At 34.3% G+C, this 72,089-nt stretch overlaps 4 protein-coding genes across 5 annotated transcripts; 2 read left to right on the top strand and 2 right to left on the bottom strand.

Moving 5' to 3' along the window:
- The first annotated feature begins 15,055 nt into the window (after positions 1-15,055).
- LOC132271374 (uncharacterized) lies at positions 15,056-25,357 on the top strand. Its single transcript, XM_059772725.1, has 5 exons — positions 15,056-15,577; positions 16,032-16,225; positions 19,675-19,990; positions 21,549-21,632; positions 24,774-25,357. The coding sequence occupies exons 1-5, from the start codon at positions 15,482-15,484 to the stop codon at positions 24,807-24,809; spliced, it is 726 nt and encodes a 241-aa protein (XP_059628708.1). The 5' UTR covers positions 15,056-15,481; the 3' UTR covers positions 24,810-25,357.
- Positions 25,358-33,054: 7,697 nt separating this feature from the next.
- On the top strand, positions 33,055-35,722 carry LOC132271373 (E3 ubiquitin-protein ligase SIRP1-like). Of its 2 annotated transcripts, none has more exons than XM_059772723.1 (2): positions 33,055-33,214; positions 34,277-35,722. In XM_059772723.1, exon 2 carries the CDS (start codon positions 34,312-34,314, stop codon positions 35,476-35,478), a length of 1,167 nt encoding a protein of 388 aa, XP_059628706.1. In that variant the 5' UTR covers positions 33,055-33,214; positions 34,277-34,311; the 3' UTR covers positions 35,479-35,722. The 2 variants fall into 2 exon arrangements, with proteins under 2 accessions (XP_059628706.1, XP_059628707.1); XM_059772724.1 differs by having other exon boundaries at positions 33,066-33,242.
- A 1,732-nt stretch (positions 35,723-37,454) lies between these two features.
- LOC132271372 (pyruvate kinase, cytosolic isozyme) lies at positions 37,455-41,552 on the bottom strand. Its single transcript, XM_059772722.1, has 3 exons — positions 41,146-41,552; positions 38,841-39,302; positions 37,455-38,500 (listed from the first exon to the last, which is right to left on the bottom strand). The coding sequence occupies exons 1-3, from the start codon at positions 41,380-41,382 to the stop codon at positions 37,688-37,690; spliced, it is 1,512 nt and encodes a 503-aa protein (XP_059628705.1). The 5' UTR covers positions 41,383-41,552; the 3' UTR covers positions 37,455-37,687.
- Positions 41,553-47,807: 6,255 nt separating this feature from the next.
- LOC132271371 (glucosidase 2 subunit beta) lies at positions 47,808-70,771 on the bottom strand. The gene is made up of 16 exons (XM_059772721.1): positions 70,422-70,771; positions 70,169-70,288; positions 69,822-69,917; positions 68,559-68,798; positions 60,604-60,845; positions 55,758-55,871; positions 55,588-55,653; positions 51,093-51,411; positions 50,873-50,974; positions 50,683-50,784; positions 50,517-50,574; positions 50,343-50,411; positions 49,954-50,041; positions 48,631-48,692; positions 48,494-48,545; positions 47,808-48,408 (listed from the first exon to the last, which is right to left on the bottom strand). The coding sequence occupies exons 1-16, from the start codon at positions 70,525-70,527 to the stop codon at positions 48,346-48,348; spliced, it is 1,899 nt and encodes a 632-aa protein (XP_059628704.1). The 5' UTR covers positions 70,528-70,771; the 3' UTR covers positions 47,808-48,345.
- Positions 70,772-72,089: the final 1,318 nt, after the last annotated feature.

Here is a 72,089-nt window from a genome sequence, read left to right as displayed (position 1 = left end):
AACCATCGGATCAAGAATTATGCAACCAAATGTTAGAACAACAGTTTTCCCTTCAAGAACACACACGGTTCTAACTAAGTCCACCATGTGAACTAGAGTAACATTAAGGCTTCTTAGTGTGCTATAAACAAATCTCAACCTCTTGTATAGCAATTTACATGAATTAAACATCCAATTACGTGAATTAATTTATGAGGTACATACAAAAGATTTAAACAAGTAGTACCATTCATGGCTACGTTCAGTTTAATCAACAGAGACATGCAAACCAATTTACTTTTAGTCCTTATATATCCCTGGAGTTGCATTAGACATGCAAAGAATACAAGTCAACGGAATAGAGTTAGGATTAGAACTTGCCTATGAGATTTCGGTTCAAAAATCCCAACGTCGTCTTCTAAGTTTCTCCGGCGAACTAGGAAATCCTCCTCTGTTCCTTCCCTGCCTCCACTATCGTGAATAGGGTTCTAAAACCCTAGGCAGAACTCCATACCTATATTTATAGGTTTACACAAGACCTAGGTTCAATTCAAACCCTACACTAAATCCTAGTCGGCCCATAGAAAACCCTATTTAAAATCTACGTCTGCCAACATACGTGACTCCTCAAAACCCTAAGTACTGAACGTATTTAAAAAAAAAAACTCATTTAACTTAATTACCTAATTAAACAATTCCTTACAACAGTGAGATTAAAATAAAACAAAACAATGAGATCAAAATAAAACAAATAAACAAGTAAGCCAATTAAATACAAATTAAACATATAATCAAATTAAACCAACTGATCAATTCTCACATCACGTAATTCAAATTTTCACACGTAGCCACATAAGCACCTAAAAATAATAAAATAAATACTGAAAATAATAAAATAAATAATAAAATTCCGATTATATCCTTTTCAAAACCAGGAGTATTGCAGTGGTGTAGTCTTAGTGTGGTGGTGGTTGTTCTGGTGGCGTTTGGGACATATAAGTATGGGTTAGCCATGACTATTTGCAATTTTTTTTTTCTAATGTGGTGTTTGGTTGCGGTGATGGTGGTGGTATTATAGTATTCTGACTATTTCAAAAAAAATTAATTTTATTTTTATTTTTATGTTATGGGGGTATAAGTATTATTATATAGAAACTATATTTATATGTATAAAGGAGATAAAATTGTTAGTTTGGTCCATTAAATTTAGCTAGGAGATTAAGTTTGTAATTTTATAATTTAAATGAAGTTGTTGACAAGTCAAAAGGTAAAAAGGTAAATTTATATGGTTTCATATGTCTGGAGGGGTGTCAATGCACATTTTTGAAACCTCAAGGAGCATCAAAGTAAAAATAAAATATAATAAAATAATAAAAAAATACCATTGACCATCCGTTGAGTGACGTTGACCAAAACCTCATAGGGTGTCAGTGCAATTTATCCTAATTATATTTTCATACTTTAGTGATAGATAAGGTTAGACAAGAGTCAACTAAACCAATTATTTTACAGGGACAAGTGTAGAAAGGGCCCCTAAAGTATACTCCGCATAGCAATTTTACCCCTAATCTTTTCACATTGTGCAAAAATACCCCCCTCACATAAATTAGTGTTGTAATATGTAATACCCCTCAGATCCGAGACACGGGTTGATCAGACCCGGGCCCAAACCCGAGGGAAATATCAAACAATTAATATATAACTGAACACAGAATACAAGATAAGATAAATAATAATAATAAGTTAGAAGAATACTAATTGAAATCCTCAAAATATAATCAATGAAATCTATTAAATCCAAACTCCAAAACTCCATAAGTTACAACTCGGGAATCCATATAGTGGACCCCTTATTATTAAAAATCCCAATTGAAATTAAAATATCTGAAATAGAAACTTAAGGTCAACATAGAAAAGATTCCTACGTAGTCGGAGGAATGAATGTCTGTATCTGCTCTGCACGTCCAAGCTCTAACCCTAGAACTGACGAACACCTGAAAAAAATAAGAGAGTGGGTCAAGCCCACATGCAAGTCCTATTCTACTACGATCCAAACAGTAATCCGATACGCAAATACATCTTAGGAAGACTCAACAATATCTAGAGTAGTCCATATGTATATATATAGTATACATTATAGGACACTCGCTAGTCCAGTAGGTTTGTCTCAGCCTGAGTAGAGATACCATGCAAATCGCACATAAAGTGGTCATGTGTACCCAAACCTACCAGGGAACAACACCTATGTCCAGTTATCCATCCTAGGCAATATACGCGCCCTAACCATGGTCTTGAGACTCAAGCTCATACCATGTACCATATAATAAATACATAAAGTCCGTACTCCTCCTAATACAAAATACCATCCATCTGTGTAGTGGTCTAGTATATGTATAATCATCCGTCCTGAAACCATATTAAGTCATCCAACTATTTTTGTTGACCTGAAACAAGTAGGTAATGGACTTAACCTATATGGTTAATTCGTACCTTAATCCAAATTAGGCAGGACTTAGTATTTGAACTAGTCCATACCTAGTATGTCACCGTCCCATACCGGTACATACCATCCTCCAATTAATACAGTTGACAACACAGTAATAGATAGTCATCAACCATACCCCAGAAAAACATACATACAATCTAATATGTTTATGATTAAAATATACATCCAATATAAGATTCGGAAACTCTTTTCCAGTCCTTCAAATTCATAAAGTAGGACACGCATACAACTCCTCCAATTAATACCATAACTTGATGCAATATACAGTATAATTAAAACATCAATTAATTTCCATTTAAGCATACTTATTTTTTTCCAGAATAAATAATATATGCCTATAAAAACAGCTGAGACATGATTTCCAATTTAAGATCATGCAAAGAAACCAATTTGCTAAAACAGTAAACAACTTAAGTTAATTATTCACCCTTCCACCTACCAGTGTATTATGTAACCGTAGGTTGTCTCATGCTTCAATACTAATACTAACATACTTCCTAATCCTTTTTACATCTCTAGAACAGTTGTATAAACCATCCACAACCTCTGGAATAATTTAGAAAACTCCCTACAGGCCAAACCCAAACCCAAACCCAGAACACGAAAACTGAAGAGAGAATAGGTTGGAGCCGCCTCCAGAACATTGGAGCCGGCTCCCCCCTTAGTGGAGCCGCCTCAAATTCATGTGGAGTCGGCTCTACCCCTTGTAGAGCCAGCTCTACACCCTTGTGGAGCCGGCTCCTCAAGCCTTAGAGCCGGCTCCATCTTTTGGTGAGCCGGCTCTCTTCTTTTGAGAGCCGTCGTCCGTTTTTGTTTGTCGTCTCCAACTCCGGTGACTAACAGAGCCTCTGTAATATGTTTTAATTCTCCTTCTAGGTTCAATCTTAGTCCTAGATAAATGTAAACCACTGAGATCCAATATAAACATGCATAGCAACACAAGTTTTAAAACCACGCTTACAAAACCACCGTTAGAAACCTTTTAAGCAAATCATCACAAACTTAATGCAGATTACTTTAGTACAATTAAAGACTGTTCTAAGCACTTGTTCTAGAGTTCAAACTCAGTCCCAAATTAATTACAAGGCATCCAACTGTATTACTAATCTCAATTAAAACAACGCTTAATCATAAACCTCATAAGAAACAAGTACCAGAAAACTCAACGATTATGCAAAGTAGTTAATTCACTAGGTTAAACCAATATTCCGATATGCATAAAACATGTTATTATGTTTGTTTACCATCGTTTTAACCTTTATTTAAATCCCTGGAGTCTAACTAGCATGCACAGAACACGAATTAAAGGAAAAGAATAGAATAGTGACTTGCCTTGAGTTTCAGTTTTGAAACTCTAAACCACTGTCTTTGAAACTTCTGTCCACATCTGAGACTCTTGTTCTACACCTCAGGTGCTCTTGGTTCAACCCAGAAGCACTCCGTCCAGAGTATCCTTGAACCTCTCCGATAACGTCCTAGTTTTCACTCTCTGTATCTCTCTATCTCACGGTATAAGTATCAGTGAATAGGGTTTTGTTTTGTAACCCTAAACCAACGTATAATACTGTATTTATAGGCTTCAACACAACCCTAATTCTAATACAAAACCAACCCTAAGTCGGCTACATCCGTGTAAATAAAACCCTAATATAACTATATGTGTGCCTCTCACGTTAAAAACAATTAAAGTTAATTAACTTAATTCAATTAAAACAACTAAATTACATCAGTTAAATAATTATCTATAATTAAATCAATTCAATTAAAACAAGTAAATAATTAAAGACCATTAAATCACCACAATGAAAACAATTACAATTAACACATGATCACGTCAACAATTAATACAAATAGAAACAAAAGGCTAGTTAAATAAATAAAAAAAAAACAAAAAAACAATTAAATAAAAATAAATGCAATTTAATAAATACCAGGACTATCCTTTTGAAATCAGGGGTATTACATAATACCCGTTTTCAGGGGGAGAGCCAAGAATCATAATTTGGGGGGGGGGGGGGGGGCGAACTTTAAAAAAAAAAAAAAAAACAAAACAAAAGATTCAATCCACTACATGAGACTCCACTCAGTTGGGGTAAATTAATATTATATAATTTAACATTTATCAATCAATTGTAATAAAAAAAAATTATTATGCTACGCTTAATTTCTTACTAGTATATATATTAAAAAAAATATAATTCAAAAAATGAGGAAAATTAAACTAAATAAGTGGTTATGAAAACTGATCGCAATGCAAAAGAAAAAAATAAATAAAGAAAAAAAAGCGCTAAGTTACGGGTAAAAGAAAAAGTTGTAAATAAAGAAAAAAAAATTGTTCAAGAATTAAATTTTATTCAACAAATGTTTCAATTTTTAAAAACACAAAAATTTGATTACTTTGATTCCACTTTGAGAAAAATACGTATCATTATTACCTTGATGAAATACGAAGCTATAGAAAAATATAACATTTTAACTTAAACAAAATTTAACAAAATGCAATTAGCAGGAACAAAATAAAGAAGTGCTTTAATAATTTACATAAGAGTAGCTATAAAATTTGTCTTCCAGTGAGAACTAAAAATATTAGCACATATGATAATATTGTTGTTATTGGCATTATCATTATATTAGTATCACTATATTTTTGTTTTTACTACTTTTCATGAATTGATTCACAAAGAAGGTTCATGTGTTTTTATTTTACATGAGTAAATATTTGAGTAATTTTTTATTCTCTTTCTTGAATTCATATAAAAGATATTATACTTGTGTATAACATATAAAAAAAATAATGATGTATTGTTGTAAAATTTATCAACAATTAACTTATATTTTATAAGATTTGAGCTTTCAAAAATAGATGGTCCGAATAAAAATTTTATATGAGTTTTGAGGTAGGTGATGCAAGCTATATTTATTCTTAATTCATTATTATATGGACAATAATTTAGTGTTTTGAAATTTTTTTGGGGCGCCAATTAAAATTTTATATAAATTTAAGGGGTCTAAGTAATAATATTTATATAAAATAATAATTTAAATAGGGGTATAAGAAGAAATTGGAAAAATTTTAGGGGGACCATTGCCCTTGCTACCCCCCTCTAGCTCCGCCCCTGCCCATTTTGTCCTTTTACTATTCTAAAATTACCCAATGGGGTATATACGCTACTAATCTTGTAGTATAGGGGTGTTATATGCATATTACCATATATTTTTATTTTTTTTGTTTGAAACTTTTTTCTCTATATATATCTATAACCATTTATTTTTTAAAACTTTGAGAATTTGTAGAACTAGGATTTGAATTTTTTGATATTCAAGTTTACTCTTTTCTACTCATTTTTTTTTTTCTTTATTTTGTTTTTTTTCGTACCAACAATGTTAAACCAAAAAATATATATATAATAAAAAAAAAATTCCAATATGAATGTGAACTGGTTTTCGGAGTTTGGAAAAATTTTATTTTCTTTAGTTTGCACTTTTTTTTTGTTTTTTATTTTATATTTTTATCTTTACTTTTTTTTTTTTTATACTTTTTTATTTTATTTTATATTTTTATCTTTACTTGTCCATTGTTGGCGTCTTCCAATAATATCATTTTCAGTCACTTTATAAATTATTTATTTTTATATATTTTATAAAATGGTCCAAGGATAATCTAATCAACGTAGGGTTTAAATTTGTCAGAGGGACCTATTTGCACCAGATTGAAACTTTAGGGGTGTTTTTTGTACAAGAGGAGTGTGATATGCACGGTAAGCATACTTTATGGGTGTTTTCTGCACCTGACCCTTATTTTATACTAGTGATAAATACCATTTGTAACGACCCACTTCATTACATGGTATGATATTGTCCACTTTGGGTCCGAATCCGTACGATTTTGCTCTTATGCTTTACCCCAAAAGACCATATACCAATTGGAGTGACACACGCACCTACATATATAGCACTTCTCCTTTTCACACCCAAAAGATGCGTGATTGTGTACCTACAACTCGCCTAGTGTGATAGCTACTAGTGCCTCTTGCACCCGCCATAAGGTCACCACCGAATAAGAGGATGACAAAACTGTTGAAAATATGAAATTCAAAAAGTATGAATGTTAATATATATATATATATATATATACACATCTACATATTATTTAGACACAAACATATTGGTGCTTACACACATATGCAGTGCATTGTTATTTAATTTCTTCACTCTAACGACTAAGACTAGTACAAATTAATTGAGTTAAAATTGATATAAAATAAGGGGAAGGATTGGATATATGGGATGTGGCATTCGGAAAAGACTCTCTTCCTATAGAGAGCAAGTAAAATTAACTTTTTAATATTTTTAATTACATGTTTATTTCAGCTTCTATATTTAATTTTTTAAGGTCATTTTTAATAATCATATCCAATAATTTTTTTTGGTCATCCTCTTATCTCTCATCTTCTATTACAACTAGTTTTTCTCGTTTGACCAGCGTATCACTACGTCTTCGATGTAAGTGTCTGAACAATCTAAATATACTTTTTATATTTTTTCATCAATGAGTATCATCTCACAGTGTGACCCTATCTATTCCAATAACCATTAATCCATTTTAACATTCTCATTTTTGTTACACGATGACGTCGTTCTTATTTTTTGTAACCCACGTGTCATTCTTTTGCCATATGATATCTCGATTTGAGGAGCTTTGGAAGGTAAAATAGTTGTAAATTTAAAATTGAATACTTGCAAATTTTTAGAAACTAAAAACTGTAAGCATAATAAGTAAGGCTGTAAACGAGCCGAGTCGAGCTGAGTAATGGTGTGCTCGAGCTCGGCTTGGTCAGATAATACGTTGCTTAAGCTCGGCTTGAGCTCGAGTCAAGCTTAGAAAATTTAGTTCGAGCTCGGCTTGGGCTATGTTTGACGAGTTTCGAGCCGGAGCTCGATAGCTCGTGGGCGACAACTCTTAGTGCCAGAACTCGGATCAGCACAACGATGATGACCGACAATGAATTGCCTTGGTCACCGAAAACGACAGAGACGGTGAGAGAGGAAGCAAACGGCGGGAGATAGAACGGCCGGAAAGAGAGGGTCAATGGTAGCACCGGTGGAAATTGGTATATATATATATATATATATATATATATATATATAAGGAGAGAGGAAGGTTGAGTGGTGATGGACGAAGGTGATGAAGCCATCGGTGGTAGATGGAAGGATGCCGGAGGTAGAAGAGAGGGTAGATAATGGAGTGAGATCCCGACGACCGTTCTTCGTTGATGGTTAGGGATTGTTGCCTCGTTGGTGGTCACAGGTCAATGATGGGAGAGAGAGAACAGATTGAGATGAAGGCGTATAGATATTCTATTAACCCTAAACATTGCATAAAAGGGTTTATATACAAAGACAAGAAAGGTGTCTTTGCATAATAACCACAAACTCTATCTACAATTACAATATGACCCCAACATAAATATATATCTACATATAAATGTGTTACATACAATTACAATCTGACCCCAACTTTTGTATATATTATAATTGGGTATGTATATATATATATATATATATATATATATATATATATATATTATAATCGAGTATGTTCGCGAACGCATTATCGAGCTTAGTTCGCGAATGGTTCATGAACAAATGAGTCGAGTCTATTGATGTTCAGGATCGGCTCATTTATGAATCGAGCAGAGTAATTCACGAGCCAAGCCTGAGTAGTTCGCGAACGGCTCGGCTCGTTTGCAGCCCTAATAATAAGATCTGACTTCCATGACTTTCCTCAATTTGAGGAAAATAGGACTATATGAAATTCAAGAGTACAAATTTAGAAAAAATAAAATACAAAATTTCATACATGAAACATTGCAAAATACACATTGGCATATACATACATGTTGAGGAAAGAAATCCTTTCCATTCGCATCTCACTGGAAAGTGTCCAGTGGTGGGCCACTCGGCTGATGTGGCAAAGGTGGTAAAAAGGGTAGCTACTATAGTTTTCCTTATACCATTTGTGTACATAGTTGTTTATAATACTCCGTAACTTGTACCCTTTCTATACATAATACTGTATTTGATTTTCAATTTCAAATTCCCCCCACAACCAAAATTAAGGTTGCACCCAAAACTGATACTGGTATATATATACAGATTCTGAAATATGGCTTTGTAAAGTTTAGATGAGAACTCTCTTCTTAAACATCCAAACTGAACTCCAAGGGAAAGGGAAACTGAGAAAGAAGGCAACCAAGACATTAGACACGTAAGTGACATAAAGATAAAGATTTTGGAAGAGAATGTCCCTGTTCAGAAGCTCCGTTCGGAAAAATCACCATACATTCCGGCAAGAAGCTGAAGTTCTGATCATCCCTTTCGACGAGAAGTTGAAGTTGCAATCATCCATTCCGGCGAGAAGTTGAAGCTCCGATCATCCATTCCGGTGAGAAGCTCAAGCTCCGAACATCCAGTCCGGCATAATTTATACTTCTTCTTTATGCACCGTATTATTGTATCTTTCCAAAATCGTATTTGAGTTTCAAATTTTAAATTTCTCCCCAAAAGGAAGTCAACCTTCCCCAAAACTATGCTATATATACTATGTCTGAAATATCAAATAGGAAATCTCTATCTGAAATTTGAATACAGTGAAGAAACTCTACCCAAACTCTGCTATTTATGTTTATGTGTAAAAAACTCACTTGGTGAAGGTCGAAGAAGCATAACAAACAAAAGGAGATATAGTCGAAAAAATCACCATATATTCCGACGATAACCTAAAATTTCCGAAAAGGATCCCCCAAAAATATTTCTGACAGTTTAAAGCTGAAGCTCCGATCATTATAAGTATTAGGTTATTATTTTGAATTTCTTGTAACTTTATTCATAATGATATATCAAAGTTTATCTTATATAGCGACAATCTAATGGTGATTATTGGTAATCAAAAAATTTGAAGGCTGGGTTCATCACCTACTTTTTGTAACAACATACCGATCAATTTATTATGCTCATAACTTATTAAAACATATATCATTTATGAATTGAATATTGCATCAACATATTTTCCTAACACGTTAAAAAAATTAACTTCCACAACTCAATTTCACAATTAATAATAAGAATCACAAATACTTTCAATATGTAGGAAAATTTGCATATTCCATTACCTACTTTTTGTACAACATATAATACAAAAGTTGAAGAGATCAAATTATTATTATCAAATCTTTTTTTTTTTTTTAACCTGTATCATGTATGAATTGCATATAGGATCAACATATTTTCCTAACACGTTAAAAAAAAATTAACTTAGCACATCAAATTATTATGCTCACAACTTTTTTAAACATGTATCATGTATAAATTGCATATAATATCAACATATTTTCCTAAAACGTTAAAAAAAATTAACTTCCATAACTCAATTTCACAATTCCTAAATTAATAATAAGAATCACAAATACTTTCAACATATATATAGAAAGATTTGCATATTCCATCACTTACTGTTTGTAACAGCATACAATACAAAAGTTGGAGAGATCAAATTATTATTATCATAACTTTTTAAAACATGTATCACGTATGAATTGCATATAGCATCAACATATTTTCCTAACACGTTAAAAAAATTAATTTCCACAACTCTAAATCTATATAATTAGTCAATTATTTCAAAACCCTACAATCTCAAATAAATTTATATTTGGATACTAAATTGTACCAATACATAATCAATGTTTAAGATTTGTAATTTTACTGAAAAGGAATGGAATAAAATATTTTTGTATATAATTTATTGTTATGCATATATTTGGATACTGAACTGTAATTTGTATATATATTTTTGTATATATATAATGTATAATTGTATATTGTATGGAGATTTGTAATTAAATAGAATAAAATATTTATATATATATAATATTGTTATACGTATATTTGGATACTAAATTGTGATATATTTTTGTATTTTAGATTTGTATATATATATTTGTATAAGTGTATGTTGTAATGAGATTTGTAATTTTACTCAAAAAGAATGGAATAAAATATTTTTGTATATAATATATTTTTGTATATAAGATCTATATAATATTTGTATATATATATAATGTATAAGTGTATGTTGGAGATCGTATTTTTTATTTGGCTACTGTATTAGTACATGTGGTAAAAAAAGAGTATATCAGTAACTTTATTGACTGTGTGTTGTTCATTGGATGCTAAGTTGTCATGTGTCAGGCGCTGATGTGGCTTGATCTCAGCTTTTGGATTCTCAATGGACATGCTCCAATGAGAGGTGTATTGAAGCAGATTCGGATCCACATGTTGATGCATGCACGTGTATAGCTCTTTAAATTTGTTATTCAACCATGAAGATTAGCACAAATTAACTATTTTAAATTTAATTAAAATAGGGCTAGAACGAAGAATTTGATAGAGACATGAAATACGGAATTGTGTGACATCTCAAAAGAGTTTATAATATCAATAATTTTTTCAGAGAACCGTGTGACATCTCCAAACTCAAAAGAGTTTATAATATCAATAAATTTTTCAAAGAACCGTGTGACATCTCCAAACTCAAAAGAGTTTATAATATCGATAAATTTTTTTGATCGTTAGCAATTCAAGGCAGATTTATTCTCTATTTACATGGTATGTGGAGATTCATTCACTGCACTAATTTATGTGGATGATACACTCATATACATGTGTGTGTTGGCTCTTTAATTTTGTCATTTAACTACAAAGGCTGGCACAAATTAGATATAGTATCTTGTGAAATATAGACTCGAATTAAATTAAAATAAGTGCATAACCAAGGATTGGAGGGAGGAATGAGATTCCAGATGACTCCAATCGCATTGACTTACAGATTCACGCATATATACGCGTACATATATATATATATACACACATGCCTAATTGGCTATATAGAACACACAGCACATATGCACCACACAGATAGGTGCTGCTTACTCTTAAACGACACAGGTTACTCACACCTACACTCAAAATACGTACAAATAAACACATACAAGAATGACCAAATGTCCATTGAATTTTGAGCCTGAAGTTGGCTATGGGATAAGTTGCAGTTAATTAACCCCCTAATCCTGTCTAATCCACTCAAATCTCATTCAAATTTATTTTTCAGCGCCCATTATAACATATGACGAGTGTATTTTCGTATAATAACTCGCTTGCATGTATATTACATAGGTGAATAATGAACGATTGGATATACCCGCAACGAGCACAAATATATTTTTCTCCCTTTGAACCACTTTTGAGAGAGAATTTTTGGATGCGGTCATGAGTTATATGAAGTATTGTCCATTTTAATATACTTAATAATATTAACCAAAAAAAAGAAGAAGAAACATATCACAGTTTGATACAAAAACCTTCTAAATCTTTTCCATTGTGTTTGGAATTGGTTTTTAAAAGGTATTTCACTTGTTTGGAATGATGGAATTTTGAAAGGGAATTGAATTTTTTTATGGAATTTTAAAGATAATTTTGTGAGGTAAATAATTTCTATAATAGGATTTGAAGGGATTTGTAACGTTATTTCAAAGTTATCCTTTTATTAAAGGGATTTCACTGTCTCTCAATTCTCTCGATTCTCATTTCAGTGACCTTCTTCACATCTTCACATCTCTTTATTTCAAATGGTACAAAATCTATTTTATTTAAAATAATATAATTTGAAGGGATTTGTAACGTTATTACAAAGTTATCCTTCTTATTGAAGGGATTTCACGTCTCTCATTTCGCTGACCTTGTTCTCATTTGTCATATGATCATATCTCTTTATCCCAAACGGTAAAAAATCTATTTTATTTCAAATTCCTCTCTATAAATTTCAGTTTCTTCCAAACATCAAATGATAATACTATTTAATTACAATCTTTTATAATTTGGATTTCAAATTCTAGGTTTGTTTGGTTAGATGAAAATCAATATTAAAAAGTAAAAGTAAAAGTAAAAGAAAGTAAAATGAAGGAAAATAAAAAAAATTATTTTTATGATTTATTTGGCAAACATGAAATATTTTACCATAATTTTTTATTTTGTTAGCTACTATTATAATATTTTTACCAAAAACTATGTATAAATAAATTTTATTATAAAAAGTAAAAAAGGGGTGTAATTGAAATTTCATATAATTTTTTTCCAAGAAAGTAAATTTTTTTTGTAGGAAAATTTTGTGTGAAAGTTTGTTTTGCGAAATTATTTTCTCACAAAAAAAATATTTTCTTACCACCAAACTCTTAAAAAATTGAAAATTTCCAGTTTTTTTTTCCTTTATTATTATTCCCATCTAACCAATTATTTTGGATCGTTGGCAATCCAAGGTAAATTATCCTCTATTCACACGGTCTGTGGAGATTCTTTCGCTCCACTAATTTATGCGATGATACACACATATCACACACACACACACACACACACACACGTGTGCAGGGCTCTTTAATTTTATCATTTAACTACAAAAAGGCTGCCACAAATTAGATAGTACCCTGTGAAGCATAGATTCAAATTAAATTAAAATGAGTACCAAAGGTTTGGAGAGAGGAATGGGGGAATCCAATGGCGTTGGAGAGGATTTTTATCCTATATAATACAATATATTCATACATATGCATTATGCATACACAATACACATAGGTGGTTACACGTACATCCACACATACACACACACATAGGTGCTTAAACGACACAGATTACTCACACCTACACACAAAATACGTACAAAAAAACACATACAATAATGACCAACCCGAACCGAATGTCCACGATTATCAAACTTCTTTTTGAATTTTGAGTCTGAAGTCGGCTAAGTGATAAGTTGGTGTGAATTAATTCCCTAATTTTATTTGAACCACTTTTGAGAGAATCTCTCACTTTTGGGGGAATTTTCTGGTATGTAATGGCGGTTGTCACTTTTGGAAGAATTTATGGTATCTTAGTGGCATGTATTTGATAGTGAATTAAAACAAAAATATATAATAAAAAAGGACAATGCGTTAGTCCTGTTCATCAAGACAGATTGTATCCTCCACATTAACGTGTCCCAATAAAAAAGTTAATCATTTTTTCACTTAATTATATGATTTCTATCTTATTTTTATTTTTTACGTATCTTTTTCTGTAAATAATAATGAGAGCAAAAAGAACAGAACAGAAATCATTGTCCTTGTTTTTGAAAGCAAAAAAAACTCAAAATTTGAGCAAAATTTTTTTACTCAATTTAAGCTATTTTGAAAGAAAGAAAAATTACACGCGGACAAATATAATGTTTTAGCATACCTATTTTAAAAAAATGAATCAATCCTTGTTAAGACCAAATCGAAATAAAAATCCAACATAGTGGTGGAGGACACAATGGGAATATTAGATTTGGAATGATTGGCGGTTAAGAAAAAAGAAATATGCAGATAAAGATACACAGATGGAAGCAAAAAGAGGAAAAAAAATAGATATGTCGGGTTTAACTCTACAAAATGGGTGTAACCCATGTTTTGTATTTTTTTAGTTTGAAAGAGGCGTCAACCTCTTATTGGGACATATTAGTGTGCAGGATACAATCTGTCTTGATAGGCAGGACTCAAGTATTTTTCATAAAAAAAAGTTTCTATTAGTTATTTTTCTTTAAACATGTCACTCCTTGATATAAAAACCCCTAAATTCTTTCCATAGTGTTTGGAGCTTGGGATTTTATAGGAATTGAATTTTAAAAGGAAGTTCCCTTGTTTAAAATGATAAGATTTTGAAGGGGAACTGAATTTTTAATGGGATTTTATAAAAAAATTTGTAAGGTAAAAATATTAGTGAAAAAAATTATAGGATTTGAAGGGATTTGTAACCTTAGTACAAGTTTATCTCTCTCATTCCAGAAACATCATTCACAACTGTCACATATGAAATCTATTTTATTTCAAATTCTTTTTTATAAATTTCAGTTTATATCAAACATCAAATTAGAATTCTACCTAATTATAATCCAATTCCTTTTCTAATTTCAATTTCAAATCTCAATGGTTTATTTGGTTTGATGAAAATCAATGCTGAAAAATTGAAAGTCAAAGGAAGTGAAATGAAAGAAAATAAAATAAATATTCTTTGATTTATTTGGCAAACATGAAATATTATTTAGAATTTGTGAAAAAAATTCATTTCATAGTTTGAATAGCAAGTTAATAGAAAATTACATCATTTACCTAAATTGTTCATATTTTTATTAAATATGACAATAGATCTAAATAAATTTATATTAAATATTTTTTGATTTTTTTAAAAATAAAAATAATATAAGAATTTGAATAATAAAATTTTATAATTGAAATTTAATGTAGTTTTTTTTTTCAAGAAAGTAACTTCTTCTTCTTTTTTCTTTTTTTTTGTAAGAAAATTTTGTGTGAAATTAGGATGGCTATGAAAATTTTTTTTCTCACAAAAATTTTATTTTTTTATCTTCCAAATTTTTATATATATATTTTTCTTCCATACAACCAAACTAAACTCAAGGAATTTGGTTCCACAAAAGGCGTTCCTTTCTTCTCAAAATTTTAAAACAAAAAACACAAATCAGCCTTCCTTTCCTCTCCTTCCCCTTTTTATATTCTTTCCATTTCCTTCACTCCAACAATAAGAAAAGAAAGGAAACAGAGGGAAACGTCTCTTCTTGCTCCTTCACTTGCCCAAATCTCCAATTCACAATTTCACACTGAAGCACCAGAGAATTTGAATTGCGACGTTATGATGAAACCACCGTTTTTGAATTAGCTACAAATTCCACTCGAAATGTAGACCTCCTCTTTCCTTCCCCTCTCTCTCTATCTTTATCTCTCTACATATACATACACATATACATATACATATATATAAATATATATTTGTATATGTATTTCCTGTTTAATTATTAATTCGTGGGTTGGGATTTGTTCGAATTTGGGGCAATTGGAAAATTTCTGGTATATGATGCTTTGTTCTGCATTGAGGAGTCACATACAGTCGTGGATTCGTGATTATGATAGGATTCAATCTTTCGCTGTGATTCTCATTTACATTCAGGTGCGTATTGCGTCACTTCTCGTTTTCTAGTTACACACGCATTGTATTTGTGTATACTAGATTAGAAAATGTGGACTGGATCGATACACACTTTCTTTTCTCAATCACAGTACTTTATTCCAAAACCTAGGGTTTCATTGTACGTGGGTTTGAAGAATTATGAGAATTTGATTTCGAGATCAGGGTTTCCAATATTTTTCTATTAATTTTCATGTTGATGATATTAGAATCAGCCCATCAGAAGGTTTTCCAATTGTTATGAAGCTATGTTTGGGAGCATGGAATCGAATTTGAACTAAATTTTCTCAAATTCCATTTCCAAGCTGTCATGCCAATAATTGAACTGATTTTTCTCCAATTCCATGCTTCCAAACGCTAGTTGTTTTTTTGGGTTATTATTATTATTATTTTCTTGTATGCAATATGTGGTTAATATGCATATTGGTTGTTTAAGATTGGTTGTACATTGATTGGATCGCTGGGAGCACTGTTCAATGGCGTGTTGCTGATTAATTTGGGGATTGCATTGTTTGCTCTCGTAGCAATTGAGAGTAGCAGTCAGAGCCTTGGCCGGACATATGCTGTTCTTCTTTTCTGTGCCATATTTCTAGACATCTTCTGGTTCATTCTCTTCACTCATGAAATCTGGTGCGTTTTGCTTATTTGCTCGCGAAATCTGGTGTTACTATATTATTTTGTTAATGAAAGAAATAAACAGCCAAAGAGCTACTATATAACCATAGATGACTTAGTATTGGGACAATAAAACCCTGTCCATATCCTTCAAAACAGTTTGCGTAAAGAACCACTAAAAGCTTGCCTAAAATTTCATTATTGCAGAAGTATACAGTAGTGACATGGTGTTAGATGAAGATGAAAAAAAGTGATTTTGTCCAGAGTGACTCATGAAAGGGTCTATCACATGTTTTTTTTTTTTACTTATTTTGATAAGGATGATCTATCACATGTTATTGACTGCATAGTGACATCTTCAAAATGCTGTTTGTCATTTTAGTTTATTGTCGAAGATGGAACTTATTTTAGTTATGTCATAAGCAAATTTTACATTGGGCTTGTTTTCGTTGTGTGTGTAGGGAGATTTTGCTTGTTTATGGGAAAAAAATATTCAAGATGTATGCTATATAAGCCTTTGTATGTGTCACGTGGAATGAAAGATTTTTCTTTTTTCTTTTGATAAGTCATATGGAATGAAAGATATAAATCATATTATAATGTTCTGATCTTACAAACAATATTATCAGATCAGAACAAGGTCACAACTATGGAAGCCCAATCCTTGCAGAAGTACCCTCCAAGCGTCCTGAGCATGAGCTCCCACTGAGAGTGCCCTCCATGCTTCAAGAGCATTCTTAGTGGACTTCAACATAATCCACTGAACACCACAAATAGAAAAAAATCAAGCTCCATACGTCTCTGGCTACAAAACAATGCAAGAGAAGATGATCCATGGACTCCTCATCTCTCTTACACATGCTACACTAATTGCCCATGATTTGCTGCCTCTGCCTCAGATTATCAATAGTCAAAATCTTCCCCAAAGCGACCGTCCACCCAAAGAAAGCCACCCTAGGAAGGGGCTCCGGCCAAGGAAAGAAAATGGAAAGTCTTTAATGTCTAGTCGTAAGCTTATGAATTGGCACCTCTATGATCTTAAAATTTTGCTTGTTTCACTCCCTTCAAAAATATTTTATAAGAGATAAGTGTACCGCTTGCCAAGCTAGGGAACTCCTGTAGCATCACAATCCCCCACCTAACAATCAAAAAGCTTCTTTTATTGATTGAGGCATCAAACAAAACACTCTAAATAAGAAAAACAACATGCAAATAGAAATCCCTAGCCGCCAATTTTTTTTTGGCTCTCCTTTCTTTTTCTTTTTTTTTTTTTTTTTTTTTTTTTTTTGATAAGTTTTGGCTCTCCTATACATACAACACCAGTTTACTCTCATCTTGTTCGCCTCTCCAAATTATTAGTTAGAATGGCCTCTAGAATTGCTGTCCAAATAAACAAAGAGACTTTAGAAAGCACTGACTTTCCAAATATTCTTCCAAGGAACCTGGAACCCTTCCTGCCACCTACACTTTCCAAAAAGATTTCACATCAGACCTACTCCCTTATTTGGCGCCATCACATAACATCTCGAATATACCCACAAACTATTTATTTATTTTGATAAATAAACATACCCACAAATTAATGAATCATAAAGGAGCTAAATGAAGGCTTCCAGACTCCATTTCCCAACCCAAAGAGGCCACAAGAGCTGAGGTTCCCTAGTGACTCCTCCAACCAAAAATGTAACATGGTCCTCCACAAAAGCGACTTGTCTGCAGCAATCCAAAGGAAATCCAGGAAGATAACTTTCAAGAGAATATCATAATGTAAACTGTCTGTTAAAACCTCATCCTGCTATCGTTACCCGCTGTGAAGCCCACATACTTGAAAATTACTTCAGTTTGTTTAATCCCCTACCAAGGTCCAAGCCCATAGGATTTTGTAACCTCCCTTAAAGTCCACTGTTTATTCCCATTCCTAAAGTTAGGTTTCACTACCTTACACAAATAATCATCTTCCACTGTATACCTTTACAACCACTTGTTTGATGAACTTGATTGAGTTGCTGCAGACTCCTCAATCCTACGGTTCCTATCCCATGCCTTATTAGTATTCAAAGCGGCAAGTACATATTTGAATTCCTTTCCCATACACGCCCACTGCAAATCCCTCTAAAGAGTCTCTAGTTTCTTCACTAGGACCAGAACAGAGGCAGGAGTGGTTTAGATGGACATGAAATATGTGGGCAGACTCAAAAGGGTACTGATAATAGGAGTTAGTTTTCCTCTTAGACAATTACTGCATTTCCATTTCATTGGTTCTCCCAACAGTGTGAGTTTTCTCCATTTAGACGAGTACAATTTCTTCTGTTTTGTTGGTCGCCTCTCAAACCTATTTGCCACCAAATCCTAAGTTGAAGTTGATTTGAGGAAACACAAAGAGGTAACACTTAAAATTAAGGGAAAGGAAAAGAAGGGATTTTAGTAATATAACATGCAACAAAAATAAGGATTTAAGAGTTTTAGTGAAAGATGATGAAATTAGAGAAAAGGTGAAAAAACTACTTTGAGAAGTTGCCTGAAAATTATTCAAGAAGCTTAGGTTTGTAATAATATATTAGCCCTGGGGAGATTAGAAAGAACAATTTTTTTTCTTCGTATAACCAACATGTGCAAGGTAAACATGCAATGAGGAAGATGAAAACAGGAAGAGCTTTAAGAGCACATGACATTCCTATTAAGGCTGAAGTGTTTAGGAGATGCTGACATGTCTTGAGTGACGAAGCTATTTATGATGTAATATTAAGTTAATAACTAAGAGAATTACAGATGGGTGATGCAAAAGTATTTGGGCAAATTACATTGACCTCCCCTCTATTTAAGCTAAATTACACAACCTTCCCCCTGTTTTTAATAATGTCCTGTCCTATCAAAGACCGCGGTGGAAGTCCGTTAACAGAACATACGAATTTAATATATTAAATTTACTGGCTAGATGACTTTTTAATTTAAAATCACAGTTTAAATATATAACATATATATAGAGGGTCTCTCTCTCTATACATATGTATACACACACACATATCTAAATGAAAACCTTGATTGTAGAAGAATTTAAAGGAAGGTACATTAGGTTGAAACACCCTACCCAGGTTTGCTGTAATATTAAAAGTTTGAATGTCAGATGTGACGTGAGAATACAGGTTTGAATTTGAGGGCCTCAGTTTCTGCAACTAATGCATCTTTATCGAGTGTACCTCTCAGCATCGTGCAACTATTGGCATTTATATTAGGTTGAAGCAAACGATCATCCAAACATGATAAATCTATATACTGTTCCGGTTGACATTCTGTCCAACAGAACCTGGATATATATTTTTTAATTATGTTCATAGTATCCACGTAATGATATGGTCAACTGAATGTTTCTGTTTTCGCAATGTCTTTATCTAATTTTATCGAACATGTGATTATGATTGTTGTAGTAAATTTTCATTTTTTTGAAACTTTGTTCGTGTATGCAGGAACATTTCACCCGACACATATGGAACCTTTGTTATGATTTCAGTGAAACTGGCTTTAGCAATGCAAATTATTGGGTTCGTTGTGAGATTGTCATCTTCATTCTTATGGGTTCAGATGTACAGACTGGGTGTTTCATATATAGACAGTTCAGCTCCTCGAGAAGCAGATTTTGATTTGAGAAATAGTTTTCTAAATCCTGTAGCTCCCTCTGCAGTTAGGATTACCTCTGATTGTGATGACGTATTAGGAGGCTCTATATATGATCCGGTATATTACTCATCTCTGTTTGAAGATGGTCGAGGAAATGGATATAGGGTATGGTATTCCAGTCACATTTGATTGCACAACCATTTAAGTTTGTTTTGATGCCTTTTGTGTTAAAATTTTTGTCATCATTTATGCGGACAAAATCTGGTCATGCTGTTAAGTACTTTCAACTTCATTTATCATAGCATTACCAACTCACAATCGAATTAATTTCTTAATTCCTTTTCCGTTAAACATTGCTCGTTGACCCACTGTTTGCTAGGCTGTTTAATTGGCCAGCTTTGCCAGAAATGGAAAAGTTTGACCTATTATATTCTCTATCTTTGGCAAAATAGATGGGGAAATTAAATGGAAACATCATTTTTTAATCATGGAAACTCTGAAAAGTGGCTACCTGGTGATCTGATATGATTGACTGATTGAGACTTGACCAATTTAATGTGTTACAGTTATAGTGGAATTGTTTATTTATTTTTCTACATTTTTATGTTCTTATGAATAAAGGGTAGATTAGTCTTTTCTTCTGCTTTTAGTTAGTCAGTTTATTAGGGATTCATTATACTCTGTAATTTTTATGCATTTGTCTGCATCTTAATAAGATTAACTTCTCTCTTCCTTTTCTTCTCACCTCCTCTTTATTATTGATCAAAGATTAACAATTGAAATGTCGGGGCAAATAATAATAGATTAGAATAATGGAATAATGAGATCAACTTTTTTGAGAAATATATGACTGCACTATAAATTACTAGTGAGGTTTTTTCTTTAGTTTATTTATTTTTATTTTTTTTCTTCCTTGAATGTGTCAGTCTATTTCTTATGGTCAAAGGTGTATCAAGTTGAAAAGGTAATTTGACCTGAATTTCTCTTACATTTAAGTAATTCTATGAAGCTCTCCAAGTTAGACAATGTTCTCTCTTCCACCTCCTAATCATGTAGAGCTGCTAAAAACCATTATGGAAAATGAAAAATCCAAGTAAACTCAATAAAGATAATTGAAACAATCGCGTTTTCTCTCCAAATAATTGTTAGGGGTTCATCAAAACTGTGGACTTCCCTAACAACTTTATACATGAGTTACCCACACAAATTCTAAAAGAATGGAATTAAGAAGGAAACTAAGCTAATGTTGTTCTTTGGCAAATGAAGATTTAGCCATGCAATTATAATTTCCTTGTATGGTCCATCATGTATTAGTTTAATTTTTATTTAGGGTGTGTGAAAGGAGTTCAGTCAGCTTAACAGTGAACCTTTGTTATTGGGCTCTCCCTGATCAGTTTTACCCTTTTAGGATCACATACCCATCTTCCATGCTGTATATGTTTTTGCAGTCTTCATCTTATACTCTGTAATTATCAAATTGTGTATGATTGTAATTTGTATCTAAAGCTATCTTCTGCTTTGATGTAAATAATTGAAATTAGGTAGTTTATTATTCAACATGTTCTCTTTGTGTGTGTGTGTGTGGGCGTGCACGTCTTGATTCTTTTTCAAACTTCTATATCTATATTCTATACATGCATGCACACACACATATAATTATATCCATATTTATTTATACGTTTCTCTATATCTATTTCACTACAGTATTTCTATCTGTTTTTAGGATCGCAATCAGGGAATTGGCAAGGGTGGATCATCTATTTCTGAAGCCTCTCAGCTGAAGCTGTCCATTGGCGGATCTTTTCAGGTTATAAGATGCTAATGTTATCTTTTTATCTCTATGAACTCGTAATTATAGTGGCAGTCCTAAGGATTATGAAATAAGTATTTTGTGTTTCTGCACAAGAATCTCATGCCAAATGTAACTCTATTTAAACATAAGGGTCAAATGGCCGGTTATTTTGAAGTTCCCTTGGATAAAAGAACATGGCTTTTCTGTCGTACAAATATCAACATGCATTTTGATGCTTGAGTGACTATTCATGTATTTTTTTTTGCATCTTGATGGGGCACCCTTATGTTAGAAGGGGCTTGTTCCACATCAGATCTGAATGGGGAAGGAATTGGGCATATTTAAGGGACATGCAGCACCTACCCAACAACTTAGGTTTTTGGGTCAGAGGGCAAGTGTCCGACCCATTACAAGTGTTTTTTTTTCTGACCTAGTCCTTGATCTGGTGTAATGCAAGTGCCCACTTGGGTGGAGTCTAGATTGTTACTGAGTCTTCCCGTTGTTATGATGTTAGGGGGGACCTGTAGGCAGGGTGGTCCGACCACAACGAGGGTGTTGTGAGTTTAGGTGGGGGAGAATGTTAGAGGGGGTTTGCCCCACATTGGATCCCCAAGATAGCGGCTAGAAGGGATTTTGTGGGCACTCCCTGCCCTTCGTTCCAATCCCTTTTGGATACAAAAGACCCATGTCCTTGGTGCTGCTTGAGCCCGCGCTTGCTAACCTCCCCCGCACACAGGTCTTTGCCATATCTTTTGGACTTTGCTGGATGAGAAGGACTTGGGCATATATGGGTGAGTATGCAGTACTATCCAACAACTTAAGCTTTTGGGTCAGAGGGCAAGTGTCTGCCCGTTACACGTGCCATGTGGTGAAAGAATCTGGGTTCAGGACTTGGGGCATATATGGGTGAGTATGCAGTACTATCCAACAACTTAAGCTTTTGGGTCAGAGGGCAAGTGTCTGCCCGTTACACGTGCCATGTGGTGAAAGAATCTGGGTTCAGGACTTGGTTGGTCGATGTTAATTTTGAAATACCCTTTCTATGGAATTGATTTTGTAGGAATTGCATTTAAGGAAGGTGGGAGTTGGAAGGTGCAACCGAAATCAAATTTAACTGATGATAATTAATTTTCCCATGTGACACAAAGTTCTTGCTATTTAAGGAAGCTATTAGTGAGCACTAGTGTAACACCTTTGGAAATCAAATAGATGACAGAAAGAATATTGGAATATTCCTTTGAAAATTGTAGTAGTTCAAATTAGTAACAGTTAATACTCAAAATATTTGGTTTGAGAAGGCATATTCATTCTGGAAGCCTAAAACTGAGACTTTGGGTCTCACACCACTAAATAAGACAGTTTTCCCAAAGCAAAAGTGTCCATGGTAGTTCAAGGCTCCTAGTTCCTTTCAGCAGCCTAATCTTTTAATTCATCGGGGTTGAGGGAGTTGACTTTAAGCAGCCTAATATTTTTAATTCATCGGAGTTGTGTTTTTGTGATTTTAGTTTTCTTCGCAGCGACACGACCTTACCATAGGAGGAGATTCTAAAGGATTTTTTTTGTGTGATTTCTAAATCACTATTTTTCTCCTTTTCTTCTCCTCTTCAAATCACTGTTTGCAGGTTACTGTCTACAGCTCTAGAACAGCCCCTATTTCATCACCAAATCCTACCCTATTTAGCTCTAATCAATACCAACCCCTTTGCCCTTCCTTTAGCCTTCAATTTAAAGCCCAGACACCTTATTTAATATTTAGTTGCTGTCCAGAAATTTCCATTGTCCTATTGCCTTGTAAATCAGTGTAACTAACATCTTCTCCATACCCAAAAAGACTAACAACCTCTTTTATCTCCAAACACTGCACCTTTCTTCTACCCCTTAAAACCTGGTACCACAACATTTTCTCCTTCAACACACCATACAATTGGTTAGGTAGCATCTTTTTAAGTTTCCTGAAGCTCTCCTACGTTACATTCCCAATAGCAATTCTAAGCATGTTATCCAACAAATTTCCTTTTCTGTGAAGCACCTTTACGAGCGTATGCTGTGCCAAATGAATCTTGTGCATTTTTTCTTTTTGTTGATTGTGATGCCCTGAAATCTAGATGGACGCTACTGGAGATTATCCATCTTTATATGGAGTGCAAAAGGACACAACTGAGGAAGCACTGTACAGACAGACAAACTTTTTGGACTAGCTAGTTAAAATAGATTCCAATATGGAATAGTCATGGCCGCTGAGTTTTTTCTTCTTCTGTAGGATCATGTTGATGTAAGATAAGGGAAGGAATTCCCTGAAGGGACATAAGTGTAACTTAATTTTGCCATACTTCAATTACAATCCTCATTTACTAGTGGTCACATTTCCTTTTAAAATTTCTGCAAATTTGAGGTAAGTTTTATTCTCTTATCATTACCCATGCTGTTCTTATTTCATGTTGGGTTAATGATGTTGGTTGGAACTTTTGGTTCTATCCAGTGGTCAGTTTTCTTAGTGACCCTTCTTGTATGCAGAACCAAATTTAGCTTAATTGCACGCTAATAGTGTGCTATTTTGTGGATTGCTCCTTTTTCCATGAAAAAACACGTGCCAAAGTCTTTTTATTCAATCAGGTCTGAGAAGCCTGCTCATGGCTTTCCTTTCGCTTGCTTTGCTCTCTTGCTGCTTCTGTATCAGATTATTTCCCCACTTTCCCTCTTCCCCTTGACTTGTATTATGTACACGTGGTACATTTCAATTGACCAATTAGTGATGGTATGCTCATTACCAATGCCAACTCACCAATTTGTTATATGTGAAATATAGTGCAGATGTACTGGTTGACTAGTACATGAGCCGTTGTAGCACAATGGTAAACTTGCTCGCAAAGCATCCAATGTGAGGCAGGGTTGTCAAGGGTTCGATTTATTATTGCCAACTGTCAAATTTATAATTAATATATGTGTATCCAAATTTTGGTTTCAGAGCTTTACGTGCTTAAATGGTGTAAATCAAGTGTCAGTGAAAATATGTCCAATGTATATGAAGCTTTCATTAGATTACTAATGCTAGTAGCTTGCTCAGATTGTTTTACCTTTTCAATTATCATTAGTTCTTTTGACTGGTTTCCAAACTAAAAGGATACTCACCCAAAAAGGAATTTTCCGTACTTGCAGGATAGCAATTCAGTGGGTGAGCACCAGAGCGTTTGAAGGGAGTACATCATCTGTGAAGTCTTTTTGGTTCAATCTGCTCCCCCATCTTTTTGTCTGGAGGATCATATCTTTACTCAATTTGGATGGGTTGTGTATGGGAACGAGCTTTGTACAGTTATACATTTATAGCATTCTTTCCAGGATAAAAGATGCTGATATCAGAGTGAAAAAGAGAAGTGCATCTTGTTATACCTTTAGGGATTCACTATATGTGATGGCGTTATCTCAGTCTGGTAATGTGGCAGTTGCAAGGATATTTTGCTGGCTAGGCCTATCAAAGATATGGATCGGATTTCTGCCTAACATGCAGGTCAGTTAGGAGATGGTTGCACTTTCTTGGATATGCCATTGCATTGGCATGTTACCTGCAAGCAATCAGAGCAGTTTGGTTCATAATTGGTTATGATTAGCTGGGTTGGATTTAGTATGAATTGGCAAGGCCATCCTGGTTCTAGATCCCAGGTTAGTTTGTTCTTTTTGGGCCAAAAAAAAAGATGATTGGTAAACTTTTTGCAATGCAAAGTAGATTTGATATGTTATTCGAATGTCTGAATCCAGTTTTGTAACAGTTAATGGAAATGCATTAAATTAAAGAAACATGAGAACCTTGTATACTGACTAGATACATGGAATCAAGAACTTCCTGTGTCATGACCGAGCGTTCGTTTCCTCGAGAAGGATGCTCATGATGTTCTCACACACACACACACACACACACACACATGCAATCTCAAAACTTGAAATAAGCAAGCATGGCAGACCCCTGGGAGGATCTTTTACTAGACATTTACTAGAAGCATAACAATAACCTGATGTGGTGTTGCTTATTAGGCAATTTGACTCTTATGCTCACTTGGGCTTCTAGGAAATGTGAGGGGAAGGAAAAGAAGAAGAAGGAAAATGAGGGGAGAATCCGTTTGTGAAAATTGCTCTAGGTCTTTTCCCCAAAAAATGTAAATTTAGATTGACACCCAATGAGGTTTGCTTAAATTACAGGTAGATGGTAAGTTTGTGAAAATCTAGAGAAACACTTCCTATCAGTGTTTCAATTGCCGTTTTCTCAGTAGCTAAACGTTGATAAAAGCCTCTAGGTTCTCTTTTCTGCATTACCAAATTCATTGAAGCTCGGTAACTACCATTCATTAGTGGATTAGCTACTGAGAAAATGGCGAAAGGGGAATGGAGTTCATTCTTTTGTTGGAATTTGGTGAGGGCTTCGAGGCACAAAGTTTGGAGGTGGTGGCTGGAGCATACAGAGTTTGCTAATCAGATTAGATTACATACATATAAATAGTATAGGGGAGAGGGGGGTGATTGAAATCTGGTTTTGTTTGTTGGAGACGTAGATTTTGATGCTTGATCTTGTATTAATGTCAGGTGGAAGGGAAAAATTGTCATTTTACAAATAATATTAATTTCATAGTAATTCAGACAACGGCGAGGCCGAGGGTGGTGGTAGGTATTGTGTACTAAGCCTCTGCAGATGTTTCTGTAGGTTTTGACAAACTCATCAGGCAGACTTCAGGCAGGGTAAGAAGTGTCATCAAGTCCTTAATGTTAGTGCCTGAAGACTTCCAGCCACCAGAAATATTTCATGGGAGAGGGAAATGGTTATTACTAGGAAGAAATGTGTCTGCTCCACTGTTGGGAAAGCATATTCATTTTTTTTTTTGCAATTATAATGGTAATATTAGACATCAAAAATTTAGGCTCTATACTGTAAGTCAGGTTATTATAAATGCACAAGTGAAATGATTTTGATTTTACAGTACTTTTGGGGAGATATTACTGAACTGCAGGCTTTGGTATTTTAAAATGGACCGTGTTATTCTGACCGAAACACGTGTCAGAGCCGAAAGTTTTAGCACCATTGGATGGTTTGACATGAGATCCCCTTGGATTCCAAATATATGCAGGTTAAATCATCCAATGGCTGAGAATGTATAGGTATAGGAAATAGTTTAAGAATGATCAAATCAACAATGAACAGTTAGTCAATAATAATATCGATTTTGAGTTTTTATCATTTTTTTTTTTTAAAAAAAAAAAAAAAATTGATTTGAATTAATGAACTTACACTTCGTTTAATGTGTAAAGTCTGTCATCACCATCCTTCCCTGGCCACAATGTTTAAAGCCTTTAGGACTTCTAATTTGGTACTAAAATTTTTGTGTTCAGTTTTTTAATCCAATCAAACAAAATTATGATGGTGAAAGAGAATTCGTTTGGAGGGAGAGAGAGAGAGAGAGAGAGAGTTTTTTATTAGATATTTTTTTTTAAAAATTTTAATCCTTAGTGGTGCCATTAGATTCGATGAGAAACTTAAGATGGGTCGGTGATATTTTTATATTTTTGAGATGATTAATGCTAACGATGCCAGCTTAAAAAAAATATATGAGCAGTGTTACATAAACCGATGAGTTAAATAATTTTTTTTGGTCCAATGTTATTGATTGGATAGATACAATAAATATAAAAAAGTGAGGTTCTTATTTTTTAAAAAAATTTGCATATGTGACGAATCCAAGGCGTTCGGTGAAAAAATTTGTTCTAACTCAGCCTAAAATACATTTAAAAAAAAACTCAATTAAGAAAATGTTAAGAAATTGGTTTTTTGGGAATTATAATAAACAGTGTCTAACGAGAACAAGTCTCTGGTATATGGATATTTTTGTCCTTTTCGCAACAAGAACACTTCGTAGATAAAAATTGTTGGTCAATCGTTAGTTTCTAAGTTGATCAACTTTTCAAGTTAGAAAAATAATTGGTCTCTGATTATTATATCCTTGTTCAAAGGAAGAAAGAGGGAGGGAGGAAAGCAGACCAGAAAATAAAAGTGAATTTTTTAAATAATTTCAGTGGGACAATAGTGAGATTTTATTGATATATATCTCAAAATGTGTATGGTATAATACTTTTAAAAAAACATATTTTGGTCCACTGGAATTATTAATACGTTCGTGTCGGGAGGGAAGATAGGAAAGATAACAATTTTTTTTTTGTTCTAGATCGGAGATAAGAAGAAAAATGATAAAAGGATGAATGAGCCTAGACATCTTTAATCATTTTTATCTCTTCCAATATACAAAATAAAGAAAGAAAGATAAGTACAACTATTATAAAAGTTTTAAAATATAATATTATTTTTTATAAATATTATTTTTTATAAATATTATATAACTCTAAATATGAGTTTAATAGTAAAAATAATTTAAAATTTTTTTTTCCTTCTCTCGAACAAAGTAAGTAGTCAGTTTATTCTCTTCTCTTCCATTTAAAGGACAAAAAAAGAAAAAAGGAACGATACAGTTTATTCTCTAAAGATGATTTATTCATTCATTCTTTTCTCACTTTTATCTAATTTTCTTCTTTCGTGTTGAACGGAACATAAGTAAAAGGGAAAATTTATTATTTTTAATTGTGTTTTTTAATAATGGGAAGAAAAAGACTTGAAAAATTGGATGATGAAAATTTTTCGGTAATTCCTTGGTGCATGTGAAACAGAGAGATTATATGTATCTAGTGACGAATTAGGAAATGTTCTAAAATGTCTGACACTACTATCATCAAATAAATAAAATAAAAATTCATTTTGAAAGTAAATAAAAACGAAACGAAATGAGTATTGAGAGGTGTTTGAATGTAGTAAAAGATCCAACTTAAATAACAAGAACTTTCAAATAGTTGGGAATACATTTTTCTCCCCAAGAAAATTAGGTAGCTTTTTGCTTCTTTCTTTTCTCTGGCTCTCTCTCAACAACCAGTCAGTGGAAAATATATGCCCTTTCCTTTTTGTACTTTCCTTTTTGTACTTTTGTCTCCCCCTTTCCTCCTTAATGGCCCAACCAAACATGCATCTAATATCATTATTGCCATGAAATTGTTGGTAAAGGCAGGCCTGCGAATGATTGAATTTTGGGTTTGATGATCTCGGTTAGGGGTGATATTGCGTATTGCCGTGTCATGTCCATGTCGATATGATTACGACACAAATACGATTATGATTGATACGAATATAACACGAAAAGACACGTTTAATCATGTCTAAGACCCTTAATACGAATATGATACCATTATTACACGCGTAACATGACACGAAACATATAACCTGTTTAATAAATTAGACAAGAATTGACATAACACGAAAAGACATGTTTAAATTATTTTTTACACGAATACGACATGTTTATTTTACAGGTTTAATTAAATAGGTCATTTTTTATACGAACACGTTTACACGTTTCGTTAGTGAGTCAATCTGTGTCGACCCAAAATCCCTTATCTCATGTTGTGTTAGCATGTCGTGTCAAATATTGCCAGCCTAATCTTGGCCAATCACAATTCAACACTAATATAAATATTTTAATTTTATTTATATTTTTACTTATATATCAAGTTATATAATAATTTCTCATTTACCACGCATAAATTATTCAAATCTATTGCATAAATTAAAAAGAAAATTGAATTTTGTCCAGTTCACATTTTCATACATTTTCATAATGTTCATGTTGAAAGACAATATTATAATAGAGGAAAGAGAAAGATGAACTGCACAATATATTAAGTGGAACAAAGCAGCAGAGTACTCTTCACAAGTCAATTCAAAGCATCAATGGGTATATAATATTATTGGCTGTAAAATTAGTTGGTGAAATATCTAAAATAGTACGACTTGTCTTTTTTTTTTTTTTAATTTGTCAGAATAAAAAAAAATTAATCTAAAATATTTCAGAATCATTTTTAATTTTATTTTTTATTGATCGTTTTTCAAAAAAATTAGCACAAGCGGCTGCACAAGTCAATTTTTTTTTTTGCGATACACAAGTCAATTGAAAAATCCATTTACCAAACTTATTTTACTATAATTTTCTTTTAGTAAATTGCATTGACATTTCCGAGATTTTGATTAATGTTTTTCAAATGCGAGTCAACGACCTTTTTAACAATGACACCACTTGTGGTTTCAAATATCATATTTATCCCTAATTACTTAATTTAATTAATTTATAAAATATCAGTCCTGCTAATTGATGAAACTACCATTATCATTAAGCATATTTTTCTACCCTAATCTAACTTCTTCTTTTTTTAATTCATTTTAGTACCTAGCCACCGACACTCCCTTTTGCTCTTCCCGATCTCTCTCATTCCCCTTTTTCTTACTACGTTATAAGTGTGGATTGATCATGATTATTTTCAATTTTTTTTTTTCTACGGTGGTGGTGGTTAATAGTAGTGTACTAATTTGGCTTTTAAATATATATTAATTTTTATTTTTATGTTGTGGTATAAGTATTGTTATACATAACCTATATCTATATATATAAGAGATGAAGATGTTAATTTGGTCCATTAAATTTAATTAGGAGGTTAAATTTATAATTTTATGAGTTAAATAGAGTTATTGAAAAGTCAGAGGGTTAAAAGGTATTTTCATATGATTTCAGTGTAAAAAAAATCATGGACTCTCCGCCATTTTCATTGTTAAATAGAGTGGTGCAATTTACCCATTTTCTTTATTGTGATTGAGAATATAATGTAATCTAAATGATGGTCATGTAAAAAAATTATTCTGTGAAAGACAATGTATGAAGAAAATAAAAAATTATTACATTATTTTGCATTTGTGAAAAACTCCCAAAACTTCAAAAAAAAAAAAAAAAAAATCTTTCAACTATAATAGAATTGGAAATAACTCATTTTTTGTTATTTAAATGTTAAAAAATAGTAACAAAATTACATAATTGTCCTTTATTGTGAAACCAAAAAAAAAAAAAAAAAACCATATTTAAATATTATTCTAAATGTAATGTTGAAATAATTTGACCCATTTTCTTTTATTCAAGTTCCAAAAATGGATCCCTTATATTTTGTCCAAGAGTAATTTGATCCACAAGAAGATAATTTGTGGATTTTTACAAAAGTATGTTGGGTTATTTGTCAATTTATAAAGAAAAATAAAATGCCAATTTACAATATTCTCCTTCATTTTGGTGATTGAAAATGACAAGTAATTGACAACAAACACCATTAATGATTTCTCTCTCCAAAAGCTGTGTCCCCACCACCACATATGACAACCATACATAGCCAGAAAAATTTAATTTAATTTCAGGGTTTTTATTTATTTAACCAAAACAATGGTATATATGTGTGCCATGTGGGTGTAAAAGGGTGAGAGAGAGAGAGATAATGGCAATCAATATGTGCTGACGTGGCAAAGTTAGGACCTATAGAATCCTGTCCCAAAGTAAAGATGGTCAACACTTCACTTGATCCACTAATCTCTCTCTCTTTCTCTCTCTCTCACTTGCCTCGTTTTGCTTTTTCTTTTTCTTTTTCTTTTTCTTTTGTTCTCTAAAAAACAAACAAATTTTGGAATTCCTCTTATCTGAATCTTTATTTAATGGAAATAATGTTACAAAATTATTGAGTTAAAAGCTTGTAGAAGAAATAAATTATATATTTTTTATAATAATAAAAAGAGTCTTTATTGAACACTAATAGTATGATCCCTATGGAGATGGAAGTGTTCGATTTTGATAGGAATGATATTGTGGGTGGTTGGGTGTGTGCGTGCATTAATTTTTTAAGGGAAAAAAGTTGCATTACCATGTTACACATGGTTTGATTGTAAAAATCTAACTCAAAATATTGTAAGGATAAATGCAACTTACCTCCTTTAAAGTTTGTTAATATTCTACGTGGACTCATCTTAATTTCATAATCTTATTTACCTCTTGTGAGGTTGTGATTTATGTAACAGACCTTCTTTCTTTTTTTTTTTTTTTTAAGGGCATTTGATGGAGATAATATGTTGATGTCAGTAGGAATGGAGCCAGCATATGCCTAGTGGGGTACATGCCCCCTGGCATGGACATACCCTATATAATATATAAGAAATTTTAAAATTATTTATATATATATAGAAATTTGTATATTATGCCCCTAAAAAAAAATTAAGTTCCCAAAATTCTCTTTAACCTTTTTTTTTTTTTTTTTTCCCCTCCTCATTTACTCTTTAAATTTCTTTAATTTCCTTTTGGAAAAGTCAGATTTTCCTTATTTAATCATACTCTAATTCATTTCTTTCAAAATTCTGTCATTTTTGTTTTCCTCCTTCTACTTCTAAATTTTTTTTTATTTTTATGTTTTTTATTGGTACTTTGCCCCCTTCTAGCTCCCCCTGGATGTCAGCAAAAAATGGATAGAAGGTTAGTTTGCCGTTTTAATGCCTAAAATGACCGCAAATATTTTATGATCAAAACGGTAAAATAACGTATTATCATTATCAAGTTAGATGACCGTCATTACATGAGAGATAAGTGGAATTATAAAACAATAAATGATTTATATGAAATATTGACAAACCTCAAAGAAGATAAAATTTTTTTTTCCTTGTTTAATTTAAGATAATATTTAATTTAAAACTTCTATAACAGTGATTTCTTTTTGAACCGATGAAAATTTAGAAAGAATCTAATTTTTTTTTTACTTCATTTCTACCTACGGAACCCAACTTAAAATTTATAATAACTATTATATCGAGACCATTTTTGACATTAGTAAGAAATCAAATAAATTTCTGGACTCAATGGTAAGAGGGGCTCGTAACTCTTTTAAGTACTCGTTTTATAGCTTTGCTCACACAAAAATTATATTAACTAGAATTATTTTGTCAAATTAAATTAAATCAAATCAAGAAAAAGAGAGCTTAAAAGATTGATTCATTTGTGTGACACTTTAAACAAAATTTGATGACTATTTAGTTTTTAAATAATTAGACGTGAGTCTCAATTTTTGTCCACAATTTAAAAATAAAAAATAAAAAAATAATTCAACTTCAATGAATTGTACCTCCTTATATGTTTATACGTAGTATATAACAAATACAGTACAAATCCATGTGCATGTTGGAGAATATAGAGGAGAGGAAGCAAAGAAAAAGGAGGATAACGCGTATTTGGTTGTCCCACCTTCTTTCTCAGAAACTTCCCTCTATATTCAAACTTTTTTGGTTTTTATTCTCTAAATTTAGAAGATGGGACACTTTTATTATAATAAAATTATGTGAAATGACATTATTGTCCTCCATTCAATTGTGAAAAATCAAATATAAGAAGCATTTATGTCATTAATTTTTTATTTATTTATAAAAAAGTGCATTTATAAAATATGTATAAAAAATGATACATTATTAGTATTATATATAAATAATTATATATATATATATATATTAAGGAATTACTATTATTTTGTGATGTGCTCACAAATGAGATGAGGGGATGAGGGAACCAGACCCAACCCCTAAAAACACAAACCCACAGAATATTTTTCCAAAACTACTTTCTCTCTCTAAAATCTGGAACAGAATCTTCCCATCCTGCGAGAGAGTGGTGGTAATTTTTTTCTGACTTCCAATTCTTGGTATACGGTTTGAATTTTGAATCATATGAGTTTGATCAATTTACGTTTCTTAATTGTTCTATCATTCTTGTTTTTTAATTGTTATGTAAAAATTGACATCTCTTTGCAACCTTCCAGACTCTTCTATTGATTGATTGCTCACCCTTCTATTTCTCCTCCTCACCTACCTATATATTGTACAAAAATACACACACATATATATATTATATATACTCACGCATATATTTGTGTTCCGCGAAAATTTCAATTCATTCTGTGTGTTTGGATCTGCAATTTTGTGGGCTTCAAATTTTTTTTTTTTTTTTTGGGTTCTGAGATTGTTGGCTTATTTGATTTTCCAAATTGTAGAGCTGTTCAGGTAAACATAGTGAACATAGTTTGTTTGTGTGTTTTTTTAGCTGCAATTTGTTTAGAATTTTATTCTGGTCTGGATCTATAATATCTGTATGTATATGTATATTGATGTTTGATCCATCAATTGGGAAAAAAAATTAGAATATACTCTCATTTTAAACCTATATTCCTGTTCCTGGACAATTTTCTTTATTTTAGTTAAGATCTAAGTTTCCTGCAGACTTAATCGGTATGTTTCAACTTTGTTTCCTTTATATGTATATATGAAGGATTCATAAATTCCTAACCTGTTTGTTCTTGTTTCCCAATCAATAAACAATTTCAAAATTTTATTTGTTCTCTTGTTTCTGTGTTGATGGTCGGGGAGGACGGATGAAAACGATTGTTTATTTAGATCTGTGTAAATTTACCACCCAAAAATTGCTTGATTCTTGGCTAGAGACTGTTGTGTTTGTTAATTTGTTTGCTGTTGATGATGAATTGGTAAATTTGGCCCCCCCCCCCCCCCCCCAAAAAAAAAGAAAAATATATATTTCTCGAGGATGTGTATTGATGATGAATTAGTAAATTTGCTAAAAAAATAGATAAATTCTTTCTGATGAATTGTAATTTCGTATCCGGAGGCTGTTAGTAAAATTGTTTTGTTATTGATGTTGAATTAGAATTGTTTGTTGTGACAGAACAAAGGGGGAAGGGTTGAAAGGACAGAGAAACAATGGAGGAAACTGAGGGGGTGTCGAGGTACTGGTGTCACATGTGCTCTCAGATTGTGAACCCCATAATGGAAATTGAGGCGGTCAAGTGCCCCATATGTGAGAGCGGGTTTGTCGAAGAAATGGACAGCAGCCCCTCCAGAAGAGATCACCCTGACCTTGGAGGATCCAATTCTGACAGAGCCCTCTCCCTTTGGGCCCCTATCTTGCTCGGTATGATGAGCAATCCTCGTCGCAGGCGAAGACTCAGGCGTCTAGAATTTGATGATGATGCCGAGGACGACGATGACAATGACAACAATCGCCACCGTGAGGGAGAGACTGAACTAGACCGCGAACTTGAATCAATCATCAGGAGAAGGAGAAGAAGCTCAGCCACTATTCTCCAGCTCCTGCAAGGGATTCGAGCTGGAATGCTGTCTGAATCAGAGAATACTGACGGTGATGGGGAGAGGAACAATGGAGAGAGGAACAATGGGGAGAGGAATAATAGGGAGAACAGGGACAGAGAGCGAGTGATTGTAATTAATCCTTTCAATCAGACTATCATTGTTCAAGGTTCATATGATTCGAATCAGTCCCAAAACCAGAATCGAGATCCTATTGGGTCGTTGGGCGACTATTTTATAGGTCCTGGTTTAGATTTGTTGCTGCAACATTTGGCAGAGAATGATCCAAACAGGTATGGAACTCCGCCAGCACAGAAAGAGGCAGTCGAAGCACTGCCCACTGTGAAAATTGAGGAGAATTTACAGTGTTCAGTTTGTTTAGATGATTTTGAAGTTGGTACTGAGGCGAAGGAGATGCCGTGTAAGCATAAATTCCACAGTGGGTGTATTCTGCCGTGGCTGGAGCTTCACAGTTCATGTCCGGTTTGCAGGCATCAGTTACCTTCTGATGAATCCAAGCTCCACTCGGATGTGTCCAGGAATAGTAGTAACAATGGTGGGGAGAGTAACAACAATGACCCAATCGGTGTTGGTGTTGAAGAAGGAGACGGGGATGGGAGGAATGGGAATGGTAGATGGTTTCCGGTGCCGTTACCATGGCCTTTTAGTAGTTTGTTTTCTTCCTCAGGAAGTGAGAATTCCTCTTCAACGGTGCCTTCATCTTCATCAGCACCGTCAACAAATGCACCCGGAAGTTCTTCGCATACCGATGAGAATTGAGTTTGGTTTCATTTGTTTAATTATCAGCTACTTGTGCTCTATAATGCTTGGATGTTCTCTTGCATCACTTCTGTACATAAAGTGTTTCACTTGCTGAATCATAATCTTGCAAGAACAAGTTGTGTTATCGTTATCCCATGTTCATACTTAATATGGGGGATACATTTTCTTGTTAGAAGAATTACTCCTACTTCTACCTCCCTTTTATTTTGTATAATAATTTTCCTTCTGGGATTTTCTTTTATGTTGGATTTCATGTTTTTTTATTTTCAGGTCTAAATTTATGATTTTGCTAGACTGACTCACAAGGACTCTATCTGATAGCTATTTGCAGGATCTATAATCATGCATATGTTTAAATGGTGCTGAATTGACTCAAAGAATTGGGCATCACATGTTCAAGGCATGGATTTATGTGATAGCTTTTTTAGAGCTCGACATGCATTTTTCAGTCCTCTCCATGGCACAGCTGAATTTGGAACAATTAGTAGTCTTGACAAGTTTTGATTCTGGATTGTCCTGGTTATAATCTCCACCTATGCAGTTTACGGTTCTATGCCTTGTTTTGTTTGTTCGATCTGCTTGACCGCGCTGCAAAGTCGGATTATCCAGCACCATGATCCATTGAAAGCCAACAAAGCAATCACAACAATACATGGTTCACCCAAATTCATGCTACATCCATGGATGAGATGAGAAGAGATCATACAACACCATGATCCATTGAAAGCCAACAAAGCAATCACACACAAATACAAGAAATTCATGGTTCACCCAAATTCAGGCTACATCCATGGATTAGATGAGAAGAGATTATATTATGATTCGTAAAGATATTACACGTCTTTTCACCACGTACTAATACCAAAACCATGTACACGTCTTTTCACCACGTACTATTCCCATCTCCTCGCCGGTGTATTTCCTACTCAACTAATCCATTGCCAATCCCATTTCTCACTCAACTAATCCACCGGCAATCCCATTTCTCTTTCTTTCTTCATTGGTGAAAGGGAACATTTCGTTCTTTCCTCATTGGTGAGAGGGATCGTCGAGAAAGCTCCTTCACATGCAAGACATGGTTGGATTTGAGGGTATTAGAGTTTGATTTGCATAGTTGATACTCGGTGTTTTATGATATAAGCATATTTGGGACAAAATGGTCTCATGGTTTGCAGGTTAATTCATGCATCCTAGGGATTTAACTGGTTCAGTAAGAATTTTCAGTTTAAAATTTGCGTATAGATTCATGTGTTATTTGAAATTGTTGATTGGTTTTTTTATTTGTGTCAACAACGTATTTATTGCATAAACGATGAAATGGCACGGGAAGCATCCGGATTCCTTGGATCATTTAGCTATTGTCAGTTTAATATCAATTCTTTATAATGTTAAAAATTATTGTGTTTTTTGGTGAAAACAGTCCCATTCTGGTGAAAACAGTCCCATTCTGGTGAAAACAGTCCCATACAATTTTGAGAAACTTTTCAAAAACTGCTTCACCAACTATGTTCTTTCTATCACCTTTTATCCAGAAACCAGAATAGTTTCCAGAAAACGATATCAAACACCAGAAACCAGAACAGTTTCCAGAAAACGATATCAAACAAACACGAAAATTCCTTGGTCATAAATCAAGATATTATTGAAAATTATATGGAGATATTGAAGCTTCCTCACATTCATCCTAGCATTCAAAGCCTGCACTAGTGATTGTTCTGGGCAAGAGTGATGATATATATATATATATATATATAGATTTGCTTTCAAAATTATATTCACTGGCCGAGGTTCTAATGCCCTGCAAGATTTATCCTTAGTAAGATAGACTTGATGATGCCTTGGAATTGTTCAATTCAAATTTTAATTCCAAGATTATTTCCTAATTCATGCTTTGAATTAGAACTAATCTTAGTGGCTACTGAACACAGCAATATTGTTATTGAATCGAAGTCATAGTAATAGTGTAGAGAGAGTTTTATAGTCACAAACACAAATAGTATAGAGAAATAGACCTTTATAGTCACAACAATAATAAGAGGTCTCTATCATTAGACAAAAAAATTGTGCTCTAGTAGCATTTAAAGAGTTGATAACCCAAATATCAGAAGACCAGATTAATAATGATTGATGTTTCTCATCCACAAAAAACGTAAACAAAATTTGAGCACTCATCTTTCCATCCTTCTGGAATCTAAACCATTTCACTTTACTTCACAGTCACAATCTTGATTACTGAAGCTGTTCCGACACGGTGCAAGGCCACAACGGAATCTCCCACCTTGCAGAGTCCTTTGGTCTTGGCATGCTGCAAAGCAAACTCGAGCGCTTCCTCTGTGGACTCGGCGTGGGAAGCCCTGGCAGATCCTGCAGACAGAACTGGAACCAACCCCCTAAAAATAAGGCTATGCCTTGCTGGGGATTCATCACTGCAAGTCCAATCAAATGAGTCAGTTTTGATCTCAGGGACGACAACTGAGAGTATGGGCATGCCTGGCCTGTACTTAGCCACCAGTTTGGCAGTGCTGCCTCCTCGGGTTAGGACAAGTATGAGAGATGCTCTTGCTGAGTTTGCAGTTCTAACTGCAGAAGAGGCAAGGCTCTCCAGTGGACTCATGGGCACTGGTGCATTTGCCGTAATACGTTTGAAAACATCAGCATAATCAATTGTACTTTCTGCTTCTACACAAATTTTCGCCATGGTTTGGACTGCAAATTCTGGATAAGCTCCAGCAGCTGTTTCACCGCTCAACATCACACAGTCTGTGCCATCAAGAACTGCATTGGCAACATCAGTGGCTTCTGCCCGAGTTGGCCTTGGAGACTTGATCATGGACTCCAACATCTGGGTTGCTGTGACGACTGGCTTTCCTTGGATGTTGCACTTGTAAATCATGACTTTCTGCGCCAAAAATATCTTTTCGATTGGAATTTCCATTCCCAGGTCACCTCGTGCAACCATAAAGGCATCTGAGTTGGCAAGAATATCATCAAAATTTGCCACACCTTCTTGATTCTCAACCTGAAGGAGAAAATACCAGATATCAAACTTAATACCCAATTTAATTCAACAAAATTCTTATTTAAAGCCAATTATACATTCCCAGATTTGTCAGCAATATTGCAAATAAATTTCATATTATTTTCTATATTAATTTCCCAATAATTCCAAAGAACTATAATATGGTTCACTTTTACTTCCTAATAGGAATTCTTTTATCCCACTCAATTTGATACTAAACTTTAATCTATTCATTGTACTCCCAGGTCTCTTCTGCATACATGACTTGAAAACTTATAATAAATAAATAAAATCAGTCTTCAAATTTCCAAATTGTTTTTCCCCATATAAACTAACATACCTTTGACATGAGGAGGATAGTCTTTGAGTGCTCTCCCAGCAATTTCCGAACCTCCACCAGGTCTGAACCTTTGCGAACAAAAGACAAAGCGATCATGTCAATCCTATTGGGAACCCCCCACTTCATTATATCTTCCTTGTCTTTCTCGGTCAAAGTTGGGAGATCCACAACAACCCCTGGGAGATTAACATTCTTTCTTTCACCAAGAACTGCAGTGTTTTCACAGCGGCATCGAACCAAACCCTTTTCTTTGTCACAAGACAGAACAGTAAACGAAATTGTACCATCAGAGCATAGTATGACACTCTGTGGCTTCACATCCTCAGCCAACTTTTTATAGCTCATGCAAATCATCTTTTCGTCACCCTTAATGCTATAATCAGTGGAGATGGTTATCTCTTCACCCTGTCTTAATTGCACAGGCTTGCCATCTTTCAAGAACCCAGTTCTGATCTCTGGACCCTGTGATATTTTGCCAATAACAAATAGTTAGGAAATATTCAGTTCGGAAATATTTATACAAAAAAAAAAAAATCAGTTAAGTAATATTACAAATAAAGATTCCACAGTATTCAAATTCCCAAAAATAAATTGATGTTTTGCCAATAAAACATTCTATAATTCTCCAAAATGAGATGGCCATGGTAATCAGCTTAGGTCATGGATAGAAAGAACTACAGTTTGTGATGAATGAATAAAAGTAAAAGAGAAAAACAAATAAACAGAATGAGTCGATGCTATAAGCCCCATCCCAATCACTAAGCCAGTTTCCAGCTTGGTTGAGTCTTCATAACACAGAGAGCATTACACACCAAGAGTATGTCTGGATGTCCCATAAAAAAGAACACCCCCCAAAAAGAAGTCTCATTCTCTCATACATGTCAAGTGGCATCATTATGGTCTTCACAAAATTTTAAATTAGAATCTACCATTATTTCTCACTTTCATTGACAACCTTGTTTCATGATGAGATTCAAATGCTTGGTGGAACAAAATGCCCAACAGCATTCCAAATAAGAACAAAGCATGCCTGAAAATATTCTGAATTTGAAGAACCATTACTAATTAATTTTATTCCCTTTCTTCTGATTTAAGTGAATAAATTAAGAAAACAATACAAAAGCCTCCTGAAGTACTGGGAGTAGCTACTCCCACCCTCCTAAAGCAACAGGAAAGTAACCGCAACAACAACAATGAAACAATTAATCTAAACAAATGGCAACTTAAAGCAACAGGAAAGTAACCGCAACAACAACAATGAAACAATTAATCTAAACAAATGGCAACTTAATCCTTCAAACTCCACATCTAAAAGTTTACCAGAATTTTTATTTAATGTAAATAAGGGTATGAACAACTAAATTGCATCCTCTTAAAAGTTTATTAATATATCAGTGCAGGTAAATTACTGAACTTAAAATCTCAGGACCAGCCTGCCACATGCAAGGGTACATATTAGAAGATGAAAACAATGAAGTCATACTCTCTAACCGGTTCGAGTTTTGAGAACCAGTACTTTCTCTGACCAGTTCGAGTATTGAGAACCAGTACTTTCTCTAAAATCTTAAGATGTTAGAGAGATGACAAAACAATAATATTTAACACTGGCTCTCACATGTGGCCTCTCTTTAATGAACTATACACTCCAACAACAAATTATACATATATATAAATAAATAATTCTTATTTAAGTAGCAGAATTGTTACTCATAACCTTGTTGCTCTACGACCCGAATTCTCTCTAGTAACGATTTCCCTACATTCCCTGCCATTGGTGAATTTCACCGCCGCCATCAACGGTTAATTTTGCAATTTTACAGTAAAATTTCACCATTATAGTAGCAAAATTCACCATTGAGGGCTGGGAAATTCACACACAGTAGGAAATCGTGACCGGAGAGGATTTCTGTTGCTCTGATAGGAGTTAGTATAAACCAGAAAAGATTGATAATCCTATTTCAAGAAGGACAAACGAAACAGACAAAAACCCCCCCACATGGAGAGAGAAACATCAGAACATGAAATCAGGTACAGATCATATACTGCATGCGAATAGAACCAACCCCCAAAAGAGAAGACCAACACAGCATATAAAAACCCAACCACAAACAAACAAACAAAGGGAAATTAATTCTACAGAGACAATCCACCGATCTATCGATCCCATTAATCCGGATCATAGACAAAGCAATCAACCAGATCCACAATCATCAATACTAACACAAATAAAAATAAATGCGGGTAAATATATAGATATATAAGAATAAATATACATGTATTGAACGAGAAATAAACAAAAAGGGACCTTGGTATCGAGCATGACGGCGCAGATTATGCCGGTGTTATCCATGGCGGTTCTGAGGTTGTCTAGGGTTTCCTGGTGGTATTCGTGGGATCCATGAGAGAAATTGAACCGGGCAACGTTCATCCCCGCCTTCAATAGCTTCTCGGCCATCGGCACAGACCTAGAGGCCGGTCCGAGCGTGCAAACTATCTTCGTCTTCGGCCTCTTCTCTGCGGACAGGTTCATCATCATCTCCATTGCAAGACCGATCGATTGATTCCTTACACGATCGATCTCAGATACAAACGGAACAGAGATATCGAGAGAGGAAAAAAAAAGCTGGTTTCAATGTCAAACAAAGGCTAAATTTTTTAGAGAGAGGAGAGAGAATGTTAAGATAGAGAGCTTGATACCTTTTTTCAAGGTCCTAAGAGGTCGTTTATATAATAACAAATAAGGAAAGGATTTTTCTTTTTCTTTCTTGGGGATCAAGGTGTAATACCAATAATTACCAATATAAGGAAATGATATTTCCTGAACAAATAAGAATTAATAGTTTCTAAATTTAATTTTAGTTGATTTAGGGTTTTCTTGATCTACAAGAGATGAATTAATGGAGTACAGACTATAGATATATAGAAATATATACATATATGGACGTTAATAGTAACCAGAATATACTTGTATAATTCGATTTTATTTATTTATTTTAAACATGTTGCAAAAATTTGGCTAAAAAACATAGGAATGGAAACATGAAAAAACTATAATAACCAAAAAGAATTCCGGAATGTGCTTGTATAATTTGTTATTTTTTTTTTTAAATAGGTTATAAAAATTTGGCAAAAAGATAGAAATAGAAACATGAAAAAACGAATATGAATGTATAGGTATTAAGTCACATAATTCTTCTCAATAGGTGAAACTCTCACGCTTTGAGCGCGCTCTCGCTCTAACATTCCGAGTAAGCTCTCGCTCAAATTCTCATTATTTTTTACTTAATTTTGTCGCTTTCACTCTCGCTTCTACTTTATGATTTTGTCGCTTTCACTCTCGCTTCTACTTTATGTAACTTAGATGTATACATTTTGTGTATTAAAATTCAGCTCTACACATCTTATTTATTTTTTTATGTATCATATATTTGTAAAAATAATTTTAAAAAATGTAACAAATAACAAAATAAATAAATAAAAATTTATAAATAATAAATAAATTCTTATTTTCTGCAAATTGACAATGTTACAATAACCATGAAAGAAATTAACTAGCTAAATAACCATGACATCATTAGTTCATCATAAAATTAATATAAATAATTAACTATAAAAATTAATATAAAAGATTTCTCTAAATTTAAAGTCCGCCATCTACCCAAGAAAAATCTTCATCCGCTGGAACACTCATTTTTTTTTTTTTTTTTTTTTTTTTTTCCTCTAAGAAATAATTTTCCTATTCTACATCATCAACATATTCAAGAATGTTCTAGAAGCTTTAAATTTCATTTTTTCTGCCGCGACGTTCAACCAATTTAATTTTTCAAATTCCAAACAATACCATTTTCAGGAATGTCGCCGAGTTTGTCAAAGATCAATTGGTTCTAAATCTTGTGTTTTTAGTGTGTTGAATTTTTTTTAGATCAATTAATTTGTAATTGAAAGACACTCAATTACATGATATGATAATATATGCTTTGAATCCGAGACCGCATGATTTTGTTCTTGAGTTAAATCCTAAGAGGTTTCATACAATTTGGAGACAACAGTAGCAAATGTAAGAATTTCACCTTCACCTTGCCTAGGTGATTTGAGATTGTGCACTTGTATGCTTTCCGCATGGTACCTGTTAACATCTCGCACCCGCCCACGAACACCTGTTTATAAGGTTGTCACAATCACCCCTTTAGGGGCCCAACATCCCCGTGACCACACTTCTGACTCCAATTCTAAAACTTCAATTTCATACTATCAAAGATGACTTACGCTATGTTTGGTAGACATGGAATTGGAGAAAATTAAATCAAAATTTTCTTCAATTTTACCAATTTCATTTCCAATCAAGGTTCCAATTCCATTGAGTGTGTTCGGTTGCATAAAATTGAACTCTTGAAATTAGAATTGGAATTGGTGAAATTTGAAAAAAAAAAACTAAGAAAATTTAATCAAAATTTTCTCAAATTCAACCCATTTTAATTCTAATACCCCAATTCCCTGCAATCCAACATAATCTATTTTGAATTCAAAATAAAATAAAATAGAAGAATGTGCTTTTGATACTGTTATGAATTTGATATATTTTACCATTAATGAAATTATAGATCAAATTTTAGAAAAATAAAATTATAGATCAAATTTGATAGTATAAAAATATTATTTTATATGAAACATTATACAACGCGTTGGATTGTATGGACCCCATGGGGGTGATTGTGATGAACTTTGTGGGTAGGTCTGAAGTGGGTGAGCACACCGACAGGTTACAGGGTATCATGATCCCATATGATTTAAAAAATGTGAAGTGTTATATATAAGTTTTATACCTTTATATGACAAACGTAGACCGCAAACCCATCAGAATTCCATAATTAAGATTGATTGAGTTTTGTAACATATCCCTCGTATCCAATTAAAAAATTTATACCTTAAAATGAAGTTGAACATGAATTTTATTTCATGAACAATCTCGAGTAATTTTCTTTAAAAAGTTGTCTAAGAAATACTTTGTATTAAAAATGCTCTCCAACTTATCAAGCTAGGTATTTCGTGTTAAATGAATTAATGTAACGTGTCCAACATTCACTCTTTATGAATTATTATTATTTCTTGAATTATATTTACTATTTTTTTATAAAATCATTTGTAAATAAGCCAAGCAGCATGTCGTTTTAATCCGATTTGAGAATTCGATCCAACTCCAAATTGAACCTTAACTTTAATTTATCCATTTAAGAAATTTTTTTTCAAGTCGATTCAATTATAGTTTAATCGTCTCACATAACAATTTTTTTATTTAATGATTAATTTTGAAGACCACCTTTTTGAACCAGTCTCAATCTAACATCATGGAACTTTATAATTCTATTTGACCAATCAACTAATTTATAATAAATTAACCTTTTTTTAACCAATCTTTAGGCTTTGAATTGCAAATTTGGTAAGGTATGATTTGAATGTGATTCTTTAATAGTTATCGAGGCATTGTCTGAAATTGATTCGAACCAATGGATATTCAAGTAATTTCCTATGATATCAAGTTAGGGCTTCGGAATTTCTCTTCATCCCGTCTTAGTAATGTTTGTTAACATGGCAGCGAGGTTGCCTATACAGTAGCGAAGCCTTTTAAGAGTCATATTATTAAGTATATTGCTCTCTCTGAAATTTGTGTTGACATCCTTGAGTCATATTTTTTATTTCTGTCTTTGTATTTGTCAGGTTAAAAAAAAAAACTAATTTCAAAGAATTTTCAATTTTTCAAGCACACCCTAAAAAGTAAAAAAAAACTTAGAATATATATATATATATATATATATATATATATATATATTACCCTCGGTAACACATTTATTTGGGTGGGGCTCAATAAAAATTCATGGTGTTCAAACAATGGGTTCGGCGGGCAGAATGGGTCATAATCCTAGATGGTAAAATGTCAAGTGGGCCCTAGCAAGCCTTTTTAGACTCTCAAAATATCTCCCACAAGGAAGTATCCATGTTCATTTCATGTGACATTGACTTGGACCGCAAAATCTACCTTTCTGGTACAGTTAATTGTGGGCAAAAAACACAACACCTTCGAAATCTCAACCAAGTCAATAACATTGAGTCTTCATTTCATATCTATTTGAATGGTGGTAGATAAATCAAGATGGTTTTAACTGTTTTACAACGGAGTTGAAATTGACACTAAACCTCTTCAATTTTAAGAGTTGAAATGACAAGTTCTCTCAAATGAAATTTACAAAAATTATTTGGAAAGATGGGTAAAATAGAAGGACAAAACAATCATTTCAACTGCTAAATAATGGGAGAACGCTAGACCAATGTTTAAATACCTTAAAGTTACAAGCAGTAATATATCTTTATTGACCCTTAACCTTTTCAATTTTAAGAGTTGAAATGACAAGTTCTCCTTAATGGAATTTATAAACATTATTTGGAAAGATGGTAAAATAAAAGGGCAAAATAATCATTTCAACTGCTAAACAGCGAGAGGACGCTAGACCAGTGTTTAGACATGTTAAAGTTACAAACAATAATATATCTTTAGAATTCGAAGACGACGAATGAAAATTATGTGAGTAAATATGTGAGTCCCACACCATATGATGTCAGAGTGATGTTATGTGGTCGAGCTCACACCCCCCACTCACATCCTACTCATTTAGAAAATGCATTATTGCTCAACAAATCTTAATGTTTAGAAAAGAAAAGAAAGAAAAAAACCAAACCAAATCTATCAACGCCCCAATTTGAACCGAATAAGAACAGTTTGAACTGGTTCGATTTTAAATCTTACTTAAACATAAGTTTTACAATCTAAACATAACTTTCCTTTATACATCTTTTGAATTCGAATGATGCCAGATAGAGAATATGTGAGTGAGGGTATGAATCTCACCACATAATGTCAAGGTGAGTTTCATTGTCAAAGTAACACCCCCACTCACATGCTCTTAATGTAGAAAACAAATCTTAATGTTTAGAGAAAAAAAAAAATAAATAAATAAAATAGAATAAAAATTTGAAACCAAACCGAATCTATCAACGGCCTAATTTGAACTGAATAAGAACGGTTTGAACCTATTCAATTTTACATATTAGCTTACTAACTGAATTACATCTAACTTAAACCTAACTTTTACCATCGAAGTATAATTTTGATTTATTAGTAATGATCCGTCCTTCGAATTTGAAGAATGACATATAGGGAATATGTAAGTGAGAGTGTGAACTTCATCACATTATATCATATAGTGTGAGTCACATGTCCACTCACACAACACCCCGTCCCCATCCTCCGAATTCGGAACATGTATAATTAATTTTTTTTTTTCTTTATTTGCTGCTTGAGAAATGAGAGCTAAGATTATATATATATATACAGAGAGAGTAGTGTTCAACTCTCAATGGCAAACATAATTATACTCACTTTTAATTTAATTATTGCATTAAAATCTAATCGGATGAAAATTATCTAATCACCCCTAGTTTACATGACTAATTATAACAGCTATTCTTATATATATATATATATATATATATATATAGTTTGATTACGAATAATTGATTGAGATTTAAAAACCATTTTGATGACTCCATTGATTTGGAATCCTCCCAAGTCAATCAATTTTAATCGTAGTAGGTGCGCTCATTTTTCAAATTCTCCATCACCAAAAGAAAAGAATATACCTTTGTTCCCACTTGGTTTGTTGAATTGACTCGGACCGAACATGCCGTATCAACTTGTTCCCGTGTTCTCTACATTAATATTTTAACAAGCTTCAAAACAAAGCTATTATTAACCCTCCTCTTTTTATATTCTCTAGAAGAATATGGAGTATTTTAATATCAATTGCTGATTTTTTATTTATTTATTTTTGACAGAACGAATTGACAAACGTTTACTACATGGGGGGGTTTCGGGAAACAAGGACAATACCACGTGGAACACACCCTTTTTGAAACGTAGTACCCATCTTTGATCCTTATAAAAATAAATTGACCGAAACTATAGCTCATAATTCAACGTCTCAATTCACGCTCAATGTATATATATACATTTGACATTATGACCCAGAAACAAACAACCCCTGCTAAATTATTATAAAAAATTTAATAAAGAGTATATCATTTTTCCCTTAAAAAAAATAAAAAAAAATAAAAAAATAAAAAAATTGCCACTGTCCTATATTTGTAGTTCATTTTGTCTTTCTTTTTTTTGGGTATCACAAATTAATTGTCTAATTTAAAAAGTCAAAGTAAAATAAGTGCTATATTTCCATCATTGACCCTAAATTTTAAAAAGTTTTTCAAAATTAAAAGGACAAATTGATAATTTTTAAAGAAAAAAATACATTAATTGCATATCCTTTTAAAATTTTCTAATACCAAAGATGGACAACTAATATTAAACACACAGAATAATATACAAAATGATTAACATTGTATTGAATTTTATGCTAAACAGGCATTTAATGATGGAGCTGTCTTGTTACCAACTAATTTATCATGGATTCACTAAATATTTTTTTTTTCTTTTTTTTTTTCAAACGCATAAAAAACGTTACAACATTTGCTTCATAGATCTACTAAATACATTTTTTATTTAAATGTGATATTTAATACAAATATATAAGCATGTGACAACCTCTTATGAGTAGACCCGCATGAAAACGTGTACTGAAAGAAACTTATAAACTATTTGTAAATATATATATATATATATATATATATTTTCCCTGCAAGTTACATTTGTGTGAATCACCCAACATGAATAATTCGTTAACAGGCGTTTGGAATTTCGGAATCCATGTACTTGGGCATAACTACTTAAAAGAAAGGATATCATTATAACCTATAAAAAAACAGCTAGCCTAGTGCACAAGACTCCCGTCTGGAAAAATTAAATGTATACAGTCATACCTCCGCAGCGGAGACAAATTTTCCAACATTCCAGAAACTTGCTTCAGAAAACTAAAAAATCTCAATCAAATTGCAATATTGCACAACCCAAACATAGACAAGGGAGAAATATTATTTGTTCGGACCAAAGTTGTAGTCTAGAGGTGTATCTTCTACAACCTTCTTAAGTGGAAGGTCTAGGTTCAAGTCCAGTTGGGGCAAAAAGTGCATAAAATGTTCCGATAATAAATATCATTCTACAAGTTCATTTCAAAGAGAAGAAGATTAACATTATCAAGATCAGTTCTATCGAACACTGTTTTAAGTGATCCCAAGCCTCAACTCACCCCCTCTTCTAATAGTAGCTCTTTTTTCATACCTAAGCCTCACTCAACATTTCAAGAAGAATGTAAACCATTAAATGAAGTGAGCTCCACAACAAAAACATAATTAGCCCAGTCGCTTCATATATTGCTTGCAGTTCATAAATACTACCTGCAACGAGGTCGACTTGAGTTTGATGGTATCTTTCAAAGATGAAACTGATGATTCTTCCGAAGAAAATGAATCAACTAACTCAACTATGTGAACCTAGAACGGCTTAAAGTTCATCGTGACCTTGAGGTTGTTCCCTGCTCATCAAGTCTAATTTGACTTGCAGTTCCTATCACATAACATCATTCACCAATTTAGCAATTCAACCACAGAAGAGAATAGGTCGAAGCAGCAAATTGAATGAGAACAAGTACCTTCAGTCTTTCTTCCAGACAAAGAGCTGGGGTAGATAATAATCCTACATATCTGCCATAACATAATAAAAATTAGATGGCAAGTGAATGCAAGTTGCAGTGTGTGCGTGAGAGAGAGAGAGGGGGGAATTTCTTACTCGCAACGGCTTGGCTCATCTATATCAGTAAGTTCATTGTTCAGCCCACATCTTAACTTGACCTGCATGATTAGGACAGACGAGAAAAATCATGACCTTCAACTAGTATCATTAAGCAAACTCTGTTAATTGCACACATTCTGTCATATCAGACAAATTAGACAATTCAAGATTTTTAAATAATGATCATCACGTAATGGGATTGCAAGGTCCTGAACAAGTTACGACTTACAGACCACCATATATCATTATTAGTAAAACATATAGGTGTAACAGCTTGTAATGGTCATAACAGCCCATAACGGTTTCGCGCCTTGTCGAGACATGAATTTTTAAATCCCATTTTAAGCTCTCTCTTTTTTTTTTGTGATTCTCTTAAAACATCACATCATAATATATACCATCCAAAACAACAAATCTGCAAGATCTGATCTTAGATCCTTAAAAGACTCGTGTTTATAGCTTTAATATTGATTTGCAACTTTTAAACTCATTTTGATGATTCACTTTCTGCTAATAGAGTTTAGAATTAACAATTCCTGCCTCAATCTTGTATTTGAATTTAGTATACAAAAATTAGTTGATGAATATTATTCAGGCGATGCTTTCTCTCCTAGTAGTAAAGGAAAAGCGAAAAATAAGGAATCACATTCCGGCTATACATCTATCTATCCTACTACCTTCCTTCTTGTCCTTACGTGACATCGAGACAATGGTTTTATTTGCACTTCGATATTTTTTCATTTTTAAGTGCATTTATGGACATAAAAGTAGTAAGGAGATCAAATTAGTTTACGTTTTGTCCCGACTGTGACTAACAAACTAATACAGTATAAAATTCATCAAGACGGATTAAAACAAACTTATTTAAAATTATAAATAAAAAAAATTCAAATTTCATGGGATTTTAGGATAAAACATACATATCACTACTATTATGGGATATGTGTGACCAGAAAAAGAGAATAAAAATAAAAATCAAGGCTCCCTGTAGCCTAACAACCAGCACACCTCACGTCCACATCATCGTGATCATTTGAGATTTTAAATCTTGGGTGAACTCAATTAAACTAATCAAAACAAAAAGGAATGAATCTTTTGAAGCAGGGCTAAAGAAAGAGATGCATTGACAATATCGCCGCCAACAGAATCAGTTGACTGGGATAATATTAGTTTGACCATTTCAAGGAAACCCTTAACTGGGAAAAATCTCAATAGATTATATGGCTGCCAGTTGAAAAGGCGAATTTGGAGATATAAGGAATTCCACAATATCACAGTAAACCAATGAATAACCCAACAAATTAAGATGATTGCCAGTACCTTTAAACTTCTGTCAGGCCCATTCCAGCATTTATCACCGTTTGAAAATTGCATTACTTTGTATGAGTCCTCAAATTTCTCCCAGCTCCTATATTCAGAAAACGAAGAGAAGATAATGACTGGAGTAGCCAAAATGAGAAAGTTAGTTACAGCAAAGGACCTGACGCAACAATTAATGCACCCACCACGCTTGGTTGTCACTCAATTGACATCAAATAAAATTGCAAAACACAAGGGGTTCATATGCATTAGGATAGGATTGATAATCTTGTCTCATTTCTAAACATGCACGACAACATAGAACTCTTTTAATTGCTTGTACAGTAATGGCACCCAAGGTCATATCCAACCTGGACCTATAAGAACACTTGAATGAAATAGGTACCTACCCTAACTGAGTTGTACTATAGCCCTCCACCTGGGAAGCTTGTTTGAATGGGCAGATTTTGTAAACATACCTGGAGCAAGACTTTTCGTTGGTCAAAGAAAAACAATGAGAAAACTTGTAGTATCATGAAAGTATAAATTGAGACAAAGTAAGAAGTAAGCGGTAAGTCCGTAACTTGTTTTGCTTGCTCTCGAAACACTTATTGTAGAATGAATAGAACTCCTTCTCTGGTCCTGCATGTAAAGTTCGAGTTCAACCAAGCTAATATTTATATAACCTCCTCGTATGAAAATATATCACACTGAAATATAACCACAAGTAACTTCTTTGAATTAACTTACCAAAATCATGTTTTAACTTTTCAGTTAAACTTGATATTCTTGATTCTATCTTTGACAGCTTTGAACTGGACTCGTCATATTCCTTGCGTACTTGAGCAGCCTCTAAACAAGTCAAATGCAAAAGACAATCCATTTACACAACCATTCAAAGGTTTAAGTGCTGAAAGAAACATAATATTTCAATTAGTACCGGATATATTCACTGGAGTCTTGAACAGATTAACAGCTTGTAGAACGTTCCGCACAGTTTGTTGTATCTTCCCCAACCAAGATGGGATTCTTGTGCTGATATCTGAACATGCAGTTAGGCTAGCTTAATCAGGCAAAAAAACGTAAGTTGTAGCTGCAGAACAAAGCATGACAAACAGATTCAAACTTCCATGCGGGACATTGGAAGAACAGTTGCAAACCTGACAAGTCCCATTCATCATCTGACTCAGATTTGTCTGAAGAACTAGAATCGCGATGACCCTCGTCCCCAAAATCCTCCACCGGGTCTTCTGCGTCTTCATCATATCTTTGACTATCATCCTCCGCTTCTGATTCATAGCTTTCGTATCCGTCATCATGGGCATCTTTTGGTGTCTCTTCATGGTTCTCATTATCACTTGTTACATCACCAACTTCCTTGGTTTGCTGCCCTGTATTTTCTCCTGTCCAACGAGAAGCAACAAGACGACCCAGCTCTTCCTTCGACAAAGATTCAGTATTTTCAGATGCATCTTTTTCCTGAAAAAACCACATAGAGCAACCCATCGTCTCAACATATATATATTTTTCCTTTTTCTGTTATAAGTTATTGCATCAACAAAAGTTGAAGGCAACCATGTGTGACCAACTCAGACAAGGATGCCAAGTAAATAATAGCATGTCATAGTTTAAGATTCCAAAAGAATTGCAAAACTCCAACAGGAATTTTCAAATTCTAAGAGAAATATTCTTTGCAAATGGAAAAAGTATCATGGGTAAATAAGGATCGACCAAATATGGTGAATGTCTTAATTTACAAAAATATCAACAGAGCTCGCTCTATAAATTATGTTTACAGAATTACAATATTTAAGTATAAATACTCTGAATAAGATCAATTTTTTTTTTTTTAAAAATCATGGAGGCGCCCCTATTACCTCTTACAATTCTAGAGATGCAACTTGAGCAGGTTAGGTGGCTTGAGGGATTACACAATGTATGAAATCCAAGTGTGACCCAAACGATCTCCAACCCTTGCTCAAATCTTTGAATTCAGGTTGAGTTTGTGCTGGAAAAAATCAGGTAAATTGTCTAACCTACATATATATTAATAAATAATAATAAAATTTAAAAAATGAAAAAAGATTTATTAAACATTCGACTAGCAAGGGAAAAAACAAGGTATCCACCGTAACCTATTTGTGTTTTGTAGTAATATATATATATATAGTCAGGTTAGAATACGGGGTTGGTTGCCTGATACGCTCAACCTGAATTTAATTGAGTTGATTTTTTAACCCAACCCTGACCTGTGTTTTTGTATTTTTTTTAGATGCTGCACATGCTTCCGAAACCCAAAAAAAAAAAAAAAAAAGGAGGAAGGGGATAATGATTGGGTTCATGGATTATTGTAACGGGTCAGGCGCTTGCCCTCCAACCCAAAGGGTTAAACTATTGGGTAGTATTACGTATCCACCCACATATACCCATTTCACTTCCCATCCAGATCCGATGTGGGTTATCTCTAACATTCTCTCCCACCCGAACTCGCAACGCCCTTGTTGCGATTGGACCACCCTACCTACCCGAGGGTAGACACGAACAACTTCCGGTCGGGCACTTGGCATGACACCGGATCAAAGACTGGATCTGGCTCTGATACCAACTGTAACGGATCGGGAGCTTACCCTCTAACCCAAAAGCTTAAGCTATTGGATAGTGTTGCATACCCACCCGTATGTACCCATTTCACTTCCCATCCAGGTGCGATATGGGACACATCTAACAGGTGCGATATGGGACACATCTAACACCTATCCAAATTGCATTCCAATACAATTCAATTCACTAAATCAATTACTACAATGTCATAAATTCAAATTATAGAATATAATGAACATACTGTATCTCAAGGTAACAAATTATTTTTCATATTAACTTAATAAGAATTATATTTGATTATGAAACAAGGCACAATACGAATATATTTTCAATTCCCACATCCCTCGTACAATTCTCAATATGAATATTAGAAATCCAACTAAGGTGCTGTGCTTAACTGTCGGTCAAATTTCATACTGTGAAATTAAATAACCAAAGAAAATAAAATGATCTAAGGAACAACTAAAGATAAAAGGGGTTGGTGTAATAATAATGATGATAGAAGACGAAGACGCAACAAAAATAATAACAAACTTCTACCTTCCTCAAACTACTCTCTAAAAGAATATTAAAATTCATATTGTGGTGCATAACTATTTATATGTCACTCTGTCTTCACTATACGATCCCGTCATTAACTAGGGGCTGGAATGTATCCGTACCTCTCTTGGAGTAAGAGGGAGTCTGCAGGTGTAAAAAATCTCAAACCGAACACTAAGATTCAATACGAGGATTTGGACACCTGAACACTCAATCAAAGATTGTAGTAATGAAAAAAGAAGAAATTAAAAGCCGAAGAGCAGCTTACAAAATACAAGAATAACAAGATTAGGGAAGAATAAGGGCAAATGGCACTCCGCCTTTCATTTGGGTCTCGCCCCTTTATTTATATCTTTACAAGGAGATTTTCATGGAACGGTTATTGACTGTTTCGAATATGAGCATTAATCCTTCCTGATTCTTTGTGATTTTTATGACAAGTGTTACTTCTAGTTGTGTTGACCAAGACCTTGGGTTGGGCTTGCTGGGCTTTTTTCTTCTGTTCGGGCCGATTTGGTGGTCAGCGTTTTCCTTCTGGGCCTTTAGTTGCTTGGTGGGGTATTGGGCTCTTGACCTAATACATTTTAGCTGGTCCTTTTATTGACATGTGACGTCTTGTGAGTGGTGGGAAAATTTCCCTCCACAGAGTCTTGGAAGGATATTCCTGTCTCCTTAAGAACATCTGGGAAAAAAGGAATAGCAGAATGTTTAAAAGGAAGGAGGGCTGTATTCATAGCTTGAAGAATCTTTTTACTGAATTCCTTCTTTCCTTGCATTTTTGGCTCTTACGGAAAGACTCCCTATTTTTCTCTTTTTTGATATACTTAGAGGACATGCATCATCCTTTAGGTTTAGACCAGCTTCCCTTTTATTACTCTTGTATGTGTCGCATGTAACTGGTTTGCAGCCCCTTCAGCATTTCTTATAAATACTTGTCAAGAATATCACTGTTTGTATTCTTTGAAGTAAATAATAAAAGTGGGGTTGCAGATTACTAGAATATAATAACAGCATTCATCATTGACTATTAACCTATAGGCAGTGAACAAAAAAATAATAACCAAAGAACAATAACTTTGCCGATGTAGAAGATCTTCATGATAAGATTATGAATTGTGAATGTGTAAAATTTCTGAAAAAGCAAAAGGATAATGGCACTTTCAAATTTCTGGAAACCAACAAAAGATTATGCCACCCTGAATTCAAGAATGCCAGAACACATTTTTTTAACATAATCACATGGTTGGCAATGTGAAATCGAGAACATGTTAATATAAACTACTATGTTGGCACAAAGAACATTCTTGCAAGTTTTTGCAAAGGAAAAGAGAGAAGATATTGATTTTGGGGAGATGGTGGAGGCAAAAACTCAAGTATGCCATGTGTTCCTTGTGAAGTGCTTGTAGTACACTATGCAGCTAAGACACACACTCACAGTAAATCACTGTCAGTAGCATGAATGTAGTCAACTTTTGGCATTAATTAATTGTAAGCAAGCACGTTTATCTAAACTTTGAGTCTAATATAGAAGTTAGCACAATTACATTTATTAGCTAGCCAGAAGAAAGGCCTTGCTGACTAAGGTGTTAGAATTGTTATACAGATGTTGTCTTACTACAACAGTTTTCCGCTTTCTTCACAGCTTTTCTCTTTCCCTAACAATCTCCATAAAGTTCGACGCCTCAATTGAGCTTTTATGGAGAAGATATTTTGATTTATGTCAAAAACAAAAACCAAGTGAAATTAGTGAATTTTGCCACTCAACAATTTCAAGAACCACAGGCTAATTTGTTTGTTTAGGATTCAACCATCACATGTCAAATTGATAATTCTTCTCCTTGCAATCTCATTTCAGAAAAAAAGACAAACAAATTTCATTCACAGAAACCACTGTGGATAATGACTCTTTTTTCTAATTTTCATATGATTCATTTCATTTGGTAAACACAGTATGAATAATGTGACATTACTTCAGAAATAACAAGGGTAAGGTTTAAACTTCGGTGAGCACCCAAATGCTGCTGAGGCACATTGAGCCACGTACGATTATCACCTGCCCACAACCTGATGCAGTACGAGGCCCAACAGCAAGTACTGTTTCAGGTGTTCTCGAGGTGATGCATGACTGCATTGAAATTACGACACCCACTAAATGCACTAACCATCTTTGGTCCATAGAACCAGCTCATGTGCAATATTCTCTAAATTTTCTTTCTAGTTTCAACTTATGTTTTGAGGATCATAAAAAAGTTGTCAAACAAACTTAGGTGGAAAGATTACCTTTCAGAATTCTACCACAAGGCGTATTATCATTAAAGTGATCAAATGACACAGTGACAACAGAATGGAACTATGCAGAGAAATAAAGTAACTAGTTTAAAAACATTCTCAAAAGGCAGAACTGTACCACAGGTCAATTCGACCAATAAAGTGATCGAATAACACCATGAGTCAAACAGAATACAGCTACGTAGAAAAACGAAGTACCAATTTAATGGAATAATCAGGAGGTACCTCAATTCCAGTGTCAACACCAGTTTCATATGCAACAGGAGACTCTTCCTCTTTCTTTGCAGCTTGCTGTATCATGATAGAAATATGGATCCAAAAACATGTCAAGATCTAATGTCTAAGGTAAGGAAATGACCAGTTCAGTGAATGTTGTTACTGGAAGAAAAACATACATTGCCAGAATCCTCATTTCCCTGTTCCACTCCATTCTTTGGAGTGAGTTCATTTTCAGAAGTATCAATGTGCGCAGTTTCACCTACTGAATTTCCGTCTTCTTGTGCCACGTCCTATCAGAAGGCTGTAAATGAGAGAACTGAAAAAGGGGCAAGTATTTGCAATACAACAGGATAGAGGTTATAGTATTGAGTGGTCACAGTAACATAGGCATTACAGGTATTTAGGAATGCATCTAGTCATTGACACATTTGTTGAAGAGTAATAAGCAGAAAGGCGTTAAATTCGTAACAATCATCCTCACAAACGCCAAATGTTCACATAGAAAGAAACACTATTACACGGAACATTTCATAGAATGTGATGAAGTTAATAAGTTACACAACAAGAGTGTCTACTCTCATCTAAAGGCAACAGAGTGACAAATAGAATGTGAAAATTAATAGATTCGGATTTCACTTCATTCAAAATGAGAAATTGCAACCATCATGTTAATTCTATAATAGTTTAAAGTACATTCCTTTTTTTTTAAGTAACATTTATTAAAACAAAATCAACAGTCCTGATTCTCAACCTTTATAAGAAAAAGGCCTTATAAACTCCCACCATCAAGGTTAAAAAATCATTGCTTTATTTCTACATAAAGTAGGCTCTTGATTCAAATTAATGAGGTTGTGTAATGTTGGAAAACTAATGATAAACATGCTGCAATTCAAGTGGACTGCATCACCTTTTGCCTCAAGTCTTATGCCACAACTATCTAGGAGCAAAACACATCCCCGTACACTTTTAAGGATGCAGAGATACCAATCTTAAAACTTAAGAAATTGACGCAGAACTGTTTACAAGCCTGGGCCTAAGATCTTAAAATCGGGAGTTGAACTATTTACAGGCCTGGACGAGGATATGCCCATCTTAAAATCAGGATACCATTTCTAAATTCAAGGCCAACATAATTTAATAAATATATATATCACACACTTGTTGATGTAGGACATAAGCAGCCTCAAATAGTTGAAAACAAATAAGAGTTTGGGCTGGAAATTCAGATAAACAAAGCTATGGTTCAAGATGTGTTAGTAGAGAAGAAGGTTGGAATCACACAAAGGGGTTTAGGCATTACACCTAGGGAGGCCGGCCTGAAACCCTCATATCTTATGAATCACTCACCAAGAAATTTCATAAGATATTTTATTCATGCCTTCACTCTCCCACCAATTTGGCATATTATCCTTTTATAATAGGGTCAAATGCAGAAAACACCCCTTATGTATATTCCATGTTGCACTTTCACCCCTATTTGAAAAAGTGTGCTAACCCCTTTATTCTTTCAACATTGTGCGGAAACACCCCTCAAATAGAAATCTGACATAAAGTAATGTTGTAATGCCCGTTTTTCCGAAAATGCCCAAGAGGGTTAGTATGCTAATAATCTCATAGTATAGGGGTGTTATGTGCACATTTAACCTACTTTTAAGGATTTTTCTCTCAACTTTCCAAAAAAAATAATAAAAAATTTCTTTCTATATATTTCCCCTAACAATTTATTATCTCTCTTTGAGTCGAGAGTTAAACATTTCCTAGGACTTAATGCCACTCATAAATTAGAAATTTCTAATATATGTATTTATTTTACTTGTCAGATAGAGATTAAAAAAAAAAAAAACATCTCAAAAAAATTATTTATTCTCACAGTTGTCGAGTTAATGGAGATTATATCACATGGAATGAAAACCTAAGTTTTTTTTTTTTATAATTATAAAAAAGAAAAAAATATTCCCAATAAAAATTTAACATGTTTATCATTTTTCATTAAATATATAATAAAAAAATTAAATTAAAGATACTTATTCATTATATATATATATATATATATATATATATATATATATATATATATATATATTTGATAAGTATATATATATAATTGTTTACATAGCAAAAAATGGGTGTTCAAATTCAAAACAACAATAATTTTTAGGATAAAGTGTAGAAAACACTCCTATAGTATGCTTAGAGTACGAATCACACCCCTCATATACTAAACGATGTCGTTTCGCTTTGTGTCAATTTTCGTCATTTCACAAAATATGTATGTTTAAATAATATGTAAAATGTGTATATAAGGGCAATTTGGGTAAACTCTACCTTAAATTTGCCAGAAGGAACCTATTTGCCCAAATTGAAACTTTAGGGGTATTTTTTGCACGTGATGAGTGTGATACGCACTGTAAGCATACTAAGGGTGTATTCTGCACTTGACCCTTTATAATAATTCATGACCCTTGGATTTCCCCATAATTCAGGTAATCAATAGGTTGACTCTAAGCATAATAAAAGTAACAAAAACTTGACTCGTGCAATTTACCATAATATGCAATTTATCATAACCATGCAATTTCACCATAATTGATGCAATTTACCATAACTATGTAATTTGACCAAACCCCCTAATTATGCAAGACTCCTAGTGGACGCCACTTCATCTAACATGTGCCAAATTAAGGCTTGAGCCTTAGAACCCTCTTTCCCACGCCTTTTATACACTTTAACAGGTTGCTGCCACTGTTCTCTATCACTTGTTCACAGGTAAGTTGGGCTTCAGCCAGATTGTGATTCATCATTCTTCTAACAATAGATTTTTTCAAAGGTTGGCGTCTTACCACCCAAATTGTAGAGATCGAATTTTTCTATCCAAACATTTCTAAATTGCTTCTCTATTCCCATTTAGTGAACAATATTGTTTTGGGCATATTTTTCTAATTGTTAGTGATAGAAATAAAACCCTCAACCGCAACCTCACTTCTAGATGTCATGCCAATGCTTCTTCATGATTCTATAACTTTGGAAGGACATGTTTACCGGGTTTATCAAATTGATAGTGATGCTTTTGTTTCTCGTTGGCAAGGATCAGGGCCGTTAAAAAAAGTTCATTTACAAGGCTCAAATGATAATCTCACTGACAAGGGTATCTGATACATTTTGTTTCAGAGAGGAGGTATCCATAAGAGGGATGCAAGATAAAGACTTGTATGCGTATTTTTATTTCTATTCTTTTCCCCTGCTCAAATAAGAAAATTGGGTGACAGGTGAGCAACCTTTACAAAGAAGGAACACTTCATTTGTACAAGCCATACAAAAATAAAAGTTTTAAAATGCAACAGGGGACAGACTCTACAAAATTAACGAAACAATTTTTTTTCCGTGTGTTATTCTACACTACAAAATAATTACTCATTTTATGCATTTAATTTAATTTAATATTCTCAAAGGTTATTGTATTACATTCCTTCCAAACATTCCAGATGAAGCTAAGAGAGAGGCTTTCCATATTGTCATCTTATGACCAACCCATCCATCCGTTGACCATAAAAACATGCCACAATTAAATATGGAAGAAACTAACAAACCCTAGTTAAGGACAGATGAGATATGGTCCTTGGTGCTTCAAAAGCTAGATTAAGCTAAACTATGATGGCTTTTCTATTGGTAATTCCGGAGAACTAGGAATTAGAAGAATCATAAGGGATCACAAAGAGGATACCGTATCCTCTGGTAATATATCAATTGGTTTTCAAGCTCTTCTGATGGTATCATGGAAGCATCTACCCCAGGAATAGCATTAATGTTTGACTAATGGTAATTCTAACATGTCCGTGGGTCGGGTTAGATATTAGTCTACTGCCATGTGCCAATACAATAACCTAATGAGAGAGAGTTTTGACAAGTCTTTAACCTTAGATGCAGTAGATGAATACCTAAATCTATCCACAAGAAAGCAAAGTTACAAACTAAACAAGGGGCATCTTCATTAGGTCCTATAAGGGGTCATTTAAATTCTTTCTAAAGCTTGTTTATGGTTTTAGTGGATGTTGGATTTGTTTAGCATTTGATTATAGAACTTCTCAAATTTTGTCTTAGTGGGGATTTGCCTCTTCTTAGAAAGATTTATCATTTCTTGCATTATTAAAAGAAAAAGTCTTATTTTTCTTTTTATAAAAAATTATAGTGTATTACTATACATACATATATATATAATATTAAAACATTTTAATATTATCTATATGGATTCTAAGTGATGTAGGAAAAGCAACCAAGGTAGATCAGCCCAAGTGGGACGCCAGGCAAACCCAAAGGAAGTGGGACGTGGCAGTAGATTAATAGTTTCCTGAGATATTCCTCAATAAGTAAAGCAAGGCCATAGGGGTTTTGGGAAATGGAGGTGTCTTAATGATGCCCAGCTTTGGTTGGTGCACTGGTTGGTGAATTGGTCGATTAACCCTGTCTGATGAAATCTAGCCTCCTTCATATAGTGGCGGAGGATTGGGTAACTCATAGGTAAGGGCTGTCAGGTATGGTGAGGATTCAAAGGTCCACGTGTAGACTATGCCAAACGAGCCATCATTACATACAGGTAATAGTGGTGACACATTTAATGACTTAAATGTAATTCAGACATCGTCGACCGACACATTTAACGTATCGAGACCGAAGAGAGACGGGGGAAGATAGGAGGGCTTAGATCATGGGGAAATGTGACAATGTGTAGCTTTCTCGAGGAACTAAAGGCCTCCCTCTTCCTCAGAAACTGGTTAGGAAGTGTCCACGAAGAGTGGGTCCTTCTCATATCTTGACATTTGGCAGAAATGGCAAGCATGAGAGGAACATCCAATCCAATGATGAATGTCATAAAAAGACGAATTGTAGAAAGAGTTACTGTCTCATATCTTGTACAATTTGATCCTGCCACATATCGCTTTTGAAGATGTACATAAAAATTTGTTTGCATAAATATGTACGTGTTGCTAAATTTAAGCATCAATACTAAACAAGAATCAGACCAACCTGATGTGAAAGAGATTTCTCCAGTTGTTCAATTTTGTCATCATTTGTACGTTCTGTTAATTTTCCTTCTTGACTGTCAGCTTCACCCACAGATTTAGTTTTATCTAAATTAGCTTCGTCAGCTTCCTCTTTTCCCTTCTCTTCTTTTTCTTTCCTTTCTGCAGCTTCTTTTTTCTCCTTCTCTTCTTTTTCTTTCTGCAAGCGTTCTTTCTCCTCTGCTTTCTCTATCTGTTCCTTGCGCTCTACATGGTAGGCGAAGCAAAAAGACAGTCAATTAAAGTAAGCTTTGTATTACAAGACCAACCATTTAACTGTTGTCCCTTAATTCTACATATCAATAGTTGCAAGTACTATAATAACTGTAACGGAATTAGCCAAGAGAATTATTTTGATTTTTCTACAGTATCAAGAACTGTATATTCCAAAACATTTTTTTTTTAACCTTCATAAGAGATGATAAGCAATTTTGACCATTTGTTGTGTAGGCAATTTAATAAATAGCATTTCTATCTATATGTATGGTCTTGGATCATCAATAACGATTTTTCTTTAGAATTGTTTTACTAATTGATCCACTTACTTCTACTATGTTATCTAAATACTAATTACTAGTGTTGGAATTATGGTTCACATTTATAGTGAAATTATATGTCTCAAGATCAAGGAAATTTGGGAATTAGTTGCAATGCGTTTGTATTTATTAATAGGAATTTGGTACACACGACCTGTTGTGTTTATATAGGATCTGTTTATGGATTAACCAATAAGATTTTGACGCTTCATCATGTTATCATTTTAATGAAGATAGCCAATAAGAATTTCTGCACTTTTTCTTTGTAAAGTAATACACATGCACTCAATGTCCCAATTGGATTTTGGGACTTTAATCCTGCACCTCCCTCTTGGGGATAGTTGGAAATATCAGTCAAGTTAATAGCAGCTTTGATATTTCTAACTTTTTAAAAATAAAAAATGAATACAGTAGCTAAAAAAGGAGAAGAAAATCTTGCCGATGTTGGGCCATTAAATTATGATAATCTGGGGAAAGAGAAAATGTGAGACTTTGAAAATAGACAAACTTTTATACCAGAAGAAAAAAAAAAAGGTAATACAGTTTAATGTTGCATGCAGGTATACTAAAAAAGTGTATCTAATCTAATGCTGGAGGGGTGGAGGGTAAATGAAAAATAAAACACGGAATTATGTAAAATCTTACAAAAAAAATAAGAATTAGTGTAAAACTCCATTTATTTAATTTGATACATTGACAATCTATCACTTGGGAAATTTCTAACAGTGGTACCCTTATCTTGTATTCTTGTGCAGTTTCACCTATTCATGGCACCCTAACTGATGCAGTTCCACATTTTCCTTATTAAACCATCTAATTCTAACCATGTTGCTGCCATCATCCTTCACTAATTATTAACCCTCACTGGCGAGTGAGGGTTCTGATTCCCGCACCATTAGCCAAACATCTTAGAAAGTCGTGATTTCAGTTTCTGTTCTCAACACCAAGCCCAGCCAACCTATTTCTACAGAACTTAGCAACCCGCAGTGTCGTCATTTTAAAGACACCTCTGCAACTTTATGGAACTCGCCGGAGAAGAGGAGATGGATGAATCTCTCTGCTGCCGAGGCTGGTGTAAGATCTGTCGAGAAGGTTTTTCGTCATTCTCAGTGCTGCACCGGCATATCAACATCATCCTTTTCTGATACTGCACTGCCGAAGGGAAGAATTTCCAGATTTCCGTCTCGGGATTCTCATAGAAATCGTAATGGATTTAGATGGTCTAGAAAAGAAAAGCAGAAGTGAACTTCTACTAACTCAGGTACGTCCTCAGTTTCACACCCTCGGAGCTCCTTTACTGCTCCATCTTCTTCTTCTACCCCTTCTTGTGAGGTGCTAAGGAGTGATGTAGTTGTGACGGCAATGGAGAAGAGGGGTGGGCTACCTGTTACGCATTCTGGACCTGAAGTTGTGCATGGGTTGAATACGGAAGAAAAGGAAGTTTGCGAGTCTGTTATTTCAGGGCAAATGGACCTAGCTGGCTGTGCAGTCAAGGACTTGTCTGAGGGGGTTACGGTCTGTATGGGGAGAGACTTGCATTTTCAGTTGTCCAATGATGAGGATGTGGCTCTGTTCAAAGAGCTTCGATTACGTGTAGCTTTGAAAGGCCTTAACTGCTTGCCATTTGCAGGGGCTGAGGAGAACGAGCCTATCAGATTCGTTGGAATGGGCGACTTCACTACAGAATCAGATACTACGTATGAGAATGGAAGAGCTATTGAAGAGGAGATGGATGACTTGGGGTCTATCCAACTGGTTTGCTCTAATGAGCTTGTCCCTTGGCTGGAGAATGATTCTGATATATTAGTGGAGGAACCACTGGCTGTTGTGTGACCTGACTGTTAAGAAGAGGCTGCTGATATGGGAAAGGATTGGGTAGTTGATAATATTGGAGTCACTAGTGAGCTGCTGGGAGTCTCATCAGAGGGTAATGACGACCAGACATTATCCATCCTTCAAGCAATTGTGGAAGGAAGGGAGGTCGCAGTGACTAGTGAAGTCATGAACACGAGGCCCTTATCGTCCTGGAAAGGGGCACAGGAGGTTAAGAACCTCATCTCTTTTGTCAATTATGAAGGGAAGAGGGGTGGTGAAGGAAAGGGGAACGACCAGAAGTAAGAGTTTAAGGAAGGGAGGAGGGGAGATAATTTTATCTGGTTTTTAATGAAGCTACGAATCATTACATAGAATGTTCGTGGTCTCAACAACCCGAACAAGAGGAGGGTGGTAAAGGTAACTTTAAGGAAAGGGGGGCCCAGGTTGTTTGTTTGCAAGAAACCAAGTTGGCATCCATTTTTGACGGGGTGGTAAGGAGTTTGTGGGGAGGAAGGTTTGTGGAACGGGAGGCCTTGAATGCCATAGGTACTTCGGGTGGGATCTTAGTCATATGGGATAGTAGATGGTTGTCAAGAATGGACGTGTGGATGGGGAGATTTTCTGTGTCTTGTGAGTTTAAGATGGAAGAGGACAATTTCAAATCGGTTTTTTCTGGAGTATATGGACCGATTGTTGATAATGAGCGAACTATTTTTTGGGAGGAGCTCTGCTATGTTCAAGGATTCTGGTCTCTCCCTTGGTGTTTGGGTGGGGACTTCAATTCTATCAGGTCCCCATCAGAAAGTTCTACGGGGAAGGAGGTCCTCAAATTTGGATTAGTTTTTTGATTTTATTGATAAGTATTTTCTTGTTGATTTACCAATGGAAGGTGCAGCCTATACCTGGTCAAATGGCAAGGATCTAATCACTCTTTCAAGACTGGACAGATTTCTAATTTCTGGGGAGTGGGAAGAGAAATTCCCGGATGTCGTTCAGGCGGTTTTAGTAAGGGTCACTTCTGATCATGTTCCTTTGGTTTTGGATTGTGGAGGTTTGTGTTTTCGAAGATCCCCATTTTGATTTGAGAATATGTGGTTGAGAGCGAAGGACTTCCAAAGGAAAGTTAGATCTTGGTGGGAGGGAGTAATAGTTTCAGGTTCGCCCAGCTTCACGTTAACAACGAAGTTAAGGGCTCTCAAATTCGATCTTAAGCAGTGGAACAATGATGTTTTTGGGAATCTGGAATGGAGGAAGAATAGAGTTCTTGCTGAATTTTCCGAGATTGATTGTCTTGAGGAGGCGGGAGGGGATGTGGAGTCTTTACGTTCTAGGAGAGCTTCCTGTTAGGCTGTTCTTGCTGAGATTGCTTGTATGGAGGAGATTTCGTGGCGACAAAAATCCCGAACTCTTTGGCTAAAAGAAGGAGATCGTAACACAAAATTCTTTCACAGACTAGCTAAGGCTCACAGAAGGAGTAATCATATAGGACGAATTCGGGTGGAAGATGTGGAATTGTGGAGGGAGGAAGAGGTGCGTAATGGGATCGTTTCTTTTTATCAGAAGCTTTACACCGAGCCATTAGCTTGGAGACCCAAACTTAACGGTCTCCTTTTTTAGGCTATTTTTTAGTTGGATAGAGATGGGCTTGAGAGTCCTTTTACTGAAGATGAAGTTTTGAAGGCTTTGTCAAGTTGTAATGGGGACAAAGCTCCAGGGCCTGATGGGTTTACTGTGCGTTTTCTGTTGGAAAGTTGGGCGGTAGTGAGAAATGAGGTGATGGGTATACTTCAGAAGTTTCATTCTACTGGTGTCTTTTAGAAGTCGCTAAATGCTTCATTTATTGGCATTATTGCCCTTATTCCTAAGAAGGGAGGCGCTTCTGACATTAAGGATTTTCATCCAATTAGCTTAGTGGGCTGTATTTACAAACTCATAGCGAAGGTGCTTGCTCTAAAGATGAGGGAAGTAATAGATGGGATTATCTCGGATTCCCAGAATGCTTTTGTTGGAGGTCAGCAAATTCTTGATTCAGTTCTTATTGCAAGCGAATGTGTGGACTCCAAATTGTGTAGTAGTGTTCCTGGAGTATTATGCAAACTTGATATTGAGAAAGCGTATGATCATGTGAACTGGAACTTCCTACTTTATTTGTTACAAAGAATAGGGTTTGGGAGCAGATGGAGGAAGTGGATTGAGACGTGTTTCGTCTGTCAAGTTTTCAATTCTTGTGAATGGATCTCCCGCTAGCTTTTTTGGGTGTACTCGGGGTTTAAGACAAGGTGATCCTTTGTCGTCTTTCCTTTTTCTAATTGTTATGGAGGGCTTAAGCAGACTTATGCACAGGGCAGAGGATATTAGTCTTATTAAGGGCTTCAGGGTGGGTAGAGATCTAGTCCATCAGGTGGAGATCTCCCATTTACTTTTTGCAGACATTAACCTGGTTTTTTGTGATGCTGATGTGTCTCAACTTCGATATTTGAGGTGCATCCTGGCTTGTTTTCAGGCGGTTTCTGGGCTAAAGGTAAACATGGCTAAGAGTGTGCTTGTCCCGGTAGGGAATGTTTAGGAAATTTCTTCTTTAGCTGCGTGCTGGGTGAGCTCTTTTCCTATTCCTTATTTGGGTTTGCCCTTAGGGGTCTCTTCAAAGAGAGTGGGGAGTTGGGATTCAGTGATTGACAGGCATGCGACGAGATTGGCAGGATGGAACAAGCAATACTTGCCTAAGGGGGGTAAAGTTACTCTTATTAAGAGTACTTTATCGAGCCTCCCCACTTATGTTCTATCTATGTTCCAAATTCCATGCTCCGTTGCTAATAGGATTGAAAAAATTCAAAGGGATTTCCTATGGGGCGGAAGGGGTGACGAGTTTAAGTATCACTTTGTCAGATGGGAGCAAGTTTGCAAGCCCGTGAAGTTGGGTGGTCTTGGTATTAGACGATTGGTTCCTTTTAATCAAGCTCTCCTGGGTAAATGGTTGTTGAGATTCGGGAGGGAAAGACATCATCCTTGGCGAAGATTAGTCTCATGTCGGATTGGGGAAGAGGTTAGCGGCTGGCTGGTCTACCCGTCCGGTTTCTCTTGTGGGAGGAGTCGGGGTGTGGAAATCCATTCAAAAGGGATGGGATGTTTTTCCAGCTCATATTAGATTCAAAGTTCATGATGGCAGCCACGTTCATTTTTGGGAAGACCTTTGGTGTGGTGAACAGCCATTATCTCGCACATTTCCTAGATTATATAGTATTGCAGTTGATAAACACGCCTACGTAGCTAACTGTTATCGGCTTGATAGTAGTGGGATTACGTGGGATATGCATTTTCGGCGTTCATTTCAGGATTGGGAGTTGAACGAGGTATGTGTTTTTCCGGATCAATTGTATCGGCAAAAGGGAGTTAGCAGAGGTCACGATGATTTGATATGGGTTCCCTCTTCCCACGGTCGTTTCGAAGCAAGATCTTTGTTCTTATGTCTGTCTTATTTTGATAACCGTGACTTCCCGTGGAAGACCATTTGGCGTTCCATGGCTCCAACTAGGGTGGCTTTCTTTATATGGACCGTTGTATGGAATAAAATACTGACGATTGATAATTTGAGGAAGAGGGGCAATTGTTTTGTTAATTGGTGTTGCCTATCCAAGAAAGACGGGGAATCAGTTAATCACCTCCTTATGCATTGCCCTGTGGCACACGACTGTTAGAATCTTATTCTTGGCTTGTTCGGCATGCGTTGGGTAATGCCACGTTCTACTAAGAATTTGATTCATGTTTGGAGAGGATGTCGTGTGAGAAAGGATATACGCGATTACTGGAGAATTGTCCCATATTGCGTTTGGTGGTGCATCTGGAAGGAGAGAAATAATAGAATGTTCGAAGGGAAGGAGTCGTCTACAGCAACGCTGAAACTTTATATTCTTCGTTCTTTCTTCAATTATGTAAAAAGGAGTTCTTGCTCCTTTTCTGATGATTTAATTATTTTCTTGGATTCTTTGGGGCCTTAGCCCTGGTTCCACTATTGTATAAGGGACGCGTTCCCCTTTTAAACGCCTTTTTATTTCATTATTACTTACCAAAAAAAAAAAAGATGACCAACCCTACACTGACTAGGTTGCTTAAATAGAACCCATAAAGCTAAAAATTAACCAAATATTCACTAGAGAACTCCAAAAAATGGGCAAACTAAGAGCTTCTTGGTTGAGAAAAAGAACATCGATCTAGTTCATTATAATCAAGACTCAAGATTAGATGAATATTGGAAAAAGAAACCATGAAAGTAAGACCTAACTAGAGTAGTCGAGAAAAAATTTGATCTTTGACAACATTCCAAAACTCAAACTCTAGTACAATCTCTTCTGTGTTTCTTTCCTCCCAAATAAACCTAGAAGAGGCCAAACATCATACAGTGCATAAGAAGAATCTTTTTTTCCACCAGAACTATGGAAAAAAGATAGCCGTGAAAAACACCAATGCCTCAAACCAGCACCAGACTAATACCAGTTGCACCACAAAAAGGAATTCCCAAATAGGAACTACGTAAAAGAAAAGGAAAAACACCAAAACAGTCAAGAGTAGACTATGTAAGAGTTTTTATACCCCAACCCAACCGATAGAGCGGGGGGGGGGGGGGGGGGGGGGGGGGGGGGGTGTTGTGGTTTGAATGGAAACTAAGTTAAATGTTATCTGATGACATAACAATGTAATCTTTCAAGGTAGCAACATGTTTAAAGCTTTTCAAACAAAAAAAGGCCTTAAAAAAAAAACGAAAAAAGAAGAAGAAGAAGCTCTATTTGTTATCAGCACTCATATTCGAACACCATCCCGAAAGATTTTAGCCTAATCGAATTTAGGATACTGGAATTTTTTTATGTATAAATTTACTTTTAAATACCACAACTCCATCATAACTTTAAACTTCCGCAACAAGAAGAACATTCAGCCTCAAAGGCGGAAGAGGTAAACTGCAATGTTTCAAGCTTACATGGATATTGACCCCATCCAAAAAGGATTACAGTATGAGACAATTAGATAAGTGGCGAAAGGGAAGGGCTTTCTAAATGACTGCAAGGAAACAGCGTTTCAAAATCCTAGTTTAAAAGAAAATTGAATTTTTAAAGGAAGTTCCTTGAAACCTCACAACTCAGGGAGATCATCTGGCAAATTCACCTGCTCCAATCTCTAAGACGATTCACTTTTCCAGTAAGAACTGAGGTTCTTGTACAGCACTTAGTTGACCAGTTACAAGAAAGTTTAGATTCCTCAGGTAGATGTGCCTTAGACATGCATGTATTTACCGAATGGGAATTGATATATGGTTCCACAAATCGGGCATTAAGGGCAACTACATTTGATGATGATTAAGTGTCATCTCTCTTGGGTAGTTCCCCCCTCTATTAGTTTAGGTATTCATTCAATTGCACTTTCAGATTTTCCATCCTTACCGAGCAGCGAGCACAGGTTCTGTAAACTTTATTGAATTTGGAATTAACTAGTGCATATTAAAGTAGAAAAGGTACACGCAATCCCAGACAGTGGATAATAGGGAACTGAATTGATATATATATACATATATATATACCCTTAAGCTGTTGAACAAGCCCTTTAAGTACTTTCTCCTCATTTTTCAACTTTGACAATTCTGATTCATCTTTGGCTACCGCTAGTTTTGCTTTTTCAACTTCCTGCTTTCGCAAAGTGACCCCTTCCTGAAATGTTGCAATCTTTTTCTTCAACTTATCTCTAGCAACTTTTCCAGCCTCCCAGCAAGTATTTGGGCATTTCACTTTACCATCATACTCATCACTCCCATCACAGCAATCTGCTCAACATGGACGGTTCAAAATTAATTACTATTAGTTACTTCTGGATAAAAATATAAAAACAAACGAACAAAATGTAACACATAAATAAACGTGTTTTACTATCAAGTATCAAGACCACGAGTCACAAGTCGAAGGATTAAAACAATATAAAACCAGATCATGGACCTAATGTGACCACATGCAATGTCATGTTGACAATCCTATTTCAGGCACAGTTGTTCATATACCGTAGACATCTATCTACTTCTCGAGTCGAGTCATTATTATACTAACAATCAATCATGAAATAACTTGAACAAAGGGTGCATGACAGCAGCATCTTGATAATTCATATAGATCAAAAGTCTCGAGTCCAACGGATGCAAAAGAGTGCTCATGGTGAGAATGCACTCTTGATAGATTTTTCCATTCATAAATTACATAAAATCTTGGAACCTATGTTACACGGACTTGGGCAAATGCATTGGGTGTAGCTGTATGACCTACAAATCCTGAAAACCAAGTACACTGGGGCAAAGCACACGAGGACGCAGATAAATATTCATTTTTTAAATGAGTAAACTGATGTTTTAACTAACACAAATTACAAGTGTTCAACATGAGCAAATTTACTTGTGGGACACGGTTACTTCAGATATATTTAAAAGAAGTCCATGTAACATAGTCTGTAATCAAAAGAAGGGGAGGGAAAACAGCAGTAAATAGTCCTTTCTCATTCTCCCTGAACTTACAACGACCAAAGTGACTCTTCACCAATTTGGGCCATAATGTTAATAAAGGAGCCGCCAGATGAGCAGACCAGTTTAAATTCATTTTCAAGGTCATACGTAACGGCAATTGAAAAATCCCATTTGATATTCAGATACACCAGCAAAAAAATAGGAAGCCGAATTATATACATTCTCAATGTTATTTTCTTCAGCAGGTTGTATCAATACATATCAGCTAAATTTATCAAAGAAAAACAGCACACAAAAGAATGCAAGTTAGAGAAACTGCAAGCAAAAGGGGATTCTTACCACAGATACCATCATTGACCTTAGAAGAATATATTTCAACTGGAGCATGCCCTGCATTCTGACAATAGAATCTCCCATTAGGGCACGCGGATGTTCCTGCAAAACAACAACAGTATCTTGTCAACGTATATGGACTCCATTTCTAGCATAACAACCAAACAAACAGTATGCCAAGATACGAAATTTCCCCTATTAACGCACACGAAACAGTTACAAGTCCCCAAACCCACTAGTCTTTATGACTAAAAAATTATACAAATACACACATATTTATCAATTACAGGGTAAAATTATTATGCATATAACGGCTCATCATTTTATGTGTTTGTGTGTGAGAGAGAGTAGACCTGGTTCATCGGTGCCATCGGGGCAGTCACAGAAATCGTCATTGAGCTGAGCCGGGGTGAATTTCTTGGATCCGTCCCTGCATTTGATGTACCCAGATATTGTTCTGTAATAATTTTGATCTGGGGTCATCCATGTAACATATCAATTAATATCAGATACTATATGCATATATATGTGTCTGTATGTATGTATATATATATATATATATATATATTTCGCTGGAAGATTGTAGTTAAAGAGGAAAAGATGAACCTTTCGGAGGAATTCCGAGAGTTTCTTTGGACGGAACAGAGACGGATTTGTCAATTGAAGCAAAACAGAATACAAAAGCTAAGAAGATGATGTCTTGTATCTTCATCTTCAACCCCAATATTGCAAGAGAAATTGATTGAAATCGAAACTATATATTCATGAATCACAGTGGTAAACGAAATGTAAATCGAATCGAATCGAAACCAAATCGGCTATACTTTGATCAATCAAAGCTCTTCGCAGACAGATTTACAGTTGAAATGCTTGTAAATCGAGTCGGAGAGAGAAGCGGAGTGGTTTTCTCTAGGAGTGCGTGAACTCTGAAGTGTCTTGTTCTTCCGCATAATAAAAATACGAGGCTGTTTGGATGGGTACGAACCAGTACTGCGTGAAGCATTCGGCGTCGTTTCAATACCTACTCAGAAGCTTGTCTCCTTTTCGAATATATTTTAATTTGAAAATTCTCTTGCCAGAGGAAGCACTTTTTTAGTAGAAGAGATTTTGGTTAAAGTAAAATTATTAGATAAAGTAAAAAATTGGAGGTTTTATTTTTTTAATTTATAGAAAGTGTCTTTTATGAAAAAGAATATTTATAAAAAGTAGTTTACATATGTTACCTAAGGCTATTTCATCTTTGAGAGATAATACTATTAAGTAATTATGTATAAATATAGGAATAATGTTCGTTTTAGGCAGCAGAAGAAGTAACTTCCTTTTTATGACGCTGAAATTATATATATAGTTTTGGTGATTTTATCGCTCTTTTGTCTTATTTGTTGTGGCACATCTGATTGTTCTTGAATGCTATTTGCTTCGGGTAATGATTTTTTAAATTTTAATTTAATCAGCTATTTCTTCAGTTTTTCAAAGGTTATTTTCTCTGTTAGGGTTCATTTATTTTCTTTAATTACCTTCTTGGAATGATTTTTCTCGAAAATACAAATGGGTCGGTCGTAGTATTTGTTTTTGTCCTGAGTTGGGTCGCTATGGGTATTTGTTGATTGGGTCATCTTTAGATCTTGAAACTTTGAATTTTGGTGTTTGCTCTTTCTGTAATTGATTAAGTTGAATTTTGAATTTGAGTTATGTTCATGTTCTTTTTCCCTATCTCTGGTCTCACATGCTTCAACAGAAAGTGTGCGTGTATTATTTTTTAGAAATTCTATTGTTTGTGGTCATTATTTATTTATTTTTTTTAAATTTAAACACTTGTTGATATTTTATTGGACCATCTCATTATAAGAAAGAGTTTCCTTCTTATTGGGCCTAAGACAAGCATTGTTTTAAATACAGTGATATTTTCTTTGCCATTCAAAACAGAAAATAGAAATATTTAAATATCTAAGAATTTTTTTTATTTATTTTTATTTTTTATGATCCTCTCTCTAATTGAAATTTTTTGTTTTTTTCTAACGTCCATATTATAATGATACAATGAGTGATACTCACACTGAACACTTATAGTGAATTGACTAATTGGATAATTTTAAATTGGCTATTTATAGCAAATATATTAAGTGGGGGACTTCACCTCCTTATTTATTACATAATTAACCAATTAAAAAAGTAAATTTAAATCATTTTCCTGTATTGATAACATGATATATACCCACTAAATAAATACACTTTATACGAAAAAAAATTAATTGATTGATGACGCCCATTATA

Source organism: Cornus florida, unplaced genomic scaffold (assembly GCF_030987335.1).
Source record: "Cornus florida cultivar Cherokee Brave unplaced genomic scaffold, ASM3098733v1 CherokeeBrave_3.0.0_Hap2_Chr08, whole genome shotgun sequence".
In the NCBI taxonomy this organism is placed as follows: Eukaryota; Viridiplantae; Streptophyta; class Magnoliopsida; order Cornales; family Cornaceae; genus Cornus; species Cornus florida.
The sequence above is the reverse complement of the archived record's forward strand: the minus strand, read 5'-3'. Positions and strand labels throughout refer to the sequence as shown.

Coding starts and splice junctions, on each gene's coding strand:
- LOC132271374 (XM_059772725.1), top strand. CDS start 15,482: ATGATGCTTTGTTCTGCATTGAGGAGTCACATACAGTCGTGGATTCGT. Junction 15,578..16,031: donor TGATTCTCATTTACATTCAG/GTGCGTATTGCG, acceptor TGGTTGTTTAAG/ATTGGTTGTACATTGATTGG. Junction 21,633..24,773: donor CCATTGGCGGATCTTTTCAG/GTTATAAGATGC, acceptor CCGTACTTGCAG/GATAGCAATTCAGTGGGTGA.
- LOC132271373 (XM_059772723.1), top strand. CDS start 34,312: ATGGAGGAAACTGAGGGGGTGTCGAGGTACTGGTGTCACATGTGCTCT.
- LOC132271372 (XM_059772722.1), bottom strand. CDS start 41,382: ATGGAGATGATGATGAACCTGTCCGCAGAGAAGAGGCCGAAGACGAAG. Junction 39,303..41,145: donor CCGTCATGCTCGATACCAAG/GTCCCTTTTTGT, acceptor AAAATATCACAG/GGTCCAGAGATCAGAACTGG. Junction 38,501..38,840: donor CTATCCTCCTCATGTCAAAG/GTATGTTAGTTT, acceptor TTTCTCCTTCAG/GTTGAGAATCAAGAAGGTGT.
- LOC132271371 (XM_059772721.1), bottom strand. CDS start 70,527: ATGAAGATACAAGACATCATCTTCTTAGCTTTTGTATTCTGTTTTGCT. Junction 69,918..70,168: donor CGATGGCACCGATGAACCAG/GTCTACTCTCTC, acceptor GTTGTTTTGCAG/GAACATCCGCGTGCCCTAAT. Junction 50,412..50,516: donor TTCGAGAGCAAGCAAAACAA/GTTACGGACTTA, acceptor GTCTTGCTCCAG/GTATGTTTACAAAATCTGCC.